Genomic DNA, 63,481 nt, shown 5'->3' on the forward strand with positions numbered 1-63,481 from the left:
GCAGCACACCAGACAGGCCCAGACAGAGCTGCTGCCACTGCTCCTGACAGCCCTGACAGTCCTGTCAGTCCTGCTCCTTGTGTTCCTTCACACCAGACACACCAGCCATTTCCCACTCCCTCGGTTTGAGTTGGTTAATTCTCGACTGAAGGCTTCGTTGTATTGTTTTAGGGGATCCACTCTTATCCCGGCCTTAGAACCAGTTATTCTCCCTCCATATGTTGTCGCCCTCCTCATCCTCCAATGGTGTGGGTATTCCTTTCATGTGAGTCAAAATTGAAAACGCTTTCCGTATGGGGATGGGGAAGGGAGAAATGTGTGTCCCAGCTCAACACCTGTTTTTAATTTCCCAAACTTGAAAGGCATTCCCATCAAAAGAAGCAAAAAAACAATCATTTTGGTTCTGACACTGGGAGTTTGGTCCTCTCTGTCTCTCTCTCTCTGTCTCCCTCTCTCTGTCTCTCTCTCTCCTATCCTCCCCAGTCACCCTGCGTTCTGTCTCCTCTCTGTCTTGCCCTCCTTCTTAACCTTTACGCACTGTGTTTCCTGTTGCCGTGGCTGTGGAGAGCTCAGAACAACCCCTCAGTGTTTCCTCTCTACGTGGCTGGCTGTCGCACACCATGTCTTAGTTTTTTTTATATTATTGACATTTCTCTCCTGTGGGCTTTTAGCTCTCACAGAAACACTCTCCTTGTTAAAGCTCCAGGCCCACTGGTGAGATACCCCTTCCCCCCGATGCATAGCAGTTTACTGTAAACAGAATACACAGGGTTAGGTAGCGGGCCAATCCACCATTTTGCTTCTTGTTAAAAAAGAACTTCAGATCACTTCAGGCGTTTTGTTGCCTCGGTAACCAACCTGCGTACGGTTCTGTTGTAGTTACCTGATATTTTATGGGGCCTTCATTTGTGTTTACAGAAACAACAAGGCTATTTTCTTTAGTCTTTACAGCTTTACTCTTGAGCGCTTGCCAAAAGTCCTTTGTTTTCACTTTCAGATTCTTTTTCCCTCCATTTCCAGAGCCTTAGCTAGCCAAGATTACACTAGAGGTCTTTAGACTCATACTTTCAACATTTCCAAATATTTGTTTCCTCTTAGAGGTGTTACATGTAACAGCTTGGCCAATGCCCTTTTTTTAAATCTGTATTTTTATGCATTATATATAACTTTTATAGATGTATTTAACATATATTTAGATACTCTCTGAGACCTGGGGCTCACCCAGACCAAATGATAACGGATAGAAAAACAAACTCCATCATACAATCTGGCAGAACTTAGAGGGCTATCCATCTCTGGATCTGTGTGGTGATTCACATCCACCTGCTCTGTTGTAGACAGGTGTGGAGGTGAGACAGGTGTGGAAGTGAGACAGGTCTGTAGTAGAGAGGAGGTGAGACGTGTGGAAGTTAAACAGGTGTGGGGGTTAGACAGGTCTGTTGTAGACAGGTGTGGAGGTGAGACAGGTCTGTAGTAGAGAGGAGGTGAGACAGGTGTGGAGGTGAGACAGGTCTGTAGTAGAGAGGAGGTGAGACAGGTCTGTAGTAGAGAAGAGGTGAGACAGGTGTGGAGGTGAGACAGGTCTGCAGTAGAGAGGAAGTGAGACAGGTCTGTAGTAGAGAGGATGTGAGACAGGTCTGTAGTAGAGAGGAGGTGAGACAGGTCTGTAGTAATAAGGAGGTGAGACAGGTGTGGAGGTGAGACAGGTCTGTAGTAGAGAGGAGGTGAGACAGGTCTGTAGTAGAGAGGTGAGACAGGTGTGGAGGTAAGAGGAGGTGAGACAGGTCTGTAGTAGAGAGGAAGTGAGACAGGTCTGTAGTAGAGAGGAGGTGAAACAGGTCTGTAGTAGAGAGGAGGTGAAACAGGTCTGTAGTAGAGAGGAGGTGAGACAGGTCTGTAGTAGAGAGGAGGTGAGACAGGTCTGTAGTAGAGAGGAGGTGAGACGGGTCTGTAGTAGAGAGGAGGTGAGACGGGTCTGTAGTAGAGAGGAGGTGAGACAGGTCTGTAGTAGAGAGGAGGTGAGACCTCTGGATGATCTGCGTTCTCTTTGATCTCTTTACGACTCTTGGCTCGTTGAAACAAATTGCTGTTGTTTTGGAGCAGAACTAGAGCGCTCGTCAGATGCAGTAGACCTGCCGAGCGTCAGAGTTGGAACAGAGGCCCTCACAGCAGCTGCTCACGGCCAGCTCTACTAACACATCTCACCGTCCTGACATCAGGCCTCTCTACGTGGGACTTGTGTACGTTGATGCCTGTGGATTTGTTTTCATTGAGGGGTTAGCATTCACACATATGCTGTGTGGTGAGGTGGGTGGCTTGTGTGCTCCAGACTGTGGGTGCGTCCTCTCACGTACGTGTGTATGTGCGTGTGTGTGTGTGCGTGTGTGTGTGTGCTCCTCCAGGTTGTGGGGAGCATCTGATCCGCACCATGCTGGCTCGGGAGTGTTCTTCTGCCATGCAGGCTGATGATGCCCACCAAGCACTGCTGGGGGCCATGCAGAACAAGTTCATCAGTGAGTGGAACTACCCTTCCTCCTCCCACTCCTCACCCTTCCTCCTCCCACTCCTCACCCTTCCTCCTCCCTCACCCTTCCTCCACCCTCACCCTTCCTCCTCCCTCACCCTTCCTTCTCCCTCACCCTTCCTCCTCCCACTCCTCACCCTTCCTCCTCCCTCACCCTTCCTCCTCCCTCACCCTTCCTTCTCCCTCACCCTTCCTCCTCCCTCTCTCACCCTTCCTCCTTCCTCCTCCCTCACCCTTCCTCCTCCCTCACCCTTCCTCCTCCCTCCCTCACCCTTCCTCCTCCCTCTCTCACACTTCCTCCTCCCTCTCTCACACTTCCTCCTCCCTCTCTCACCCTTCCTCCTCCATCTCTCACCCTCCTCACCCTTCCTCCTCCCTCCCTCATCCTCACCCTTCCTCCTCCCTCCCTCACCATCCTCACCCTTCCTCCTCCCTCCCTCACCCTTCCTCCTCCCTCGCTCACCATCCTCTCCCTTCCTCACCATCCTCACCCTTCCTCCTCCCTCCCTCATCATCCTCACCCTTCCTCCTCCCTCCCTCACCCTTCCTCCTCCCTCTCTCACCCTTCCTCCTCCCTCTCTCACCCTCCTCACCCTTCCTCCTCCCTCCCTCACCATCCTCACCCTTCCTCCTCCCTCGCTCACCATCCTCACCCTTCCTCCTCCCTTCCTCACCATCCTCACCCTTCCTCCTCCCTCCCTCATCATCCTCACCCTTCCTCCTCCCTCGCTCACCATCCTCACCCTTCCTCCTCCCTCCCTCATCATCCTCACCCTTCCTCCTCCCTCCCTCACCATCCTCAACCTTCCTCCTCCCTCCCTCATCATCCTCACCCTTCCTCCTCTCTCCCTCACCCTCCTCCCACTCCTCACCTACCCTCTTCACCCTGTGTTCCTTCTCCTCCCTCCCCCCCTCCCTCACCCACGTCCCTCACCATCAAATCAGATACTGTCAGCCAAGCATCTGTTTACTATGGAGGATATTCCACTGCAAAACTGAAGCAAAATACAACATTTGCAAACAACTGGCAACACGGGGATCAAACTGGGGATCAAAGCAGACAGCTTGTGATTTACGGGTCCATTACATGTGCTCCAACAAGGTCCGCAAATGTTCCACAGATCCATATTTGACAGCTGGTGTCATTTTCAGGCGACATGAATATATTGTTGACATTTTATTTGAAGATGTTTTTTAGTCAGATTTTTCAGAAGTGGTCAGTGTTTAGTAACACTTGGCTCCTTTTCTGGGACCATGAGCACGACCTGGGGCTGAGCGGAGGGAGGGAGGGAGGGAGGGAGGGAGGGAGGGAGAGGAGGAGGAGGGGAGAGAGAGGAGGGGAGAGAGAGGAGGGGAGGGAAGAGAGAGGAGGGAAGAGAGAGGAGGGGAGGGAAGAGAGAGGAGGGAAGAGAGAGGAGGGGAGGGAAGAGAGGAGCGGAGCAGAGAGAGAGAGGAGGGAGAACTGGATTGGATGTGGAAACATGGACAGTTTGTCCCACTTCAGAAGTCAAGTCACCATTGGCTGGCTCTGACACAGACATGCAGCACAGGTCGTTTAGAAGAGATTGAGCGAGTCTTTTACAAGACAATTATTGTTAATCTTCTAAATCATGCACCATTATATTACACAAAGCTCAATAAATCCTGCTTCATCGAGGAGGGATGATGGCTCTGTCTCTGATGTGGACGACTCCCACTTCAGTTACATGATACATTTAAATTGAGTTGTCTAAATATAACCGCCTATGTTTTTTGATTTAGCAATGCTATCATTTTGATTTCAATGGCTTTCTGTTAAATTGCCTTTTGTCAAACGATGAGGACATGAACAGGGTCTGAGAAAGTATCTATTTTTATAGAAAAGGTGACACAAACTCAAACCACACAAATAGAAACTTTTTATATATGTTTTTTTGTCAGTTTTAGATTTTATTGAAGATAAATATACAAATTCCAAACAAAGTGAACATCTTTGATCTTGCGGCATGTTTACAAAGTTCAAATTTAGTATGGAATAGTTAACTAAACGGAAATTTAAGAGCCTCTCAAAATGCGGCACAAATTCCAAGGTTTTCTGTGAAGGCAGGCCAAGCTATAGTCCAAACTTTTATGGAGTGTCAGACAAAGGGGGCATTTCTACAGAAAACTGACATACAACTCAGAAAACAAACTATTGCGTGCAAAAGCAACAATAACAGGTTTATGAAATGGTCAGATTCCTTGCAATATTTTATGTTTCTAACTGGAGTGTATAGCGCTAGAGTTAGTCCTTAGCCCATGTCAAAGACACAAACTTATACCCCAGTCCATTCCATTTAGATATGTCTGTTATTACGCCTGCTTTGTTCCCATTGAATGTGCAATATCTCCTCTTACCAGGAGCAGAAAGCCCTACACAAACTGGTCATTCACTGTGAAGATCCCTTAACCTGTAATGAAGCCGGATGTTTTGGTGTAAGCGAAGCCTCCTGCAGTGGGACTGTACACTGTGTGAAGAACAGTAATTACATCACCTATCATTAGCCTATTATGTGCTAAAATGAACCCATTGTAGACGTGGACCAGACGTTTTTCAAGTCTGCTCAATAAAACAATGGTCTTAGACAGAGTAATTGCTAGCAGTTGCTTGGTTTGGCCCAGCTAAGCAGAGCACTTGAAGCGTTCAGAAGCGATATGCAGGGCTGTAGACACTGACCCAGGACCGGATCAGTGGATGTGTGTTCATGGTTCCACTCGTGTCCCCAGGCTCTCCATTCCTGGCCAACGAGGACTGTGTCCTGGGCGGGGTCATCGTGCTCAGGGGCTGCAGATGCGTGGAAGCCCAGCCGTCTCAGGACATCCAGGCCATTCTGGGTAAGAACCCTCGCTCTCCTAACCCCCACATCCAGGCCATACTGGGTAAGAACCCTCGCTCTCCTAGCCCAGAACACACCCCCTCCTTCCAAACAGGCCCTGGAGAACAAGCGGTGGGGTATTTCTGTCATCAGATATGTGGGGGGAGGGGGGAGGGAGGGATGGGGCTGTGGCGAGCCAGGCGGGTGGTCTGTGTCTAAACCACCACAATCAGACTCCGGTTTCACACCCCTGGTCTCTGGTTCAAACAGAGACCTCCCACCAATGAATCGACCACTAATCCTCAGATAAGAAGAGCCCTGCCTCCACTCCCACCCCTAGCCTACCCAACAGGCAGGTAGCTCTCTAGGAACAGGGTTGGGGTCCCCTGCTGTAGATGGTCACTTTGAAGGGAAGCTTTGAAACGCTCTTCAGCTGCCCCAGACTCTCCCCTCCGAAAACGACTTGCCTGAACACTTCCTCTGCTCTCATGATACATTTACATTACATTTATGCCCCAAACCTTGCGGGTAGCCAAAACATGAAACATACATTGTGAAAACCAAATAAGTCCCAAAGGGAAGAACCATAAGAGCATGTAGTTAAACAAGTCACAATTAAACAACATGAACCTCAAAAGTGCAAGAGTGTACCTGTGGAGAAAAGCAAGCAACAAAAATATATTTCACAGCGAGTACAATAGTTTTAAGTCGGTTACAACTAACCAACAAGAGCAACAAGTCTCTCAATAAGAGTCATTGTGATCCTGGAGGAAACATCAGGTCCAGCAAATCATTCCTAAGTAGCGTTGTACTCCTGGAACAAGTGCGTCTTAAGCCTATTCGTCAAGGTGGAGAGACAGTCAGTGTCTCTGATGGAGGTGGTTCCACCATTGGGGGGCCAGACAGTAGAAGAGCTCATGTTGACAGATGATCTCCCGCCAACGTGTGTAGGTGTGTGTAGGTGTGTGTAGGTGTGCACTGACCAAACATCCCAGCTGCCTCATTGTCACTGGAAGTGAGTGGTGAACACACTAACGATAGTCCACAGCCGCTGTGAAAACAATGATGCTGTTGTGTAACTGGCAGGGGGTGATCGAGCGAGACTGGGCCCACTGTTTCTCTGTCCTAAGAAGACATCTTCATTTAGGATTTACAGCACATGGATGGTCCTCTGCCAACGATGCTCACTTCATCATCCTGTTTGATGACATTTCCTAAAATACCACACAAACATTCTGCACCTTTACAACACAGGGCTGGTCTGGAGCTGGTTGTGACACGGGGTGAGTCCCGTGTCCACCAGGGAGAACAGAGCCGGTGTTCAGCTGGACAGGGTGCGCAGCCTTGATTTCAGAGATGAACCCGTCCCTCCGTGTCTCGTAACCACATCTTTGTGTCGCTGTAATTGCATTTCACTTCCAGCCCTCAGCCCTCCTTCACAATAACACTGCAACTGTATGTCATATATTTTCATGATGTTTTGTGGGTGGGTTTAGTTTGGCACATTTGTGCGGGCAATGCCAGCTGTCAAATAACCACGTTATTCTCCTGGGTTGGATATAAACTTTATTGTGTGTGTAACTGTACAGCATGTGAGACAGTGGACTAAACCCCACCCAGATGATCTTCCCACGCCCTGCTCTCTCTCCTCACTCGGCTGTTTATCTTTCCTCTTTATTCATCTCTCCTTTACTGACCTCTCCCATCCCTCCCGCCCTCCCTCTCTCCCTCACTCTCCCCCTCCCTCCCTCTCTCTCTTGTCTCTCCCTCTCTCTCTTGTCTCTCCCCCTCCCTCTCTCTCTTGTCTCTCCCCCTCCCTCTCTCCCTCACTCCCCCCCTCTCTCCCCCTCCCTCTCTCTTTCCCTCCCTCTCTCTCTTGTCTCTCCCTCTCTCTCTTGTCTCTCCCCCTCCCTCACTCTCCCCCTCCCTCTCTCTCCCTCCCTCTCTCTCTTGTCTCTCCCTCTCTCTCTTGTCTCTCTCCCTCCCTTCCTCTCTCCTCTGTCTCCCCAGTGGAGTTCCTGTGGAGCCACACAACAGAGAGCATGTGTGTGGGGTACATGTCTGCCCAGGATGGGAAGGCCAAGGTAAGGCTCCCACAACACTGCTCTACTGGACCTAAACACTTGATTGATTTACTCACGTTCAGTGGAAAAGGGAGTCTTTCTGTGTTTTACTGTAGGTGTACAGTTTGGGAGGTAGCAGGCTGTGTAGTAGAACACAGAACGGTTTATAGAAAATGACAGACAGATGACTTAGTTCCCATTGTTACGAACTGTTAAAATTATTCCCTCAAATTACAAGTTTGACATGTAACTGAATGTAAAAGAAGTTAAATATAATAGAATTTTAAGTCCTTGTGGCAAAATTATTCAAAACATGTTTTCATAATTTATGAGTAGTATTTTTGTTTGTTTTCATGACTTATGGTTTTATTCCGAACTAGCTGCAGGCCTGCCTCAAGTTGTTATACATCCAGTATTTGTCTGTTTATTTGAAAAATATAAACTAAAGAACGAATGCGTATTCAGGAAGAATCTGTCTGGTTTTCTTCTAGAGGCAGGTTCTTGAAAACTGCAGAGCTGCAAAATGGAGTGGAAATGTGATTGCATGAAGCATCATTGAACCACAGCCAGACCCCTGCCTTCTGTTTGAATATACCTCCTGAGAAAATTGCTAAATTTTCATGGCAAAAGAAAAGCTGTGGTCTAATCAGCTGGTTGTCAGGACATGTAACTAACACTGGAGAGGGCGGTGCAGGGTGTCCTCAGTGGAGCAGCTCTGGAAGAGGGGGGTGCAGGGTGTCCTCAGTGGAGCAGCTCTGGAAGAGGGGGGTGCAGGGTGTCCTCAGTGGAGCAGCTCTGGAAGAGGGGGGTGCAGGGTGTCTGAAGTGACGGTGTGTTAATCTCTGCTCTGCTCGCAGCGTGCACACCGTGCCTTGCCCGCTGTTTTGCTGATGTAGCTGATGTGTCCTCATGTGAGAGGGCACTGTTGTAGGGCTCCGGGTCCGATTTCAAAGTGGCCCTCTCTTGCTCTCTCCCTCTCTCCCCCTCTCCCTCTCCCCCTCTCTCCTTCCCTCCCCCTCTCTCTCCTTCCCTCTCCCCCTCTCTCTCCTTCCCTCTCCCCCTCTCTCCCTCTCTTCCCCTCTCTCTCCCCCCCTCTCTCCCTCTCTCCCCCTCCCCCTCTCCCTCTCTCCCCCTCCCCCTCTCCCCCTCCCCCTCTCCCTCTCTCCCTCTCTCCCCCTCCCTCTCTCCCCCTATCTCCCTCTCTCCCCCCCTCCTTCTTTCTCCCTCTCTCTCCTCCCCTCCCTCTCTCTCCCCCTGTCCTCATGGTCTTACCTGTGTCTGTACAGGGTTCAATGCAGTCCCACAGCGTGTGGGATATCAGTATCTGTGGATATGCTAAATGCGGTCTGTGTGTTGGTGGTGGAATGTGAGCACGTAAGCTCTCTCTTGACACCTGTGCCAGCATAACGCCGTGTTCAGAACTCACTGCTGATCTAGGGATATATGATGTGCCAAATATGTGCTTTAACACAGTACCACTTTGTAGGTTCTTTTTTTCTTCTTGAGGAACAAACATCTTGAAAAACTAAATTAAATGTTGCCTCAGTTTCACTCAGTTTGACCCCAGGCCAGACTTTTAAATTAAAGTCAAACGTATTTGGTCTTGCCAGAGTCTTTTAGATGTAGATATTTACTGTTGCTTGAAACTCGCCAGTTAAGTATGGCTTGCCTGTGTTTAGTCTCCTGCATTCAGCTCCAGTACACAGTGATGCATCCCTGTAAACAGGGATGTGAGGTCATCACAGGGATGTGAGGTCATCACAGGGATGTGAGGTCATCAGTTATGTCTGACCAGTAGAGACGAGAACCGCCCATGTGTCCCAGTGAAAGACTGTCAGAGAGGTCACTGTAGTCCAGAGAGCCAGAGACCAGGACCAGAGACCAGGACCAGAGACCTCTTGGTCTGCAATGCTCTAACCATTGAGCTCTTCCCTCCCTGCGGGTCTCTGGTGTAGGGGATGGATGCGTAGGGGATGGATGCGTAGGGGATGGATGTGAAGCGTCTGTGTACCCGTGGAGCAGAGTGGTTCTGTGGGGGTCCTGTCTGGCTGGTTGTGTTCTGTGGGGGTCCTGTCTGGCTGGTTGTGTTCTGTGGGGGTCCTGTCTGGCTGGTTGTGTTCTGTGGGGGTCCTGTCTGGCTGGTTGTGTTCTGTGGGGGTCCTGTCTGGCTGGTTGTGTTCTGTGGGGGTCCTGTCTGGCTGGTTGTGTTCTGTGGGGGTCCTGTCTGGCTGGTTGTGTTCTGTGGGGGTCCTGTCTGGCTGGTTGTGTTCTGTGGGGGTCCTGTCTGGCTGGTTGTGTCCCCCCCCTACCTCTCTGACCAGATTCACCACTTTAAACTGAGTGTCTTGGACAGAGGAAAGAGCTGAGTTTGGGTAAACAGTCTGCTCTGTCTGAGGACAATGAGCGTCTTTCTTTGTGACGCGTTTTGTTTTTCCATCTCACGCCGAGAACAAATGACTGTATGATTGTTCTGAACGTCAAAACCACAACATAAAATTAGCATTGCCAGTGTGCTATATATACACACACTCGCCGCCTTTGTGGTGTTAATGTTGGGGTCTTTCAGCTCTTAAACACATCATATCACTAAAGCATGGTGTTTTTCACAGACAAACAAGAACCATTTCCAAGCTCTATTTGGAGTTTTATTGTGTGGTCACTTCCAGCGTGCTTGTCAACAGGCCGTCCTTTATGCGCAGTCTTCCTGTGGTCATGGAGTTGCAGTGGTTAGCAGGGTATTGACTCAGTGTACAATAGTCTCTGTTATAGCGCTCTCTTAGTAGTTTGGATGTCAGTTTCGGTTCATTTAGCTTTGGATAGACCGACGCACATTAACGGGTAACTGAGCGGTACATTTTTTTAAGCAAAGAATGATGAACTAACTAACTATCCTCCTCCCCCTTTCCCTAACCCTCTCTTCCCCTGGACCCCCCCCCCCCCCAGATCCCTCCTTATCTTTCATTCCTCCCCTGTTCTTATATTTTATACATATTCATTGGTCTCTTTCTCCCCCCAGACCCACATCTCCCGCCTCCCTCCTGGTGCTGTGGCAGGCCAGTCCCTGGCCATCGAGGGGGGGGTGTGTCGCCTGGTGAGCACAGCGGACTGAGCATCCTGGCCTGTGGGCCGCCTTCAGCAATACTTCAACCCCAAACCTCTACCACCCAGCCCAGTCCCAACCACCCAGGTAGTAATAAGCTTAGCTGTTTTAACAGGTGAGGGAGGGAGGGAGGGAGGGAGGGAGGGAGGGAGGGAGGGAGGGATAGGAGACACAGGGGAGGGGAAAAGAGTATTGGCTTCAGCTTACTGCACTACTACAGATCTTCCCTCTGCCCTAGTCTCCTTCAGCATGTACTGTACTGTATTCACCTGTTTCCTCCTGCCCCAGCTACACTCGCTCTCCAGTCTCACCTGGACTAGACTTGACATGACAGCTTCTTTTCTTTTCCGATTGTTTTTGCTGTCGTCGTGGCACCGTCCTGCCTGATGTAAATAACCTACGACCCAGGAACACAGGGTGGATATCAGTTTATATAGTTATGTTTCTTGTTTAACCCCTTGGTAGCAACTTCAAACTTAAGTACCTTAAATGCAAAAAACAAAAAAACACATATTTTGTGTCACTTTACAACATTTTCAAGGGTTTCTGAAATGCACATTAGAAAACGCAGAGTAGAGGAAAGAGGATGTATCAAATAAGTAGGAATACATTCTGCTAGTTGACTGTGAGAGTTGAAGGGTATGTATTGAAGACCTGTTTAAACAGGGGCTTGTGCACTTTCCAGCAGGCTGTGAACTGCCTCAGGTCATGCATCCTTGGTTCATCACCCAACCAGACTGTTAGTCACCCTTGGATAGAGTGCTATATATTTGTATTGTCACATTGACAGAGGCCTGTATTTTGTTGTTAGAGAGAAATGAGAATTGATACAAAATGATGTATGCATTTGTAATCCCCCATGAAATGGTGGTGCTTATTGAAGTACTGTATTTGGAACAAAGGGTCTAATGGATACTTTTCTTGGATTGTACTTTTTTTTTTTCATGTGCTGTCTTGCTGAACTACTTGTAACAAAAAAAAAAATATTACGATATGATTCAATGTTAACAATATATGCAGCTTATTGTATCTTTACTTGAAACTACTTCATGAAAAATGTCACAAGCTATTATTGTTATTCAAAGGATAGTGTGTACTAAGCTCTCTGCATCGCTTAAGAAGCGAATATAAACAGACTGTTGCTTCTGCTGTGGTGTGTGTTATTCCTGTTTACAAATATGCTCAGTTCCTGGTAAATAACCCAACTGCCTCCACTCTCCTGCATTGTCCTGCTCTCATTTAAAAAGCAAAATATGCTCTATTTAGAGAGCGTCGTTGGGTTTCTAGGCCCAGCAGGCGGCATAATGTAGGTCTCTCTTAGCTGCACATATCATATAATCTTTACTGTGGGCTGCCCAAGATTTATAGTCTAGAAATAAATTATACACTTGACAATAACCCCAAAGTTAAAAAAGAGAGCAATGCCAAAAGAGGTTGAAGTGAACAGACAAATGATTCAGTTGGATGTTGAATGACGGATAATTGTTGAGTTGGCAATAAGTTCGGCTCCCACGGTTTTGTTGTTTGGTTGTCACTGACAACCGGAAGGCTTGTTCTTGTGCAAGTTCTCTGATGCCTCACGTGCCCTTGGGGAAGAAGGCCTACTTTTCACAGAGGAGTATTTCCAGGATGTATTGAGCTCCTGTTAGCCCTTCCATCTGCATCTCTGCTCTCTGATCAGGTTGGTTCTCTCAGAATGTGTTTCATCATCTCCTCCAGTGACAGTACATGAAGGCTGTTTCCCTGACAGAGTAACACATCCTCCGTCTAAATCGCTGGCTGGCTGGACGCCAGGCCTAACAACTACCCCATGACGAGGTTTGCCATATTGCCTCGCATCAAGGTCCTCGTTACTTAGATCGGCAGTATTCGCCCGGCTGCTTTGAATCAAGGTCAATTGTTGGTGATCTTGTCAAGCCGCCATGGCATACCTGCAGCAGTGTCCTGCTCCATGGGATTGCTTTCAGGCTAACGGACCACGTCAAAACTGATACCCAGAGGAGTGCAGCCGGTTATTTTTAACAATTGCTTCAGTTTCCTCCAAGGCCTCCGCTCCCCAGCTGGAACAGGGCCACGCCCGTGTCATGGCGGGAGGAGGAACCGAGATGTTTCGGAGAATGAATATCTTGTGTCTTCCGGAGAGGAGTTGCGTCCCAGCCAGGGCATCGTGACCAGCAGCGTGTCTTTCGGGTGGCAGACATTTTTGTCACCATCTCTTGACGTTGTGTGTGTGTGCGCATGCGCGTGTGTGTTGGGGAGAGGGAGTAGGGTGAATTTAAACATGCTTTTGTCCCCCTGCTTCCTGGCAGCTCTCAGGTCCGTCTGAAGGTGACCTGGTTTTGCTCAGTCAGCAGCACCTTCATGTTGATTATGTGTGTTATTACAGAGTACCCCCAGCCCCTGTCATCAGAGGTAATCTGGTGATGGGAGAGCACAGTAGCCCCCCCCGCTCTGGCTCTCCTCAGCTTTGAAAGGGGATCCAGAGGCTGTGTCTCCAGCTACTCAAGGTGGATCCAATGCCCCTCGCTCAGCAAGACTCCCAAATACAAAACAGACGTTGCAGCGAGTCGAGATGAAAGGCAACAGCCGTTTCTGCTGTCCTCACGAGCCGGTCTGCTGTCCTCACGAGCCGGTCTGCTGTCGGGGAAATCACAGCCACGATGCTACGCCTAAAAAAAGTTTTGAAAGGTTTGGGGAAAATAATTCCCCTAAAAAGTTTTGAAAGGTTGACAAAATATTTCCCCCCAAAAAATTGGGGAAAAGGTTTGATAAAATATTTTCAAAAAAAGTTTAAGAAAGTTTTGAAAGGTTAAAAACCTTAAAAAAAAAAAAAGTAATATATATCAGCTTATCTCACACGTAGGCCTGCATCATTAATGAAGAAAAGCTTTGTTTGCATTTTTTACATGGTTGAAACCAATAACCTTTGAAATGGGAAAGTTATCTCGATTCTGATTTGAATTAAACTGATTTCCCATCAGTTATAAAGCATGGGAAACCAGAATATAAAACTGTGTGGTAGCATTACTCATAACTACAGTTCCACAAAGGCAGATTCTGAATATCATAACTGTTTTATTAGGGGGCAAAGCAGAACTTGCTGTTCTGTTGTCCTCATCTGTCCCGTTGCTGTGTGTGGGTGAGTTTATGAGTGGGCGCGTGTTCCAGCTCACTCAGAACAAGCTGAACGCTGCTAAACAGGACAGGTGGAGCTGTGGCTGTGCCACTGTGGAGCATTTATGTACTGCCTTTGTGCATGTGTGTAGGGACCTGCAGTTCACTGTGTGTGTGTGTGTGTGTGTAGGGACCTGCAGTTCACTGTGTGTGTGTGTAGGGACCTACTGTGTGTGTGTGTGTGTGTAGGGACCTGCAGTTCACTGTGTGTGTGTGTGTGTGTAGGGACCTGCTGTGTGTGTGTGTGTAGGGACCTGCTGTGTGTGTGTGTGTGTGTGTGTGTAGGGACCTGCTGTGTGTGTGTGTGTGTGTGTAGGGACCTGCTGTGTGTGTGTGTGTGTGTGTGTGAAGGGACCTGCTGTGTGTGTGTGTGTGTGTAGGGACCTGCTGTGTGTGTGTGTGTGTGTGTGTGTGTGTGTGTGTGTGTGTGTGTGTGTGTGTGTGTGTGTGTGTGTGTGTGTGTGTAGGGACCTGCTGTGTGTGTGTGTGTGTGTAGGGACCTGCAGTTCACTGTGTGTGTGTGTGTGTGTGTGTGTGTGTGTGTGTGTGTAGGGACTGGGGGGTTCTGGCAGCAGTGTTCAGGAAGGCCCCTGTGGTGGTGCTGGAGGTGGTGGCCCCCTGGCCTCCAGAGCTCCACAGCTACTTGACCTGTTTGTTCAGCTGTGCCCTCCTCCACCCTCTCCCCTCCTCCACCCTCTCCCCCCACTCCCTCTCCACCCTCTCCCCCCACTCCCTCTCCCCTCCTCCACCCTCTCCCCCCACTCCCTCTCCCCTCCTCCACCCTCTCCCCCCTCTCCCCTCCTCCACCCTCTCCTCCCTCTCCCCTCCTCCACCCTCTCCCCCCACTCCCTCTCCCCTCCTCCACCCTCTCCCCCCACTCCCTCTCCCCTCCTCCACCCTCTCCCCCCTCTCCCCTCCTCCACCCTCTCCTCCCTCTCCCCTCCTCCACCCTCTCCCCCCACTCCCTCTCCCCTTCTCACCCCTCTCCTCCGTCCCCCCACTCTCTCCCCCCTCTCCTTTCCCCCGGACCAACGTCCCCGTCCCTGGGGGGTAGAGGCTGGGGGAGCGGCCTCGAGGCCCGTCCGGGTCAGCTCTCCCAGATTACAGGACTCTGGGCTGCAGCCTTCTAATCAGGCCGCCCCGCAGTGTGGGTCCTGCGGTGCTGCGGCCCAGACACTTCCTGCTCTGAGCTGCACCACCCAGGAAGTGGCAGAACCAGGGAGGGAGCGACAGAGAGAGGGGCAGGGAGGTAGGGGGGGAGAGAGATAGAGGGGGAGAAGAGAGAGGGAGGGGGAGGCTAAATATGGCACTGCCACATCTGCACCACGTCAGAGGACGGAGATAAGGTGGTGACGGTCGCAGACTCAGCAGAGCTCTCACACCGCCTATTCTCTCTCTCTGTTTCTCTCTCCTCTCTCCCTGACTTTCTCTCTCTCTGTCTCTCTCCTCTCTCCCTGACTTTCTCTCCTCTCTCTCTCCTCTCTCTGTCTCTATCCTCTCTCTTCCTGACTTTCTATCTCTCTCTGTCTCTCCTGTCTCTCCCTGACTTTCTCTCCTCTCTCTTTCTCCTCTCTGTCTCTCTCTCTCTTCTCCCGCTCACACGTGTCCAGTGTCAGCTTCTTGTGAAGCAGGTCTGTGACCAGAGAGTTGCCAGAGGCAGGTTTCTCTCAGCCCTGCATGTGGAATGAGCTTCGCTAACCAAAAATAGAGACCAAACACCAACAATCATATCTTGGTAATTCTAATGACCCCTTTCAGATTGTTGACAATATACCACTAATATACTGGTTTGCATCCTTTGACACACACCAGAGGAAAACACTAGAAATAGCAACGTGTAAAGCCCAGACTGCAGACTGGCTGCTGACGCTGTGAGCTCCCGCTGAGACGAGGCCGGGGCGAGGCCGGGATGAGGCCGGGGAAAGGGCTCTGCTGTAGCTGGCGGCCTCTCACATCCATCAAATCCGGTTCAGTAACAGTCATGGAAACTATATTACATTTAGTCATTTAGCAGACGCTCTTATCCAGAGCGACTTACAGTAAGTACAGGGACATTCCCCCCCGAGGCAAGTAGGGTGAAGTGCCTTGCCCAAGGACACAACGTCATTTGTCACAGCCGGGAATCGAACTGGCAACCTTCAGATTACTAGCCCGATTCCTTAACCGCTCAGCCACCTGACTCCTTGTGAAATGCAAACGTTTAAACCTAAAAGCGTTCTGTCTTTGACCTACGCCACAGAGAGAGGGCTTCCTCCAGACAGGACCACCTGTGTGCTGGGTATGGGTGTCTGGACGCAGGATCTGGGCCAGGAGACGGCTTGGTGTGGGGAGGAGGAGGGGCTTCTGGCTGTGAACTGAGAAGGGACACTGCCTGAGACACGAGAAGCCTGTCTGGAGAGGAGACAGAGAAGGGACACTGCCTGAGACACGAGAAGCCTGTCTGGAGAGGAGACAGAGAAGGGACACTGCCTGAGACACGAGAAGCCTGTCTGGAGAGGAGACAGAGGTGTGTGTGTGCGTGTGCGTGTGGAGGATGGTGGGGTGGAAAGGGGGCTGTCGTCACTTTGAGCTTCGACCTAATGTTTCAAAATAAAAAATAGCTCCTTCCTTTGATGTGCATGTCCCGTGCCCCAGCCAGGCTGATCAGATAACGATCCCTGCTGTCTTTAGCCTGCTGCTGGCTGGGAGTCCAGCCCTGTCAGCTCTGACACCGCTGCAAGGTGGAGTGAGGCCACAGCACTTTCCTCGGGTCACAGCCTCCAGACCTCATAGAGAGAGAGAGATGACATTTTTTAATCGGGAATTCTCAATCATCCTGCGAATAAGAATATTTGTGTGTCTTGATTGAGAAAGCAACAAACCACACTGATTCTCAGTGGCCCTGCTGCTATTTTCGTAGGACGACACAGGCTTGGACTGTACGGCGTGTTGGAGGTCGGGAGGAATGCGGTCTTGGGGAATGTGAGGGCTGAGGGATTGTGAGGAGTGCTGGGGGGGGAGTGCTGAGGGGGTGTGGGGCGTGTTGGGGCCTGCGCTGCAGAGACAAGCCCAGCGCCAGGCCAGCTGAAACACAGCACAGCAGGAATGAAGGCACCATGAATAGGTTTCTCTGTGTCACAATGACTACAGCACTCACAGCTCACTGACTGGTCAGAGGTCTCTGCTAGGGAATAGGCTGCATTCAGTCCTGTGTGTGTGCGCATTGGAGCGTGTGTTTGTTGGTGCGTGTGTGTTGGTGCTTGTATGTGTGCGTTTTGATGTACTATGTGTGTGTGTGTGTACATGTTCTGAGAAATTACACAGGAATGTGAGGAAACATGCCCAGGATGAAGAATTCAAGCCACGTTCAGGTGAACCTTTTTCCCCACAAAATATCACAATCCCATCAAACAGGCTGACTGGAAGCCACGCTGCATGGAGCTAATGGGAGTCTTGTGCGTTGGCTTAAGCTGTTGGAGGAGTTTAAATGCCTGGATTGTTTTTTTTTCACCCAGATGAAATGTCTCCGACAGCAGAGAGGGAAATCTAATAGCAGGTGATAGGACCCCTTAAACTTGAACCTGGATCAGTCCACGAATCATGTTTCACTTCTGGTAGATCAGGATCCTCATGTCGACAGATAAACCTTCAGTTTTTTATTCATTTTAACATTTATATCTCAAGAATTTCCGTACAATTGTATTCACACATTCCTTATATGGCCATTAGGGTCTGATGCTAACCTGAAACAGAGGGACATTCATAGATTTCCGTAAATGATTCGCTCAGAAGTTGGACACACGCATCTCAAGTCAGCGTTTGGCTTTTTAGGAATTCAATCAGAAACCAGAATCATGAGCACAACACTGGGACATAACTACAACTTAATAAATACTTTACAAAAATGAATGCAGGCTTTTTACATGGGAGAGAAGGAACTGGCCTAGAGGATTTAAAAACCCTGTGTACATTATTTGTTGAAAAAGTGCATGCTAAATAAACACATAAGCATACGTGGTAAATTGATTATCACAGCTAACCAAGCCAGCTCTAGGTTGGGCTGAATATTACAGCTAGCCAGCACTACGCACGTCTGGGATGAATGTTTCCTCGTCTTTCTATGGTCTAGCTTTCTCTGTCCCTGTGTGTCCCTAACCCTCTTCTCCTCCTCGTTCGGCTGTTCAGGGCGACGGAGAGTTCATCCACCAAGAGGTGGCGGTTTTGTGTCGTAAAAAAACAAACAGACATTCACTGTTCTTCCGGTTATCCCCGGCCTCTCCTTTCCTACAAACATAAACGATCTAAACAGACAAATCTACAACATGAACAGTTATTTTCCCTTTTTTAAGAAACTATACAGAGCTCTCCCTTTAACCCTCGTGCTGCCTTCGGGTCACATGACCCAAAGGTTCATAACGAACCATTGTTGTGTTTACCCAATTTTACCCAATACAAAAACAAATAAAAATAATTTTCTTTTAACCATTCCAATGTGGGGGGTCTGAGACAGCCCGACAGTTAAAAGAAAATGCTTCACTTTGTTTTTGTATGAGGTAAATTTGTCGCAATACGACGGTGGGTCACAATGACTGATGGGTCAGAATGACCCGAAGATAACACAAGGGTTAAAGAGTGATACTGAAAAAATATTATTGGCAAAATAATTAATGGCAAAATCATCATACGTTTGTCTTATGATTTAGAGACATATTTCATAGCAATTATGACCAGACAATACTTGTTTCTGGTTACGTTGAAGACAAGAACAGTTCCTTGTGTCCATAAGAGATGCATCTTAGTTCTTTTTCACAGACAGTCCAGTTCCCCCCCCCCCCCCCACGATTGTAGGACTATTTTCTAGATTAAAAAGAAAACGTTCATTTTCCTCCCCCTCCCTCTGTCACACTTCACAGGAGCTAGAACTCCCGGGCTTCCTCCACCTGTTTGTAGTAGGCCTCATCCAGGGGGTTTTCTGGGCACTTCTGCCCGTTGTTAGGAGGTCTGGCCTGGTTGTAGCGGCTCCAGTCTCCCTTGCAGTTGATCCAGGGCAGGATGTCCACCTTGTAGTGGAGGTCGGCGGAGAACTCGGTGCTGATAAGGTTGGGAGTCCCCGCGCCTTTCCCCCGGGTGATGAGCTTCATGGCGTCGTCGTAACAGCAGTGCTGCGCGGCCAGCGTGGTGGAGTCCAGGGTGAGCATGGAGCGGATGCAGTAACGAGCCGTGGGCTTGTAGATCTCCAGTTTCTCCTTGGGGCCGCTGGCGTCCTTCCAGCGGAAGTGTCTCCGCGTGGGGGCGTCGGGGACGTCGGCAGTGCTGTAAGCCACGTCGGTGGGGTAGGAACAGGGGCAGCTGGGTAGGTCGTTACCTACCTTGGTCATGTACTTCTTCAGGAACTCGCTCTTGCAGTTCATCCAACGCTCGCAGCTGTCTGTGTCTGGAAGACATGAGGGGAAGAGAGAGATGTCTGTGAGGTTTATCTCTCGGCTGGACAGAGATATGAGGCGGGAGGAAGAGGGAGGAGATCGTACCGACACCAAAGAGCTCTGTGGCGTTGAAGTCCGTTCCAGCCAGCAGGCTGACTTCTGTGGCGGCCGTTTTGAACGCATCTTCAATTCCTGAGAACGGAAATGTAATCATGAATCTAGTAAACAATCATTATCATGTGCTTGTTTAGCTTTTACACTTTCATCCAAAGCAACAAATATTCGGTTTGAGGATTTGAACCTACAACCTCTTGTTCAGCTGTCAGGGAGCTATAGCTAACCCTTAAAAACATGAACAAAAACACTTTGGCTTAAATCAGAAATCTAGCCTAAATATATATAAGTATATTTTTACTGATACTTTTTAAGTTTACAAAATCTATTTCCGCTGGGGTAGTCCAGCCGTCCTCAGAAGGCTTGGCGGCCGAGCAAAGGCCTTGACGCGGGGGGTTTCCCACCTGGGCAGCTGGGCATGTCACAGGTACGTGACTCGGTTGCCGTGCACGCGTAACCACATGACCTCGTCCTCTTCTGGTTGCCATGGCCACAGGTGACGCTGCATGGCGACCAGTTACTCCAGTCTCCCTCGCTGTCTATGTAGTCTGGAGAGAGAGAGGGAGAGAGAGAGAGGGGGGGAGAGAGAGGGAGGGAGAGAGATAGAGAAAGAGGGGAGAGAGAGAGGGGGGGGGGGAGAGAGAGGGGGGGGAGTCAACCACTACAAGCTGTAAGTACCCAGGTCCATTACCACCTTGATAATAATTTGTGGCTCTTTCAGGGGGGGACTGTGTGTTGGCAGACTGCAAGTTCTCGTTTACTTTGACCCTCAAACCAGATGCCAGCCAAGCCTGTGTGATTACACACACGCGCGCTCGCAAATTGACTTACTTTCAACCGTTGAGTGAGACATCAACTAAAATAGATTTGACCCAGTGTGTCCAAGTCTAGCGATGCATAATCCATCGTTGTTGGAGTCGAAACAGCGAGAAGTCCTATTCTGCTCCAATTATCACAGAAGACATCCGTTTAACAGGACTAAACTCAAACGGTGAAGCTGGATTCAATTCTCATCTCAACATTCTCACATCTTGGGAGCAATTTGCTCTGCTGGGATGAGGGGGGTGAAGGTGGACAGGTTTGAGATGGAAGCTTTTCAGGCTTGCGTCCAAACCCTCCCCCTCACCTCCTCACCCACACATTTACATCTGCCACAAGTGATCATTGTTTCACATGAGTATGGGCAGATCCCTTTTCCTGCCCCTTCACCCCTCGGTCAGCCATTACCTGCAGCTGCTGCAGAGACAGGAAACTCAGGACCAGGGCATAACTCACTTTCTGGTTCTCAACTAACAGCCAATGGTGTCAACTGTGTCCCGTGACTGACGGTCAACATAGCCAATCCCCAGCTGGGATTGCAAACGATCACATTTGATCAGGAATCTTAGTTAGTAACGTGCAGTGTGGTGTGATGGGCGAGTAAGTGGACCACAGCGATGAGTCAAAATGTTTACACATGGACCCTGAGGTAAACAGGAACGCATCCGTTTATGGAAGCTCGTTCCCTGACAGCCATAAGCAGATGGATAAACTGACATTTCTCTGTGAACACATGCATTCCTGTTCCCGGCGTTCCGGCTCTGGGTTTGGACATGCCGCGACATGGGAAGGATGGATCCCGTTTATGAGCGGGGGAATGTGAATTCTCCAGGCTGATTTATCTGTGGGCTGGCTTGTGGAGGGTGTTGTGAGAGTACTGTGGCAGCCTAACCCCGCTCCTGGCTCACGTCCTGCCATGGCACTTTGAAGTCGAGAGGCGTTTAAACTGTGTCATGTAGCCAGGTCCACGCCACAGAGGAATCCAACTCTTAAAGACAGCTACAGGCTTCAATCAGGGGCTGCTTCGGCCTGGCCTGGAATGACTGTGCTTATTATGGTGACAGCTTAAATCAGCAAATCTGCAAATGACAGATTCCTCATCATTTACATTTAGTCATTTAGCAGACGCTCTTATCCAGAGCGACTTACAGTAAGTACAGGGACATTCCCCCCGAGGCAAGTAGGGTGAAGTGCCTTGCCCAAGGACACAACGTCATTTTGCACGGCCGGGAATCGAACTGGCAACCTTCAGATTACTAGTCCGCTTCCCTAACCTCTCAGCCACCTGACTCCGTCAGACCGGAGACATCTGTGAAGATGAGACCTGGGTTCTAAACACAGGCTGTTTTCACTTCGCTGTGTCCTCTGTGACTAGCCCTGCTTAGGAGCTCTCTGCGACACACACTCATGCTCACACACACGCTCACACACACGCTCACACACACGCTCACACACACTCACCGTATTCCGTCTGGGCCTTGCCGCCCGTCCCCGCGGCGCCCCTCCGGTCCCAGTCTCCCAACGGTTTCAGGAAGTTGCTGTCCTCCGTGTTGCTGCCCTGTGATTGGTCCTGCTCCTCCGCACGGCGAGGGGTGGAAACCGAGGAAGAGGAGGAGGAGGAAGAGTGTTGCCACCAGTTCCTCCAGTTAGGAGCCGCCCAGCTGGGCTTGCTCTCCTTCCTGAGGCCCTTCTCCTGCTCCACCCCCTCCCTCCCATCCACCACCTCGATGGTCACCTGGTGGTCATGGTAACACGGGATGGCAGATGTCAGTACAGCTCCACCACACCAGTGTTTATTAGTGAACTTCCTGTACACGTGCATTTTAACATGTCAAACGGCTCTACTGGGTACGTTTTGGAATTTGTGAGAGAGGAAGAGTAAATCGCGAATCAAAAACAGAGTTGGAATCCCGTCTGAGTCGGCCCTGACAGGGCAGAGCTGGGAGGGGGGTCACCTGGTGGTGCCCCTGACAGGGCAGAGCTGGGGGGGTCACCTGGTGGTGACCCCCCCAGCGGAGAGGTGACAACCTGGACCCCCTCCCACCCTCTGCCCCCCCGCCCCTTCTCCTGTCTTGTCCCGAGACATGTGCCTCCCAGATGAGGGGACACCCTCGCCCCCTCCACTCCTCGCCCCCTCCACCTAAACACTGAGTTCAAAGGGCTGCTCAGCCTCCTTCAGACCATGAAAGCCAGATGAATCCTGGGGATCAAAGCAGCTCCCCCCTCCTCTCTCCCCTCTCCTCCCTCTCTCCCCTCTCCTCCCTCTCTCCCCTCTCCTCCCTCTCTCTCCTCTCCTCCCTCTCTCCCCTCTCCTCCCTCTCTCTCCTCTCCCCCCCTATCTTCTCCTCCCTCTCTCTCGCCCGCTCTCTCCCCACATCTTGAGATGTTAACACACTCTGTCCGTGCTGGGATGTAGCCCTTCACAATCCATCTGACGCTCTCAGAAGCGGAGCGAGCCTGGCAGGATGAGACAGCAGAACAATTTAAACATGGCAGCCAGGGTTGTTTGGCCGTCGGCAGGATGCTAAGGGGGCTTGCGGGAGAAAGAGCCGGACACACTCCTGCCGTCAGGCTGCCTGTTCTGACTGCGTTGCCGTGCGCAACTTCTGGTCAGTGGCTGCTTATCGCCTGTCGTTATAATGGACAAGAGATCTGACCTTTGGTGGCTATCTAGAGAGAGTGAGAGGAAGAAAGAGAGAGAGACACAGAGAGAGAGCGAGAGAGATAGTGTGAAGGGGGACGAGTGTGAAGGGGAGGGGGGGAGGGGAGGAGGGAGTGAAAGGGGTTAACGATGTGCACCAGGGTCTTCAGCTCCTTCCTGTTTGTTCATCCTGCTTCATGTGCTTAGGCAGCCATGTCTCCCAGACAGGCACAGACACATGAAGCCATGTCTCCCAGACAGGCACAGACACATGATCATGACCGTGTGGACACGCGCACACGCACAGACACGCACACACACACACCAATCACTGGTGAGAAACAGCAGCGTTGGAGAGCTGTTTACCTGGATGTTGGGGTTCTGCCCGTTGATATCAGCCTTTGAGAGGTCAGGGAAGTTGTGGAGGTCCAGAAGGAAGGCCCCAGGCCCATCTCTCTGCAGGCCAGCCCCGGTGCCGTGGGTCTGGGTCCAGGGAAGCGCCGCTGGGCGGTGGGGCAAGCGTGGCTCCGGACCAGACTTCCTGTCCCCCGGACCCCGCTGGGCTGACAAGCTGCTCTCTGCTTTGGCATTATTCTACACCAGATTAAGAGAGAGAGGCACAGATGTCATCGTGAGGATTATCCGTCTTTATGTCAGTGAGGGTACAGTAACATGCGGTAGAAGCGCCCGAACACGGTGAAGCAGAGGAGGAACACAGAGGGAAAGGTCCAGTTTGTGTTTGATGCAAACACAATGCTAGTGAACCATGAACGTTATTTCCCACAGAGATTTATGTGTATGGATTGGCAGAACAAACCCAAACGTGTGGTCCCTCTTGAACAAACAGGGTTTGCTGGGAGGATTGTGCTGCCCATACGCCGCCCATGGCCCCTGCCAGACCGCTGGAAGAGCACTTAGCAACGTTAGATTGATATTTTAGGCAGAGGGAGCCCAGGACCTCCTCTCTCAGCAGACAGTCACATCCCCTGGTACTATGGAACATTACCATTCTATTTAAAACAAAGAGACATGATGCTGTATTTTAGTGTTACGTCCTATATAGAGGGGGGTGTGGCCTGGGCTGAGACAGCTAGTCATGGTTTGATTTAAACATCCAGTGTTGTCGCCAAGCACTTAAACCTGAGCAAACTGCTTTGCTGCTAGACGGAGCACGGTGCTGTCGTCTGACAGCGGTAGTAAACACACCCCACAAGGCTGGTCACGTCCAAACACCAGGAGCAATTACCCCCTCGGCCGTCCGTCCGACAGACAGACCAACAGGCACAGCAATCATCCGCTATGTGCTGGCAAAAAATAAAGATCAAAGAAGACCATCAATCTTGTTCCCTGTTTGCTTTTTTCATTTCCCACATTCCCAGCCGTGTGTGTATGTGGATAGGGAGGGCCAGCTCTGGGAGGAGGTCGGCGGGGCTGTGGTGACCCGTCACAGACAAACTGTCAGCCCGGCCACACTGCGGTGGCTGTTTAACACCCCCAGAGGAACCATTTGGGTCCGGCCAAGGTGCACTCTGGGACTATGAGGCCTGGTAAAGGAGCGAGGGCCCAGCGTGGATGTATTATAAATGACCGTGTTCACCATCTAGATAAAGCCTGACAGAATAAGAATATTCCAGCCACTGTTCGTTCTGTTCCAGCACATGTGGCTTGTGTGTAGCTGTAACTCATGAGCTTGGTGATAGTGATGGATTAACCTTGTCCACTGTAAAATGTTTTAGAAGTGAAAAGTGAAATGAATTCCATATGACACCACATCGCCCTAAAGAATCTTTTGGTCAATTCTGGTCACAACACAGGGACAGTGAAACCTTGATAAACAAGAATAGATGACCATGACCACCAATTAAAACATTTAAAGAATGAAGACGATGGAATCCCTCTTTACTTCCCGCAACCGACCAACTGGATTGGCAGATAAACAGGAAGTGAGGCTTCAGGAGAGAACAGGGGGGGGGGCTGGTCCAGCCCCACCCAGCGCTCACAAGGACATCACAGGCACCTCTCTGCTCGTATCTGCAGGCTCCCTGGCTCAGATGCCCGTGTGATAACCCTGCCTTTCAAGTCCCCAGCCTTTAGTCCCTGCTGGTAACTGAACTCCAGTTGGCAGGCTGCACCACATAGCCCACCTCTGATTGTCAACCATCTAATACAAACACTGCTCCAATCAGGGAGGACCTGAGTACAAGAGTGGAACCAAATGAAAACAGAGAGTGTCCCTTTTTTACGTTTACAGTTCGACTGCTTTACTCGTTTGACCAGTGTGAAAACGCACTGACACACAGAGCTTCTTCTGTCAGTGGGCTGGCGGTTAGAGTGGGTTTCCACATGTGGAGCTGATGAATGCAGGCTTGTTGGACCGCAATCCTGACTGGTTGTGGTCCTGCTAGCTGGTACCACAGAGGGAGAGACATTCTCCACCGCAGGCTGAGGGGGACTCGTTGAGGGACAGAAAACAGTCCAGAAGCAGACCCGATAACCAGAAGGTATTTCTCAGTATAATCGCTACAATCGTAAATATTTATTCCTCTCAGATTCAGAGCTGTTGTCAGGGCAGGTTCAACATCGTCACCCTCTTCGCATTCCGGCGTGTTTTGCTCAGCGGTTACGTCTCTCTCTCGGATCCCAGGCCTCATTTCTGAGGATGAGAAACTTCTTTTATTTGGAGATCAAAAGTGACACACCATTCCTTAGGTCATCTAGGGTCTCCAGGACGCTGTTACCCCCCCTCCCCCCCACCAACACCCCTGCCCTGAAGACACCATGAATGAGACTCACACCCCTGCCCTCCCTCCCCACTTCCCCTTTCTTCACTCTGCGATGCCTGCCTAAAGAAGCATGACTCCAGTTTCAATTGGTGTCCTCTCAGGGGGGCTGTCCCCCAGGGGGGGCCAGGCAGGGGGGGCCAGGCAGGGGGGGCCAGGCAGGGGGGGCCAGGCAGGGGGGGCCAGGCAGGGGGGGCCAGGCAGGGGGGCCAGGCAGGGGGGGCCAGGCAGGGGGGCCAGGCAGGGGGGGCCAGGCAGGGGGGGCCAGGCAGGGGGGGTAGGCAGGAAATGAAGGCAGGTCACATTGTGCCAGATGCTTTTCAACCTGACACTTCCGTGGAGAGAGAACTCTCTCTGCTGTCACATCTCTCAAACGGGTGCTCTCGTTCTTCTCTTTCAATCTGCACCGCTCTTCATTTCGCTATTTAAGTTTTTGTCATATTGCACATATTGTATTTTGTTAATATTTTTTTTTACTGTAAATATTTATTTTATATATATATAGCCTTACCGCAGTACTTTATCTTTCTTTGTATTTTTTATTTTACTACTATGTTTATTTTCTGAACCAACATCACCAGAGCAAATTCCTTATATGTGAAAACGAACTTGGCAATAAACCGGAATTTCTCACTCTGATTCTGATCAATAGATGCACAAAGGACCTTTTGTTGGCTGTGCAACCGGGTGCATAGTAACTGTGTATGGCTAACTGTAAATAAACGTGGTCAGACGACTAGTGTGCTCTCTCCTGTATCAACACTGATCTATACAACAGCCATGCATGTTCTGCTGCTGAATAGCTGTTTATGTTCCATGGAGACACTGTTTCCAAGCAGATTCATCCAGACTGTAAAATCACCCGGCCTTTGTGAGTCACTGATGATATTGTTCCGCATGCTTCCGCTGGCCGTGTGCGAAGCCTCTGGGTCTGCTCTCTACAGGTGCACCAGCCACATCCTGTCGTTTGTGTTCTCGTGAAAGGCACTTTAAATATGACACCTTGGCACCACAATAACCCCCTGGGCCGTGACAAGGCCCGGCAAGGGATGACATCATCGTCTTCAGTGGCAGATCAGTGAACCATATCTGCACATGCTCAGAGAGGCCCATTCAGGAACACTGAACTATTCAAACGACAGTCCAGCAGTCTTGTTCTGCAGGCTGGTGGTGTGTGTTTGTCTCTGGGCTGCTTGTTCCTGGAAATCAGCTCCACGTTCTGAATACTTGCGCACCTTTTGTGAATGGTGAAAATGGTGTTTGTCTGCAGTGTGATGGCCAGGTTTGAGGAAAGGGTTTAGAACCTGATCTGGTGTCTCTCTAGTTGTAGCAGATCTAACATGTCACCGTTATGGGGTCATCCATAATATCCATGAGGCGCAATCAAATATTTGGCTGCTAAACAAAAACTGTCGATTTCTGAGAAGTCCTCACAGCCTTCCAAAGCATGCACCTAGAAACAGATTCGGAACAATATCTCAATCCCTCTATTTATGATCCTACTTAAAATACACAACTTAGTTCCACAGTGGTGATGACAGGATCGCATCCAACACGCCTTGACCCGTTTTAGGGACGATTCTTTCCATTTAAATCTCACACCTTCCAAACACACCGTTTACAATGGACACCATTCATAATTTCCCAGTGGGTATTCAGAACCATTCATCATTGGGTTTGTGAGGTTGATGACAGGGACATGGCTATTAATACATCAAACAATAGCCGAGGGATGCTTAACAGCCTCTGTAAAAAAAACCCTGTTGATCCCAGAAACCCTCTTGACCTCTGGGTCAGGACTCTGACTCGTGAGAGAAACTATAAACTCTATTCTGACGCACAAACAACAGGTTCAAGGGTTACTGGAGGCGGCTGTGGCTCCAGGTACCTCCCTGTCTTCTCCCAGGCCGGCTGGCTCCAGATCCAGCCGGCCTGGAGTCTGGCGAGGTATTTACCGTACGAGGATGCCACGTTGTTTGGGTTAGGAATTCCATCAATAAACTGTGTTTAAGAGTCCCTGCGTGACGACGTGTGACGTGAAGAGGTTAGCCTGATGCTAGCGCTAACCTAGCGCTTGTCCCCAGAGAGAACCTGTCTCCCAGCCTCCTCTGCTTGGTGTTTCAGGATGACAGTGATGAGCACTAGATGACAGACTGGGGCCTGACGGTAACGTTTAAGCTCCCAGCCATGAAGGAGCTGTGCCGGCGGGCTCGACCTCTGACCCCACCTCATCTTCTCTGGCTCCTCTTACTGGCCAGCCGTCCCAGGGGAGTCCTGGAACACTACATCCTCGCATTGTGTCAACAAACCCCAAAGACTCAGGAAGTCCCTCGGGCAATGTGGCTTTGAATTACTAACCGCCATCATCACGATGAACGTCTGTTATCGCCTGAATACGTGCAAAGATATTTAACTTAATGACGCCTTTTTAAATCGTAAATCCCGGGACTGCGTTGCATTGAATGCAACCCCAAACTATTCCTACTAATCGAGTCTCTGTAGGCCTGAAAGAATGTCAAGTAACTGGTCTTTAATGGTGAAATGCACTCACCTCAGCACGGAGACTGTCCTCATCCTGGCTCAAAGTTACATTTCCTTGATGAAGCGGACTGCTCCGTAGAACCGTTATGTGCAAAGTAAGAATTAGAAGTCCTAAAAGCAACAAGAGTTCTGCCGCGAGTCGAATCATCCTTTTCACTCGACCGGCTTTCGGACCCTGCGGTGTGACCGGAGTTCCAACACCGCCTCCTCCCGTTGCAGCGACTCCGATCTCCGGATCCGCTGCGGACGAGGAGCCGCAACACCACTTCGGAGCCACTTCGGGATTCAGAATTACAAAATTAAAGGGAAAGGGAATCTGAATGGAGACAAAAAATCTGTGCAATAAGAGTTTGGGACCAGGTGTTTAAAATAAGTATGCAATTCTGTTGAATTGTTCGTTTCTTTTGCACATCAGCCTAGGAGGGCCAAATTCAATTCTATGTACAGCTACAGGTAAAGTCAATGTTCAAAATATGTTGGCATCCTTGTGGAAGTTGGCGATTTCAAACTTAATCTTTGAAGTTGATATTAATTCTGGGAGAGTGAAAGTGTAGCGACAATTAAGCTGTCCATTAGGTAAGAAAAAATGCTCAAAAAACAACCGGACCATTCAAACACGCAACATATTTTCTTATCTCTTGTTGCGCCCTTGTGAATTTCTCCAAAATCAGGAGACGTACTGCCCATTTGCCCCGTTATGTCCCCGCCACATTCTCTACTCCAGGTCGCCAAAAATACTTCTCAGTTTAGCTTTCTTGTTTCCTTCGCTCTCAGTCGTTAAGCATCCATTGATGTGGCCACATTCTCCAGTGTGCACAACCTGGGCTAACCTCTCCTGAAGGCTGAAACGTAGTGGACTAAATCTGTTTTAAAGGTTTCCTGGACTATTTTCGCCAAGCAATTTTGGCAAAGTGTAGATGACAAAGATTCCCACCTACTCCCAGAAGTTTCTCTCAAACGCAATCTTCATCCACCTTTTTGTAAATAATAACCGCTACAACTACTGACCATTCTGAACGACTAAAAACTCGTGCGTGCCAAATGCGTAAAAGAGCTCGCGTTCCTCTCTCACTCGTAGCCTACACACGTTGTTTTCTTCCAGCAGTGCGCTCCAGAGTGTTTTATACGCCCCTCTCCTGGTTTGCTGTCAAGTCCCCCTCCCCCTATTTTAACCCGTTCAACCCTTTCAACGCCCGTGATGCGGGACGGGTGCAGGTCCCTTGGCGCGAATAAGTTGCAAGCGACACATTGTAAACAACTAGAAAGGCCTACCCAATTGTCGCAATTTTCCTCAACGACCGAATGTGTTAACGAAACTGATCCTTAAACTAACGGAAATAAATAGAGTTGCTAATAATTCTCCACCTACAACTCTCCAACTGCGCTCTTATTAATAGTGTGCGCGCCTGCGCGAGCATATTAGCGGTTACCGAGGTTGAGTTACAGTAGCCTATACTAAGGATTTTGCATTTGCATTAATCCGGAGTCTCATGTCATCAACACAATGGAATTGAGTGTCACGGGAGGTGGTGTTTCTCCACACCTTAGCAAGACAAATGGTCCGGAAAAGTTTGATCGCTCCGTTTAGGACTTGTTTATAGCATGCTTCAAAGGACCATGCCGCTATATCAGGTTGTGCACTTGGTACGACTTCTTTTGAACAAACCGTGTAAAGGAATAGACCCGCTTTTACACAAATGTCGACTGATAATATGGATATAGCCCGCTAGTCAAGTATAGTGTAGCTTAGTCTACTAGAGTGGACCCAAATCCTATTAAACAGATATTTTCATTTATTCTGGATGTGTGTCCACCTTCTCATTTGTGCAATCGTCACGTTCTTTGTCCCAGATGGTCAAAGAGGTTCTCACGTCATACAAGAAGTCTTTCCACATAAGTCTACTTAACTCTGCCCCCTGTTGATAACTTGCCACAATATGTATCTATGCCCCAGCAAACTGCTCTAATCTCTTCTCAGGCAAAGCACAGCTGCCTAAAATATGCAAAGCTGTGTTTAATCGTCTTCACCTCCAGATTCTCCTCAGAAGAGACGGGGAGAGCGTGGTGGTGAGAAGCACAGCCTCAGACCCGATGGACGACTTCAAACAGCTAGCAGAGGACCCCCCACCAGAATAGAAACAGCATACCATTCCAGTAAGTTTTGTGTGTGTGTTGTGTGTGAGGAGTGTATATGAGGTGTGTGTGTAGATCCACAGTTCAAAGGAGGGGTGTGAGTGGGTTGGAGGGGCTCCTAACCAGGTCTGGACTGGGACTGAAAAACAGCCCGGGACTTTGAAACACAGACCGGCCCACGACCGTGTATTATTATTATTATTATATATATATATATCTTTGCATTATGCTGCAACCGTTTGACCGGCCGTTCGGGAAATCTCCCGACTCTCCCGACGGCCAGTCCGACCCTGCTCCTAACCCTCAGGGTGTCTGGACAGATGTTCCTCAGACCCATGCAGACCACTTCCCACTTCAGCTCTAACAGAGCCCCTGGAAGAGAGAGAGGGAGTCGGAGAGAGAAGTGCTGCAGCACATCTGTTTTCCAGACCTGTCCAGCCCCTCTGACACTGTGACACAGAGGAAGGGAGCTGCTGGAGGTGTGTCAGGAGAAGCTGCCTTTCAGACGAGGAGCTGGTCTGAGTGTGTGTGTGGTGTTTCACTATGAGTCTGAGTGTGTGTGTGTGTGTGTGTGGTGTTTCACTATGAGTCTGAGTGTGTGTGTGTGGTGTTTCACTATGAGTCTGAGTGTGTGGTGTTTCACTTTTCCCCCAGCCACACATTTGGATTCTCACTTTGCAATCAACTAAAAATGAGCAGGCTTACTTCGTATAAACACAATGTCCTGGATACATTTAGCACACAAGCAGTTATGAACAGGCTCTGGTTACCCAACCCCCTGCACTCTAAACCCCTCTCAAACACACTTGTCACTGGTTAAGCCGTGAATGAAAGTTGTGATGAGAATGTGTGAATAAGCTTACAAGAAGTGATCTGTACATCATCTCTGTGGCTCTTTGTGTGTGAATGACTCAAAGCAACACCGAGAATAGGGGTCTGGCTGGAATCTACCAGGCTTCTCACAAGCTGGATTGAGTTTCTGTTAACCTAACCTTCACTGTCTCTCCTCGTCTTTTACTGAGGAATGAGTCCATCCTTTCGGCACCTCGGTTCTTTGAAGTGGTTCTGTTTATATTTAACATGAACGAAAGGGAGATCAACCTGGGGGAAGGTGAAGCTGCGATGACGGGATCGCCGTGACCCACTGACTCCTGTCAGAGCGGCTCTCATTAGCACAGGAGGATGTGTCAGGGAGGTCATTACACACTCTCTTTTCAGTGTGCTGTGGACACATTTTATGCTGGAAGAGACCGTTCGCACAACAACCAGGGGTGCGTTTCCCGAAAGCGTCGTAAACCTAAATTGATCGTAGAATACATCGTAGGACGAATCTTAGTTTTACGGGCCGTTTCTAAAGACATCGTAGCTAAAGTGTCTCTTGAAAATTCGTAACTCTTGAAAGTGCATAGATTAGCCTACTCCTTACGAGCATGTTTGGGAAACGCACGTAAGAAATATCGATGGTTTCGTTTTTTGCTCGATCGTTGATACAATCCATCGTTATCGGGAAACGCAGCCCAGGATATTACCAGGATGTTACTATTATTATATTGTATGAGACACTATTGGGGGTGGTTCAGGGCATGTTGTACACTACAAACTTCTCTTAATACAGTCGCCAGTTGAGCCTCTTCATTGTGTTTGTATTCTTCTCCGGTCTTGTAAAAGACAACCTCTGCAGTATGTTGTTCACGTGATGGAAAATACAGTTTTATCATCCTCTGGGCAAAACAAGTGTGGACTAGACTTAAGCTGACACCTTGTGAAACACTCAACATCTCCCTTGGATTCCTCCACAAGTTAATCAAATGATTACCCCATGCCAGGAGAATTCAGATTCAAGAGCTAATTACTAGGGTTGGTTTCTGTTGGCTCAGGTGAGACATGCTCAGAATGTTCAGCTTGAAAGAACTCAGACACTGTGAGGGAGAGAAAACAGTCCCTCTTTAAGTTGCAACAATTAAGCTGTTAAGACTGAATACACAATGTCTTGCCACAAAACATGCCAAAGCACCTATTCTGTTGTGCCCAAGAGCTTTTTTTATGGAAGCAAATCAGTACCTGAATTTGTTGGTTTGGAATTCAACTCTTTAAAATGGAAAGTGTGTTTAAATTTCAATATTAAGTATTCAATGCCTTTAAAAATTCTAGACATCAAGTCACTGATTTGCTTCCATACTTTTTAGATTTGAGATTTAATTGCATGTCGATGAGGTAATTCCAACTGTCTATCTTTATGGAAACTATGTACTATTATGTATAATGAAACTATTATGTGTTTCTATAGATACCACACTGGTTGTGTAGCAATTTACTAGAACTGTTTTCAAACACTGTCTGGATGTGATAGTCATTTATGTTCAGACAATCGATAACAATCAGAGTTTTTCGCTCAACACTGGTATCATGGCAAGAAACGAACAAGTTTAACTGTAAATAAATCAAACAGAATGCAAATCCTACATTCATGTATTACAGATCTGTTTGGTCTCATGAAGATGTTTGTTCCAGTGATCACGACACTCCTGCCACAGACAAACTAACACCGGAACAACCACAGCCACTCCATCCACGTTTGTACATAATCTCTACAAACAGAACTAGTAAACTCTTAAAGGGACGGGATGTGGGGCTTAAGTTAATACATAATAATACAGTTCTCTCTGTCTCTCTGTTCCTAAATCGTAATAAGAAATATACGGATCTCTTCATTCACACGCTTTATAAAGGTGTGTTGTTCAAAGCCGCTGCCAGACATGGTCCTGAGTTTGTCCTTCTTGTGCAGTGGGACCGAGGGGGGTGAGTGGTCCGCTGTCACAGTGACACAGGAACACCCCCTCCACATGTGGAGCGGTACAGTCTCTCGGTGCAGAGGTCAGGGGTCAGAGGTCAGGCCATCAGCTGTCCAGCTCATAGTCTGTCTGGTCAAAGAGCTGCGGTCGTGGGCAGTACTTCCTCCGGGAGAACTTCAGGCACAGATCATCTCCCACTTCATTCATATCCTGCAGCACCTGAGGACAGTGTAGGAAGGTAAGTATGCAAAAGTGTGTGAGTGAGAGGTGTGTGTGTGTGTGTGAGAGAGAGGTGCGTGAGAGAGAGAGGTGTGTGTGAGAGAGGTGTCTGTGTGTGTGAGAGAGGTGTGTGTGTGTGTGTGTGTGTGTGAGAGAGGTGTGTGTGTGTGTGTGTGTGTGTGAGAGAGGTGTGTGTGTGAGAGAGGTGTGTGTGTGTGAGAGAGAGGTGTGAGTGAGAGAGAGGTGTGAGTGAGAGAGAGGTGTGTGTGTGTGTGTGTGTGTGTGTGAGAGAGAGAGGTGTGTGTGTGAGAGAGAGGTGTGAGTGAGAGAGAGGTGTGTGTGGGAGTCTCACCTTGTCCAGCATGTCTCTGGTGTGCGCGGCAGACAGACAGAAGCGAGCGCGGGCCTCACCGATGGGCGTGGCTGGGAATCCCACCACCACCACACCCACCCTCCTCTGCTGCATGGCCCGAGAGAAGGCCCTGAGGAACACAGAGCAGCCATCACAGGCAGGACCACAGAGCAGCCATCACAGGCAGGACCACAGAGCAGCCATCACAGGCAGGACCACAGAGCAGCCATCACAGGCAGGACCACAGAGAAGCCATCACAGGCAGGACCACAGAAAAGCCATCACAGGCAGGACCACAGAGAAGCCATCCCAGGCAGGACCACAGAGCAGCCATCCCAGGCAGGACCACAGAGAAGCCATCACAGGCAGGAACACAGAGCAGCCATCACAGGCAGGACCACAGAGAAGCCATCCCAGGCAGGACCACAGAGAAGCCATCCCAGGCAGGACCACAGAGAAGCCATCACAGGCAGGACCACAGAGCAGCCATCACAGGCAGGACCACAGAGAAGCCATCACAGGCAGGACCACAGAGAAGCCATCCCAGGCAGGAACACAGACCAGCCATCCCAGGCAGCCCTGCACCCTTTGGTTTAAGCTAAAACACCTGCAGCAGAGCTCCATGTACGGCCCCTGAATATAATCAATCCTGTTTACCTTTCACTGACAGGGTTACAGGTTATGTAAACACTTAGTCAGCTCACATAGGAGGAACTCTCTGATCTCAGCAGCGGTGGCTGGAGTGAATTCTTTTTGGAGGGGGATGAGAGAGCGAGGAAGGGGTGGGGTGGGGGTGTGTGTGTAAAAGTGAGAGACAGAAAGAGAGAGAGAAAGAGAGGGGGTGAAAGTATGTGTGTGAAAGAGAGACCGACAGAAAGATAGAGGGTGAAAGTGTGTGTGTGTGTGTAAGAGAGACAGAGTGGTGGATCCTGCAGTGTGGGAGACAGACTGAGATGCCTGCCTGCCTGTGGCACTAGCAGGCAGGGCATAGTGAGCAGTTAAAAGGCCTGGCAGCTGCCAGCAGCTTGTATGCGTGCCAGAGGCCTGTTATCTTTGGAAGGACCCTGAAACGCCTGTGAGAGGGCCACACTCGCACGGCACATTCTCACACCACTGATTCCCCGAGCATCTGGCCCATCCAGCAAGGCCCCCATGCAGAGACACTGGGAGAATCAACACTGACCTCTCTGGACTGACAAGGGGAAATTACTGTCTCTGTAAAGGTTTTGAAAAGACCAGAATTACACCTATGGTCTGCTAATCATTAACCCTGTCACTGAACTGGTTCTCAAGCATTTAGACTTCAAATCCTAAGGCCTCCACTTTGTCTGAATCCTTAGTACAGCGGGGTGACATGCAGGAATGGCCCAGGTGACATGATGCAACTGTATACTGATGGCAGTTCCCAGTGTGGGTTCCTCCAGGTGTGCTGTCAGGGTCAGGAGAGAAGGTACTTACACCACTTTGCCAGGCATGTAGAGCAGCACGGGCACCACAGGAGAGTCCTCGTTACCATAGATGATGAATCCCATCTCCTGCAGTCTGGATCTGAAGTACCTGGTGTTGTCTGCCAGCTGGTGAACCCTACTGATGCCTACAGAACAACAGCAAAGGAGACACAGTTACACATGCTCTAGCACCTAGCCCTTGTAGCTGGTGACTGTTGATCCAGACAGTACAGATAGTAGCAGGGATACAGAAGCTTACACATGCTCTAGCATCTAGCTTGTGGCTCTACCAGCCTCCACTATGACCCCTCCAGCCTCTAGTAAACAGCCTCCACTATGACCCCTCCAGCCTCTACAGTGGACCAGCCACCTCCTCCATGATCCAGCAGCAGATGGTTTTGTTTTGTCAGTGTCTCAATGCGGCGTGCGCTGCCAAGGCAGGGCTTTACAGCGCAGGATACGATAGCTTTCACCCCCCCACACCCTGCCCCTGGACCACAGCCCAGGATGAAACCCAACACAAGTAGCGCTTAAGTGTTATGTCCAGATAAATATCACCACAGACAAATCAATAGCATGAGAAGGGGCCTGCTGCAGCACCCCCCAGGGCTCTCTAACCATGTGGAGCGAGGGACAGCCAGAGGCCCAGGCAGAGGCCCAGGCAGAGGCCCAGGCAGAGGCCCAGGCAGAGGCCCAGGCAGAGGCCCAGGCAGAGGCCCAGGCAGAGGCCCAGGCAGAGGCCCAGGCAGAGGCCCAGGCAGAGGCCCAGGCAGAGGCCCAGGCAGAGGCCCAGGCAGATCCTCTGTTGCAGCCACAGAGGAGGTCTTCGGCTCGGGCCAGGACAGGAACACAGAGCCCCTATCCCTCTGCTTACCTGGGAACAGGTTGGGGACCTTAGATTTTGTTACTAACCACACACACACACGTGCTGTGTATGCACATATATTAAGTATACACACTGTACTATATACTATATACATGTTTCTTGCTGCTGCTTGTTGTGATGATCTCTGTCTCTCTGTCTCTCTCTCTCTCTGTGTAGGAGTGTGTGTGTAGGAGTGTGTGTAGGAGTGTGTGTGTGTGTAGGAGTGTGTGTGTGTGTGTAGGAGTGTGTATGTGTGTCTAGGAGTGTGTGTGTGTGTAGGAGTGTGTGTGTGTAGGAGTGTGTGTGTGTGTGTGTAGGAGTGTGTGTGTGTCCAGTTCCTCTGACCCGTCAACCCACGACACGCTCTCACAACCTCCCTGAGAACCCTCCCTGAGGACCCTGCCTGAGAACCCTCCCTGAGAACCCTCCCTGAGGACCCTCCCTGAGAACCCTCCCTGAGGACCCTGCCTGAGAACCCTCCCTGAGGACCCTCCCTGAGAACCCTCCCTGAGGACCCTGCCTGAGGACCCTCCCTGAGGAGCAAGTCCCCCTCCAGCCTCCCCAAACACAGACCTGCTGCTTGGCCCGAGTGCAGCGCCCCTGGTGCAGAGAGCCCAGCGCCCCTGGTGCTGGATCTCCTCCCAGAGAGGCAGGTCAGGAGGGATCTCCTCACAACAAGCAGCTGTTTTCCGAGGGTGCGTCAGGCCCCAGGCATCTGTAGGAGAGGGTTACGCAGCGCTCAGCACCACAGATCCTGAGACCTTCAGCTCCCGCTCTGCTGCCACACACACACACACACACACCATCTGGACTCTGGCTGACTGATGTGAAAACCAGCCGCAGGTAGAAACTATGCAGGCTCAAGTAATCTCACATGCTCTCTCATTTCAATAGAGAACTCACTCTTTCTAGTAGTCGATATCCAACACACTTATGTACCTTTCATTGTACTGTGTGACTATAACACTGTGAGACCGTACATACAGAACTGTATGATGGACTGTAGGGTCCTAGATAGGCCTCTCCCTCCTAGACACCACTAGGGAACTGTCTAACTTACCTGTCCTGTCTTTGTTACAAATGTTAAATGAATTTGAAGGTTTGCAGGGAGCCAGGCTCAGAGAGGCCAGGCCCAGAGAGGCCAGGCCCAGAGAGGCCAGGCCCAGAGAGGCCAGGCCCAGAGGGGCCAGGCCCAGAGGGGCCAGGCCCAGAGGGGCCAGGCCCAGAGAGGCCAGGCCCAGAGGGGCCAGGCCCAGAGGGGCCAGGCCCAGAGGGGCCAGGCCCAGAGAGGCCAGGCCCAGAGGGGCCAGGTCCAGAGAGGCCAGGCCCAGAGAGGCCAGGCCCAGAGGGGCCAGGTCCAGAGAGGCCAGGTCCAGAGAGGCCAGGTCCAGAGAGGCCAGGCCCAGAGAGGCCAGGTCCAGAGAGGCCAGGCCCAGAGAGGCCAGGCCCAGAGAGGCCAGGTCCAGAGAGGCCAGGTCCAGAGAGGCCAGGTCCAGAGAGGCCAGGCCCAGAGAGGCCAGGTCCAGAGAGGCCAGGCCCAGAGAGGCAGTGCCCAGAGGGGCCAGGCCCAGAGAGGCCAGGCCCAGAGAGGCCAGGCCCAGAGAGGCAGTGCCCAGAGAAGAGTCCTCCCTTCCCAAAGGGATCTGACCGGCCAGGCTACAAAGGCTCTGGGTGTCTGGAGCCATTACTGCCGAGGCTGTTCATCTTTCCTCTCAGCACACGTGAAACTGATTTTCCCCCAGGCAGGGTCACGTGCAGGGGCCCTGTTTGTCTTCCCACCCCCTGACCGGACCCCTGTAATCGCTAGCACGTTTCCAGACCGCTGCGGCTGTTTATCTTCCCCTGTAGAGCTGGGCTTACCTACAAGGCTAACACTGGTCCTGCTCTGAAGGAGGGTCCGGGCTGAGTCTACCCAGCGCCAGACTCTCTGCTCCTGGGGTGTGATTAAAGACGGAGGGAGAAGGATGTTCGCTCACCCACTGTGGTCCCGTCCAGTCCCATGATGCACTTGATGGCCCGGATGATCTGCTCCGTGATTGGTGGAGACATGGCGGAGGCGTAGACCGCACTGTGGGAGTGGCAGCGAAGGTAGTCCACCAGCCTCTGCAACAAATCAGAGGTTCTAATCAACCAGTTAATCAGAAGTTAGCAATCAATCAATCAGAGAGGTAAAGACAGTGTTGACTGGTGTTGTGTAGGAAATACAGTCCCTGTGAGGAGAAAAACACCTAATCTATTACCGTTTCTTAGAGGCACATGCATGTTACTATTGTTTATATGAAACAAACTAGGTAATTTTACGGTGTGAAGATTTTCTCTGACGGACACTCTGACACAGCAACCTAGCTGTCCCTTTGAGGTATTTCAAAACCTGCAGTTGATCTTTTGTTGTGTTCTATGAGAATACAGCATCCAGTAGTACATTTACTTCACAGGAGGTACAGCAGTGAGGTACAGGAGGATTAAAATGTTTATATTCAACAGAATGATATCATTTTGAGGTGCGTATTGGGTCTAGGCATGTAGTTATCCCTAGGGACCACTAGGGCGTGCCCAATCTCTGAGTGGTCATCAAACCCAATCCCACCAACCAACACCTTCCTTACACGTTCTTTACCAGTCTGGGGCTGTGACTGTGCCCAGGGGCCCTGGTCTGGCCCTGGTTCAGGGGAGAGAGCCCTGGTTCAGGGGAAAGAGCGACCCTGAGGTGACGTGAGCCAGGATGAGGGAGCCTGCCACGCTCGATACGATCTGCCTCAACTATCATCTGAGAGGTAGAGAGCAGGAAGCAGAGAGCAGGAAGCAGAGAGCAGGAAGCAGAGAGCAGGAAGCAGAGAGCAGGAAGCAGAGAGCAGGGCTCAGGAAGCTGATCTGGTCTCTGAGACACGTGTGTTTGTGGTTTTGGTCTGGAGGAGGAGGCAGAAGGCCTGCCAGCGGAGGTGTGGAGGGTGGGGTGCTGGTGGTCAGGGGTGGAGGAGAGTCAGGACACCACTCCCCCGCGCTGCCATCTGTGTCCACCGGGGGGCGGTGGGCCTCTCCGCACGTGAGGGCCAGGGTTCGGGGGGGAAACGCTCGACCTGAGGAGGAGAACGAGGCTGAACCGCCATCTGCTTCCGTTTACGGAGCGGGGATTTTCACTGCTTTAGGGCCTTGCAGGATCTCGGAGCGACAGAGATAAAGCGGCCAAGAGGAAACGTCCGAAATCCCCCCTGACCCACATCTGTGGAGAGGAGAAGCCAGTGGGCAGGAGGCCTGGACACCCTCTGAGCCTGCGAGCAGCTCGGTGACTGTCCGGTCACACTGCAACAGCCCTGCACATGCCAGCCCTGCGTTCACAGGTAGAGAGCCTCAAACAGCCTCACCCACACATGGATGAAGTGAGTTATGAGCAGTTTGCAGTCTACTCATTAGGGTACTTATTTCTGGCAAGCTTATAAAATATGCTCGACATATCCCTGCCTTCCAGAACACATCTGCTGGAACTGTTTTTAGTGGGCCGACCCTGAATCCATTTAACGCTGGATTTCGAGATCTCACCACAACAACAAATCAGTCCGATATCAAGGCTTCCTCCCAGTGTTCCCTTCAGTGGAGTCTAGACGTGTACCGCAGACAGCTGTCAGGGGAGGCGGCGCTCCAACTTCAAACACCATCACGCTTGTTAAAGGCCATCCTGTGTAATCTAGAGCGCAGTTCCGACATTCGCCACAAGAAGGGGCTGGCAGGCGGCCAGCTGCACCTTGGTGTCCCAGCAGCGTGGAGCCGGGCTGGCCCTGCGCGCAGGCAGGAAACAGGTCCTCTCTGCTCAGCTAATTCAAACAACATGGGTTCCCTCACCCCGATTCCTTTCTAATCAACTGGCACGCTGCTGCTGATGTGGTTGTGGACTGAAGTCCACGTTTTAATGGAGTCGTGAGAAATGACAAAGACTCCGAGACACACGGAGATCTGAACATTTGTTGGGCACATGAGGCGAGAGAGAGAGACGGGCGGGGGAGAGGGAGAGAGACAGAGACGGAGAGGGAGAGAGAGAGACAGACGGGGGGAGAGAGAGAGAGAGAGAGAGGGAGAGCGAGAGGTAGAGAGAGAGAGAGGGAGAGAGGGAGAGGGAGAGAGGTAGAGAGAGAGAGAGAGAGAGAGAGAGGGAGAGCCAGAGGTAGAGAGAGAGAGAGAGAGGGAGAGAGAGGTAGAGAGAGAGAGAGCGAGAGGTAGAGAGAGAGAGAGAGAGAGAGGTAGAGAGAGAGAGAGAGGTAGAGAGAGAGAGAGCGAGAGGTAGAGAGAGAAAGAGAGAGAGAGAGAGAGAGAGGGAGAGAGAGGGAGAGCGAGAGGTAGAGAGAGAGAGAGAGAGAGAGAGAGGGAGAGAGGGAGAGAGAGAGAGGGAGAGGGACATAAGGGCTGGTGTAGATGAGGTCAGGGATAGTTCTGAAGTCGTCCAGAGAAGGAATCTCCATCCATCTGTCCTCAGAGGAGAGGGTGTGACAATGGGTGAGACAGGGCCAAACAGCTCACACGCTATTCGTCATCCTGAAGACTCACCACGCTACTGTACGGAACCTCCTATCAGCACAGCCATCTACAGACCCCAGGATTATCCTGTTTTGCTAGCCACAGATGTGACAAATGAGTTCCAAGCACGGGAGGAGATGCTAAACAACTCAAGCTAGTCAAAGTGAAGACATCTGGTGTAGGTTTCTGCTGAGCAAACAGGAACACAGAGGTGTGGTGGAGCGTTGTGAGCAGGTGTTAATACTAGCCTACCCTGCTCCCAGCAGACAGGAACACAGAGGTGTGGTGGAGCGTTGTGAGCAGGTGTTAATACTAGCCTACCCTGCTCCCAGCAGACAGGAACACAGAGGTGTGGTGGAGCGTTGTGAGCAGGTGTTAATACTAGCCTACCCTGCTCCCAGCAGACAGGAACACAGAGGTGTGGTGGAGCGTTGTGAGCAGGTGTTAATACTAGCCTACCCTGCTCCCAGCAGACAGGAACACAGAGGTGTGGTGGAGCGTTGTGAGCAGGTGTTAATACTAGCCTACCCTGCTCCCAGCAGACAGGAACACAGAGGTGTGGTGGAGCGTTGTGAGCAGGTGTTAATACTAGCCTACCCTGCTCCCAGCGATGTAGCCTCCACACGCTCCAAAGCTCTTGGTGAAGGTCCCCATCATCACATCCACATCAGCAGGGTCGACCCCGAACAGCTGGGTCACGCCCCGCCCTGAGCCGCCCACCGCCCCGATGCTGTGAGCCTCGTCCAGGTACAGGTAGGCCTTGTACTTCTTCTTCAGGGCGATGATCTCAGGCAGGCGCACCAAGGAGCCCTCCATGCTGGGGTGGAGGAACACACACACATATATTATTAAAGAAGAAGAGAGCACAGCAACATTTCCTTCTCAGTGTGACCACAGTGTGACCACAGTGTGACCCACAGGGCTGACAGCTGACTGGGCCTCCTGTAGCTTCACCTACACATTATACAACCATCCATGCCCCATCTCCAAAGGATCTTATCCCTCCCCCTCTCCTGTTTTCCTCCCACCTCTCTCCCTCCATTCCTGCCGTGCACGGCAGCCCTTGTAAGGGCAGATGGAGGCTGGGAGTGTGTGCTGTGCCTGGGCAGGAAACTGAGTTCCCAGACCTGCTAGTCTCCCGTGATGGAGCACCCCTGTACCTCCTGTAAACCAAACGACAACAGACAGGGTTCCTGCAAGACTTATGAGGACTTCAAAGGAAGCATGATCCCAGCTAAAGCATGCTCCAATCTTTATCCAACTCTTTTGATGTCCTGGGAGGGAGGGAGGGAGGGAGAGGAGGGGGGGCTTTAAAAACTGTACCTGCCCTGTCTGTGATCTGCAGGGAATCTTCTGATAAGTGTGGCTTTGCAGATAAGGCATTTAAGTCATTCCAATTAAGAGCTGGATTGAGGTGGAACTAAAAGGTTGGATTTATATCCGTTGACGACCACAAAAAAAACGTTGGCAGATCACTGGAGGATAAGAGGACTCCCCCTGGTCCACCTTCCCCATCACACACTCATTTAGACGGGTATGTTTAGGGGAATGTCTCCCTTAGAGCTGTACCTCGATGGGGAGATGAAAGATACCGTGGGAGAACTGCAAGATAAAGAACAGAACAAGATAGAGAGAAGAGGACCAGGCGAGCAAGCGATGGTGAAAGATAAGACAGAGAGGGAGAGAGAGGGAGAGAGAGGATTGTGGAGGAGTGAGCAAGAGAGGAATGGAGAGAGTGAGTAATACAAGAAGGAGGGAGGGAGGGGAGAGAGGGAGGGGATAGGGAGGGAGGGGAGAGAGGGAGGGGAGAGAGGGAGGGAGGGGAGAGAGGGAGAAACCCAGTTGTGGTTGGAGGTGTAGTGGAGTGGTTGGAGGTGTAGTGGAGTGGTTGGAGGTGTAGTGGATGGAGGTGTAGTGGAGTGGTTGGAGGTGTAGTGGAGTGGATGGAGGTGTAGTGGAGTGGATGGAGGTGTAGTGGATGGAGGTGTAGTGGAGTGGATGGAGGTGTAGTGGATGGAGGTGTAGTGGATGGAGGTGTAGTGGAGTGGATGGAGGTGTAGTGGATGGAGGTGTAGTGGAGTGGTTGGAGGTGTAGTGGAGTGGATGGAGGTGTAGTGGATGGAGGTGTAGTGGAGTGGATGGAGGTGTAGTGGAGTGGTTGGAGGTGTAGTGGAGTGGATGGAGGTGTAGTGGAGTGGATGGAGGTGTAGTGGAGTGGTTGGAGGTGTAGTGGAGTGGATGGAGGTGTAGTGGAGTGGTTGGAGGTGTAGTGGAGTGGATGGAGGTGTAGTGGAGTGGATGGAGGTGTAGTGGAGTGGATGGAGGTGTAGTGGAGTGGATGGAGGTGTAGTGGAGTGGATGGAGGTGTAGTGGAGTGGATGGAGGTGTAGTGGAGTGGATGGAGGTGTAGTGGATGGAGGTGTAGTGGAGTGGATCTCAGTGGCTCCATGTGGTCTTGATTTGGAGCTAATGAACAGATGGAGGGTCACACAGGCGCCTGACTGTTCTCTGCCAGGACAGACACACAATCTCCCTCCTCCAGTAATCAAACAGCACCAGACCCCTAAAGCACAGCAGTCCCTCTCTCCCTCCCTCCTTCTCTCCCTCTCTCTCAAACAACTACCTAACCACCTCCTGACCCACACAGACGCACTCTCCGAACACACAGACACACCTTCATGATTATTCCACAATACAGAGTAAGAACATGGAAAAGAGGACATCACAAGACCTGAGCCACACACATGCCTGAGAGAGAGAGACATAGAGAGAGACAGAGAGAGAGAGACATAGAGAGACATAGAGACATAGAGAGAGACAGAGAGAGAGAGACATAGAGAGAGACAGAGAGAGAGAGACATAGAGAGAGACAGAGAGAGAGAGACATAGAGAGACAGAGAGAGAGACAGAGAGAGAGACAGAGAGAGAGACAGAGAGAGAGACAGAGAGGGCTCCTCAGGTCACTAATAAAGATTGCCGTCTGAGTGGGCTGAACCCTGGCTCCCTTTAAACTACAGAGCACCTGTAAGCCTGCAGTCAGAGCAGAGCTGGGGGAGGGAGGGAGGCAGAGAGGGGAGGGAGGGATGCTGACCTGTAGATGCCCTCCACCATGATCAGCAGCTTCTTCCAGGGTCTGTGGGTACGAGGCTGACCTGAACACACAGCCTCCTTCAGCAGTCTCTCCAGGCTCTGCATGTCTGGGAGGCACACACACACGCACACACACACACACAGACCGACACACAAACACTCATCAGAATCATCATCATAAAAGGATGTAGTTTAAAATCATTGCAGAGTATGGCTGAAAAAAATAAAATAATAAAAAGATTGATTGTGTGTCATAAACCTGTGATATTACCACTATGAAAGATAACAGCCTGTGGGGAGATAAGGATGGCCAGAGCAGATCACTGATTCACCTGCCAGCAGCACCTTTCATAAAGCTCAAACAGCAAGTACCAAAGCAGAACGTAACTCCTTAATACCTGCAAGATGTAGCTAGAGAGAAGCAGCCCACACACTGTGGAAAGGCTGAAGGCCTATGGGAACAGAGGGTCTCACAGGGAGGAATAATGGCCAAACAGCAATGGTGCATTTATTAAATAGTGTTGAAACACTCCCTGTCCTGTGATCATGTCGTGAGAGCTCGATGTTATGAGCTGCTGATGTACAGAACACAGCGGCCAGGAGATGGCAGTATTGACCAACTCGCAACGAAACCCAACCACCTCCAAACAGAAACAGTCGAACAAGAGCTGCCTCGTTTATTAAATCAGCCCACAATCAATCGACTGAGACTAGAACACGTTTATCAACATGACTGTCGTGTCTGTCCCTGCACGGGGCCTTGAAAACCTTGCTCAGGAATCCCCAGGTATGCACATCACTCATGATCCCTGGCTGCCACGCGGCTACAAACAGCCCCGCAGGCCACATGCCGAGCGCACGGCAGGGGGGTGAGATGGGCTGGGCTGTGAGGGATTGGAGGGAGAGAGGGAGTCAGGGGGGGAAATGGGGAAGGAAGAAGGGATGGAGGAGGGAGGAAAGGGGGAGATAGGCAGGGAGGGGTCAGCTGGTGAGGTTCCTGAGGCCCTGCTCTCCCAGGAGCCAGGCCCCCGGGCCCTGGAAGGACCCTTAACTGACTCTGCTTGTACCTGTCAGCACACATTTGCTGCTGCAGGTCTGCATGTCAGATCTGCTCATTTGTCCTGTCTGCCGAGAGAAGGAGGGGGAACGTTTCCAACGCACGCACACTAGTCCTCCACTCAATCTTATTTACCTCTCTTATCTTCTCTAGGAAAAAGAATTAGACAACACAAAGCCTAATTGGCATAGTCCACAGTGTATTCATCTACATTCATTATTATTGTTTGATATTTGGACACAGCATGTGATTTGGTTCATCTTAAAGTTAGACAACAATCCCCTGGGAGGGAGGAAGCAGGAAGCAGGAGGGAGGGAACAGGAGGGAGGGAGCAGGAAGCAGGAAGCAGGAGGGAGGAAGCAGGAAGCAGGAGGGAGGGAGCACGTATGGTACGTCTCCAGACTGGGTCTACTCACTGTTGTGCTTGAACACCCGGATGGTTGCTCCTGACAACCGCGCTCCCAGGATGAGAGATGTGTGGTTCAGTTCGTCACTCAGGATCAAGGAGCCCTGGAAACAGGCCGAAACAGGGCGGGGTCACAAACAACATCCCTTCAAACGAGCCAGGCCCAAAACTAACAAGCCTCCTCTAACACATACAAGCGTTCCTCAAACACAGACGCAGCGCAGCAGCCATCGCCAAGCAACCATCGCCAAGCAACCTCCTATTTGCATCGCCCCTCACAGCTCAAACACACTCCAGAGTCAGTGGTCTGGGGGGGGGGGGCTCCCTGGTGTACCAGTCAGCAGGGCTGTCTGGTCGGGCCTGCTACAGCCTGGGTCTCAGGAGATTACCTGCGCTGGACGGAAACATCCAGAAACTCTGGATGCTTTCTACTCTCCCTGGAGGATCTGCACCATCGCTGCGTTTACTACCCACCACACAGTCACTTACACCCCAGCCCCCGGCCACCCCCTCCCTCTCCCCCCTCCTGTCTAGTCCAATCAGTGACAGCCAAGCTCTGCGTTGCCGACGGCGAAGCCTTGTGGCTAGCTTGGTGCGCCAACAGAGCCGGGCGTGGAGCAGTCATGCCCGTGAGGGGCGCCCGCTCCGACGGCTGCCCTTCGCTGCCTAGCGTGCGGGCCTGACTGACTGTGGAGGCCCTGGGCCTGCCTCCTCCTGGCTGCTGTTATGTCTAATTAGGATTTTAATTAATGGGGGTGGGAGGGGAGCTGAGTGTAATTCAGCAGCGTTCTCATTCATTTAGGCCATCTGGGGGGAAGGGACAAAAGCTGAGCTAATTAGATCCCTTTAAACCGCCGCGAAAAGTCGGTTCTACAGAGCAGAAGTGGCGCAGTGCTTTGTTTTGTGGCGTGTGCGGTGTGTGTGTGTGGTGTGTGTGCGTGTGTGTGTGTGTGTGTGTGTGTGTTTGAGACGGACCTTTCCAACCAGTGCTGGTATGTTCATAGAGTTAGTAGCGAAGCCCATCCCAAAGGCCATGCAGGCCTCTACTCCCAGGAAAGACGCCACCAGCTGCTCCAGTTCCTGGTGTATTCTGAGGTTACCTGCCAGACACAACGACAACAACAATCACTATGACAGGACAGAACACAGCTCTACACCCACCACGGCTCTTAAGAAGCAGCCATGACAGCCTAACCATGTTGTGGCTTTGTTGCTCTGTGTCATCTCAGGCAGGTGTCAGGACCTAATAGGAGCTCGGTGAGAGACTGGTCAGCCAGGGGGAGTATCTACACAATCATAGGGCAGGAGGACGGTTGCACTCTGGGTGAAGAATCCCCTCCAAGTCTGTACAAGATCAACAAATTATGACAAAATCACAAAACCAGGCTTATTAATCAATCTGCTGGGTGTTCCACAGCGCCCATGATCAGATAGTAATATGAATACTGAAACATTTTTTTCCGATGTTGTGCAAGAAAGACACATGCTAATGGCCTTGTCCAGGACAGCTGGTGGAAAAGTTTTTTTCTTTTCACTGCAAGATCTGCAACTGGTCTGTTGTCATACATTAGAGTAACTTCATGCAATAGTCATTTGCATTATATCAAGCCAATATAATTGCGAAATATACTGAGTCTCCATCAATTTACTTTTTTAAACAAATGAACATCATTATCATACATCTATGGTCTAAATCTATCTAAATCTAATCACTGATAAAGACAGAGCTGGAGAGAGAGAGAGAGAGAGCCAGACAGAGAGAGATAGAGACAGAGAGAGACAGAGACAGGCAGAGAGCCAGAGAGAGAGACAGACAGAGAGACAAGAGACAGAATACATTAAAATGCGCAGTATGACACATTCAAGATGTTTCAGGAAGAGGGAGTGGGGGACTGAGGAGCGAGGTCTACAGAGCAACAACATCTCTCTCTCTCTTTCCAGCCTGTCCTATTCTGCTTTCTCCATCCAGCTCCGCCCCAGTCAGATCGATTCAGATGTTTCCTAAAGCCGTCAGACTCTCAGACCCTGCTGGCACGTGCAGGTCGTTTAATCAGGCTGCACTGGCATCTGGTGTCTTCGTAGAGTTTCCATGCCGGCTCTGTCCTCCTGCTCCCTGATCACCATGCCGGCTCTGTCCTCCTGCTCCCTGATCACCATGCCGGCTCTGTCCTCCTGCTCCCTGATCACCATGCCGGCTCTGTCCTCCTGCTCCCTGATCACCATGCCGGCTCTGTCCTCCTGCTCCCTGATCACCATGCCGGCTCTGTCCTCCTGCTCCCTGATCACCATGCCGGCTCTGTCCTCCTGCTCCCTGATCACCATGCCGGCTCTGTCCTCCTGCTCCCTGATCACCATGCCGGCTCTGTCCTCCTGCTCCCTGATCACCATGCCGGCTCTGTCCTCCTGCTCCCTGATCACCATGCCGGCTCTGTCCTCCTGCTCCCTGATCACCATGCCGGCTCTGTCCTCCTGCTCCCTGATCACCATGCCGGCTCTGTCCTCCTGCTCCCTGATCACCATGCCGGCTCTGTCCTCCTGCTCCCTGATCACCATGCCGGCTCTGTCCTCCTGCTCCCTGATCACCATGCCGGCTCTGTCCTCCTGCTCCCTGATCACCATGCCGGCTCTGTCCTCCTGCTCCCTGATCACCATGCCGGCTCTGTCCTCCTGCTCCCTGATCACCATGCCGGCTCTGTCCTCCTGCTCCCTGATCACCATGCCGGCTCTGTCCTCCTGCTCCCTGATCACCATGCCGGCTCTGTCCTCCTGCTCCCTGATCACCATGCCACCCCGCAGTGTTGCTTTAGTTCTGCATGGGATCCGCCAGGAGAGTGGAGTTCTCCCAGAGTCACCTGGGTTACCTCAAGTCAAGTGTGAATTATGTCCATTAAACTTCTGATTAAACGGTGTAGGCTGTGTGAATGTCACAGGTTCGCCTGAATGCCAAGTAACGTTTTCACCGTGGTAACAGCAGCCCCTGATCAAGGTTGGAGACGCCTGCGGATCAGAACCGCGCGTGGGCGGATCTTCAGGATTACACTTACTTTAGTTTTTCAGCACACGTGACACGAGAACGTCTGCCAAGATTTCAACACCAGGAGTTAATCATTTCCATCTCTGACCTCGCATATGTAATCTTATAAAACAACCAATAAAACTGTTCAGTTGTTTTACTCTAGGAATGACATCACCATGTCACCGGCCTCACAGCTTCTAATGTTTGAGACGTTTGTACCTCAGGTCCATCATCCCCAGAGGCAAGTTAACCACTCTGAGGAATTCAGTCTCTGTTAATCACTGTTAGAACAGTGAGAAATGGAGGACGACACACTGAAATGCCTACCTGTAAATGGTTGACGCAACCTTTTTTATACGTTTCAAACACACACACAGTAAACACAGCAACTTCCCCTTCCTAGTTGACTCCAGCACAACATGGCCACACTCAGGATCCCTCTAAGCAGACAGCAGCAACTCACAGTGAGCAGTCTGCTTTGGGGCCAGTTCACCAGATGTGACTGCGCTCTGTAGATAAATCACTCCATGGGAGCTAAACATTGGATATGAGGGTGTTGTTCTTCAAACATGGATGCTGAGATCATTAATAATTGATGCTTAATATAACCCCATGGAAAGGGCTCTCCCCCAAAAAAGAAACACATTACAAACATGTGCAGAAACCACCTAATTTGGGTAAAAAAAAGAAACAAATAAATAAATAAAATTCTTCCATGAATAATAAATGGCGTGGGTGGTGTTGGTGGGGAGGTACTTTGTACAAACATCCACATGACTAATGATCGCATGCTCTTTCATCCCCTGGCCTTCGGTTCCTGTCTCTAAGGTCATCAGGGTCGTGTCAGGGAGCTGGAGGGACACACTCTCTCAGGGCTCCTAGTGTCACATCATCGCCCCTGTCGCCCTGCCCCCGGCCCAGGTACAGCAGATTGTGCAGCCCCAATTGTGCCCACGCCCACACCAAAACTAAACAACTATTTGGCCAGAACAAAGACATTTAGTCAAGTAGGGGCTTATGAAAGGTTTCAAGTGGAGACTGTCGACAACGTTTGAACCGCTCATCAGGTTATACCACAACAATAGGAAACAGAAACCTGATTGACTAGTTCTGGCATTTAAGGAAGTTGCGAAAGTTGGCCAACAGTCGTACAGCAGTAGTAAGGCCAGATATAGGTTAGATTACCAGATGTCTCTTCAGATCTCCTCACTTCTAACTCTGATACTTCCGTGGACTATTTTAAAGTGTTTCGTAATGTTACAATACACCAGGATATCTCCATTGCTCCATGTGGACCACTATGTAATGATCCCAGCTTATGCTCAAACTGTACATAATTTAACAATGGCTGAATTATTCATACATCATAGCCGCCGCTGGAAAATAATTAAAGATTCTGGCAGTATAATTCATGAGAAAGATAATAAATGATGGTGCCTGAGATAAAAGAGTTGGAATTTCTTGCCAGTTTGATGGTTAACCGTATCAGTATCATACTGTACCCTAGTTACCTTACGGCCTAATATATGACTAATACAAACAAAAAGGGAATTATAAAACTGTGTACTGTAGAAATATTGCAGTAAAACCCTGGAACAAGCGCAATCACTCTGGACAACATGTTCCCGTGGTTTCTAACCTTCAACACCGAAAGTCGAAAGTGCGTATTCCGTGGAATCGAAAGTCAACCAGACTTACCCATTTCCTGTCTTGTGCTGCAGACCCCAACGCCATACTGACGTGTTTTGTCAGCCACGGTTTTCAGGAAGTCGGCGTTGTTCTCCGCGAAACCCAGGTAGTTGTAGGAGCCCATGTTGATGACATTCTTTATCGTCTTCCCAGTTAACCTGCAGTAGCGGAAACATCGCTTATCATTTTCTATCCTGATTGCGTCCGGTTTGATTACAAAACTAAAACAAGCACATCGTGTTCGAAACAGATCATTCTACGCGCATTAGCGGGATCAGGTCCCCGTTGGAGAATAACGTTCTATTATTTAGTAATTGAAATGAAGGACATTACCTGAAGGTCCAGTTATAGTCATCGGAAACTCTCTCCATCAAATCAAACACAGGACCAGGCAGACTGCAAATGGGTCTGTTCCAATTGTCACGCACCCTCATGTACAGGTTACGATTGTAAAAGTTCTCAAAATCTTGATAAAGTGGAACGAAATCCTGCCAACGAACAGAAATATTAAATCAGAGGATGCAAGTAAACATTTAAAACACAATTAATGGCATGAAATAACATAGACGGAGGGATAAAGATGTGTCATATTTAACAGACGGGCCATGAAAGGCTTGGAGGGCCCTATGAAATAAAGTCCAGTGGAGATTGTATTACAGCCCGTTTGAATCGCTACTGATCACAAGGTTGGTAACTGCTGTGTTCAAAGGGCTCCCTTAGGACAGGAACACAGCACACCAGCATGACTGATATGGAGAAATGTCATTAACCGTGTTTATAAGAGCCTTTGATGATCCCAGTTTCAAGCCTCCATAAACAACATGAAGCATCTGAGCCAATGAAGGGAGTTCTCCCAGAGAGCACAGCACACATAAGGCCCCAGACACACACTCGTAAAGTGACCCCTGCCAAACACAGGGCGCACACTTGCTTCTTTACCCTCCAAGACATCTGCCCCTTTGTCACTGAACAAAGCACTTTTTACTGTCTTTCTGACATTCAGACTGATTGGAATGGCTTAATATGGCAAAATAAATTACTCTTGTAAATCTACTAACAGCAAGTGTGTTTCCGTGGTGGTTGAATCAGTCATCTGTAGAACACATCAACAGATTCAGTATTTATACCCTTCCCATTTTCCAAAAGCGGAACTTTTTGGTTGGAACGATCTCAGAGGATAACAGCGAAGCAGTAAAAAATACATTTGAATCCTCTGAGAATTAATTAAGTCTTCAACAGATACTCTCCACGGTGTCCTCACTTTCACCCACAGCATCACAGGATCAAGGATAAACAAGGAGGAGGAAGACTGAGAAAAAAGGACTGCTTTGAACATCCACTCATCCAAAGCAGCATTTTTCTGCATTGAAATAGGGCATGAGCAAAGTGAGTTTTGGACTATCTACCACCACTATATTTGATGTTAACTATATGTCCAGAGAGCGAAAGAGAGACATAGAAAGTGAGAGAGAGTGAGAGAGATACAGACAGAGAGAGAGAGAGAGAGAGAGAGAGAGAGAGAGAGAGAGAGAGAGAGAGAGAGAGAGAGAGAGAGAGAGAGAGAGAGAAAGTGACAGAGTGAGAGAGATACAGACAGAGAAAGAGAGAGAGATACAGACAGAGAAAGAGAGAGAGATACAGACAGAGAAAGAGAGAGAGAGACAGAGAGAGATACAGACAGAGAAAGAGAGAGAGAGAGAGCTAGACTGAGACAGAAAAAGAAAAAGTGGGGCGAGGTGTTGCTCACCTTCTGTTCATGCCGTTCCTGGGCAAGGTTGCATCTCTCCAGGCCCACCGCCCTGAGAAAGTCCCTGAAGTAGCCGAAAAGGGTGACGATGCCAAATCCCAGGTATGTCATAACAGCCACATACATGGGCGCCTGTTCAAACGCCTCTGACATGCGTCGCCTGGGGCATGGCCCCTTCCACAGGCCATTTCTCTGCAGCACAAAACAGAAAGGACACATAAGCATGTGTATTCTGCATTGTGAACAAACATTGATCCTTGGAATGATCTCATATAGTGAGGGAGATTTTCGTTTCGATAATCAGCAGACATGCTGTTAAACAGGTATTACTTTTTAATCTCTTCATTTCAGATTCAGAGTAACAGACTAAAGCCATAAACAGAGAATAGTAATGAAGACAATATTCAAACGTACATCGCAACTAAGCCTTTTAGCTAATGATGTTAGCGTTGGTAATTAAAAATATGACCAAGAAAAGATTTACCATTTATAAAAGTTTTTAGTTTACCAGCCAGTGAATACAGGAAAACCCCAATTTAAGTTTAAGAACATGAGATTAAAGATAACATTTCTTCAAGGGACTTTTAAAACTGCCTCTAGTAAGCTTGCGTTGTCCCCTACCTTATTCAACATCAAATTCAATGAATTTCAAGGATGCAACATTGTTATGCAGCATGAATTACAGATCGTTGTCACCACTCACTAGGACATTCTTGTGGCAGTGACTTTCCCGCCTGTACATCTGCTGACACTGAAGGGGACACTTCTCTTGTCTATATTACATGAGACTCATGACTGAAACCAAGAGGAACTTTTGTGTATCTTGTATTGTAGGGGGTGGGAATCTTTTGGTACCTTACGATTCGAATCGATTCTTGGTGTCACGAATCACTAAAAAATTGATTCACGATATTTTGCGACTTGTAATCCCCCCCCCCCAAAAAAAATATACATAATACATTACAAGGGTGTTTTTTACATGTGTGAATCAATGTGAATCGCTAGAAGACTGAATCGCAATTCAAACGTGAATTGATTTTTTCCCCCACCCCTATTGACAGTCAGTGGATCTGACAGAGATCAGAAAATGCAGCTATAAAGACGATGAACGACATGTCCTTCTGTTTGATCATATCATGTTAAAACCATCCAAGATACACAGAAGTTCTACTGCTTCCACTTTACATCATATATGTTTAGGAATGAGGTGAGGCCTTAATATTGTAAGCACTGCCAAACCCAGGGATTGTAGTTTTATTTGATTATGTGTTAGCCCTACACTGGGCAATGTGCACGCATCTGACACCATTACAAATACACAATTTGAAGCAATAGCCTAATCTTCCAACCACAAATCCTTAAAATGTGCACTTCATGAACATTACAGGTAAACTAGCTACATTTAAATGATCCAATGACAACTAAATGTAAAGTGTAACTCTAGATATATTGCATTATGCAAGTTGGAGAGTCAGTCGCAGAAATTAAACTAGTTTATGTAACTAAGTCCACTATGAAGCAATCACTTCTATATGATATGTTGTAGAAGAATATAGCCTGACTATATCTAAACTGTGGATTCCAACCCTTTCAAGGTTCATGTCCCATTTACAAAAACTTTCAAGGCCTGATTTTAACTTTCTATACTTGACAAACTTTCAAGTATTTTCAAGGCCGGTGGTAACCCTCTGGCACTCAAGTTGTGGAACACAACTTGAGTGTGTTAAAAAATAAATGGGGTCAAAAATTACAACTTTTTACTTGCAGCAGGACTAGGTCCAACTACACCTTTGAAAAGGTTGCTGGAGTATGAATGACAATGTGGGCGTTGTGCAACCTTGATTTTTCGTCCAACACGGTGGACACTTCAAAGCAGTAGCTAGCTAAGAAGATTGACGTTAGCTCAAAAACTGACATACCAGTACAAACAGGAGCCCTATTTTGTTTTGCATAGGCTAGCCTATGTGGTTTCGTTCGTACTGGATCATTTCCTCATCCACATAAATACAATTTTTACAATTGAGGCACATTTAGAAATAGAAGTGACTCCCTTGTATACTAAAAGTAAAGAAAAAGTAAAATACTGCTTTGCAAGTCATTTTAGTGTGAGAAATCCCAGACCGCTTTTTGTAGACCAACAACGTTGACTACGTTAAATCACAACTGTCAGTGTCAACTGAACTGGGCGCGCCAAACTAAAAGATTGAATCTGATCTCGACTCCTTCTCATTAAAGAGCATGTGAGTACCCCCTGGTTAAACGTTGGCCAGCCTAGTCGATTCCCCGACTGAGTATATTATTTTGACAATATCTTCTGAACAACCTGTTTTAAATGATGACAATTGTAGGAATGCAATTACCTACGTTGCGGTCGATACTTATTTCCTTTACGGCTATACATACCTCAGCCTTGTGATATCCATTTGTCCTTTTCTTAATACCGTTTTTCAAGTCACACTGGTTTACATATTGTTTAATATTTCCGTTTTGCACAGGACCTTCAGTTCTAGACATTCTTTTTCACAAAGTAGAGTCAACTCGACTTGAATGAAGGAAGTGTATCTCCAGAGTTTGGACTCGCGGTTTGTGTGCGTAGCTACCTGGTGACTTCCTCATTGCCCTGTCACTCTAGGAACCATGCGCACCTATGTTATGGTTTGTAATTGTAGATCCACCGGAATTTAAAATCTGTTGCCCAGTTTCAACAACCCAACCTATTTTCATAATTTTTTTCTTTAAGGTCCAAACTTTCACTTCTCTAATGTACAAAGCTATATGCTACTGAATCCAGGAAGAAATTGCCACTGACATACAAGGAAGTTCTGCATTTTAAAGAGTACTTTTAGACATGTACACTTAGCAGACGCTCTTATCCAGAGCGACTTACAGTAAGTACAGGGACATTCCCCCGAAGCAAGTCTGGTGAAGTGCCTTGCCCAAGGACACAACGTAATTTTGCACAGCCGGGAATCAAACTAGCAACCTTCTGATTACTAGCCCGATTCCCTAACCACTCAGCCACCTGACTCCCTTAGACTGTTTAATGTACTTACATTGAACCAGTCTAAATCAAGACTTAGATGTACTAAAGCTTGTGTTGTTTTATTGCTGTTTATTTGTTTGTTAACAAATAAAATATACTGGGATGGTTCTGTTGTCATGTTTATTTACACAGAGCATTCTAACTTCAAAGAAAAGTCCTATATATTATGCATGTGTGCTTAATGTTCAGAGCCATCAGTGGCCTTGTGGGGCAACTGCCTGACTGCATCTTTGATATTACTGTCATCAAGGCACAAGGGAGGCGGAAGGAGAATTTGTTGGTCAAAGTTCAAATGCCTCTTTGAGAAACCACAATATACTTAATAGCTTTGAAGATACATTGGAAGGGTGCCACAGCAAGACTGGTGTAGTATCACTTAACCAATATAATGGTTGTGAAATAACCTGTTGCCTTTTCAAGGAATGAAAGCCCTGTGTTCTTGTGTACTTAGATTACAGGCAGAGCAGGTAATGAATAGCAGAGAGGGCTGTAGAGTTTATAATGCCACTCTATCCACAGCAAAAACACATTATTACTGGGAAGGTCACATTCCAACAAGCCTATCTCCTCTGCCTCCCTATTTAAGAAAATATATATATATTTAGAGCAGTTTTCATGCTTTGTTGGACAGTTTTTAAGTGAAGTGTGACAGGAAAGGCAGGGAGAGAGAGAGCGAGAGAGGTAGACAGACAGCAAAGGGCCAAGGCCAGATTCTTACGCAGGCGTCTGCGGTAAGGCCTCAGCCTACATGGTACGCACGCTTATCCGGTGAGCTAGCGGGCGCCCCATCCCCACCTTTTGACTGTTTCAGTTTGTGTGGGCTCCTCTGCCTCTATCTCTCCAGATCCCTTCTCTCACCCCTCCAACAAGAAGCTGTGCTGTCTCTCTCACACATGTCTGGAGCTTTTAAATCTTAATTTAAATTGCAAAACTGATAGGATCAGGCCTTGTTGGATGATGGCCTGTGATATTATGGGTGAAAACACCAGGGCCCTGTGGGATGGCGCTTGTCATCACTACAGAGCTGCCTTCACTTCACATCAATCCAGGACGGGTAGGGGTGTCTCATAAACAGATGCTATGAGAAACAGAATCAATGATCACATGAGCGAAAGGGGCAAAGAGGTGTTTAAACTGAGTGAAACAGGAAAAAGGACTGGAGACAGAGTGAAAGAGGAAAGAGGACTGGAGACAGAGTGAAAGAGGAAAGAGGACTGGAGACAGAGTGAAAGAGTAAAGAGGACTGGAGACAGAGTGAAAGAGGAAAGAAGACTGAAAAAAATGTAGATCTGAGGAAAGTGACGTTGCCACAGTCATAATTATTCTGATATAACGCCAGCTCCCGCCCTCCATGAATCCCAGATGTAAACCTGAGTGTAGTTGGAGTAGCTGGTGGAGTCTACCTCCTCTATAGGCCTCTATCCTGGGACCAGCTGTAACCTAGATCTGTCAGGCCTCATTAGCCAAATCAATCATCTGACGTGGTTCTCATTGGCTTGGTAGATGTAATCATCATTTCACAATAATTTTCATTAAAAATTTCAAGTGGACCTACTTTTCTGATATTAGCAGTATGTACTGCTTCGCATTTTCCAGAAGGTGTCACATTAACAGTACAGTAGGGTGTTGGTTTGGCACTGACGGCACCACACACACATGTTCTCTTAACCAAAGCTGTTTGACGCTGATTATGCCAATGAGCCCTGATCCAGAGGGAATGTCCTTATTTTACACTTCAACAAATACACTTTTTTTCCCCCAATACTTTTGAAGATTAGCTATTTCCATTTGTGCATGCGCCCTCATGTGATAGCGCTAGATGTCTTAATTTTCTGAAAGGCTTATTCTTTTAACATTTCTGCCCCCTGCTGCTCTACGATCTGTTATCAAGGTAGAGAGGGAGCCTTTAATTTGACTAAATACAGTACTTCCTTTATAAAGATGTGATGGGAAATTATTTCCAAACCCTCTATAAAAGGGCTTCTACCTGGAATAAAGATGAATGTAAAAGCGATCTTTGAGGTAGGTCCTCAACGATCACAGCAGGAGGCATGTGTCAATGCTGATTTTATATGACGCAATGTAAAAGGGTTTATATTCAAAGCACTGGTGCATATTCACCCACACCGAAATGATTAGTAGCCTGATAGGTATGTATATGTGGTTGCCAGGTTTGCTACTTATACATACAACAAGCGTGTTGCTCTCCACGTACAGGACACGTGTGTGTCAAACGTCAAGATCATGAGAAGACGTCTGTACATCTGTGCCTCACCGTAGCGGCCTGTTCGAATCTGGCTTTCGAGAGCTTCAGCCTCTCTCTCTCGCTCTACCCTTTTCCTGTCAAAATTCACCTACAAACCGTCGAATAAAACAGAAAAATGCCACAAATATATCTTAGTAAAAATATTATATAAAAATATACACCTATGGAAGTAGCCGTTTGTCACGGGTATGTAACAGACATAGCCACGCTCCGTCACAACAAGGTATCGTTCGCCACTCGCGGGATTCTAACAGTGCGTTCACACTGCAGCGGAGCGGGCGGCGCGTGGCGTCGACTTCCAATTCATTTTCAATGAAACCAGGCGTTGACGCTCGCGTAGGGCATTGTGGGAAGGCGAGCGGAGCGGAGCGTTGCAAGTTGGATTTTCTCAACTTTATGTAAATGAGGAGCGTGAAAACGCTAGCGTTGGCCAATCGGATTGTTTTCTTGTTTCTTGTAACGTAGCAACCTTTGGTCATGATAAACATTTCTAGGTTTCACAATTTCAAGATGGAGGAGAAACTTTTCCTATGTGTCTGCACACCCAGTTCTGTTCAGAACAAAGTTACTAATGTGACGAGCCTGAATTTAAAGATTACATTAAACTAATAATGCATGGTGCATGGTTGCCGATGTCGTCATTGTTCCTAGTGTGTTTTTATAGCCTACTTTTAAATTCAGTCTCGTCACATTACGTGACTGTTCTGTGCCACTGCTAGCCCAGCCTACAAACGACTGGTTGAGTGACCGGTGGCGTAACATGTATTCTACTGTAATCTTGCACTAGTAAAATCTTGCACTTACATAAATGTTGTGTAAAAGTGGTATTTTGATCGATATTGTGAGTACATGAACCCAAATCTGCACGCTTGGCCATGACTACAACAGTGACCTTAGAGAACTACAACTCTGTATTAACTTGTCTAACACGCCCCCGAGCGTGGTGTACTGTGGGAAGGCAAGCGATGCAGAGCGTTAAAAAACGCTGCAGTGTGAACGCACTGTAACGCTGCGTTCACACTGCAGCGTTTTTTAAATACATGTTACGCCACCGGTCACTCAACCAGTCGTTTGTAGGCTGGGCTAGCGAGCTAGCAGTGGCACAGAACAGTCACGTAATGTGACGAGACTAAATTTAAAAGTAGGCTGTAAAAACACACTAGGAACAATGACGACATCGGCAACCACGCACCATGCATTATTAGTTTAATGTATTCTTTAAATTCAGGCTCGTCACATTAGTAACTTTGTTCTGAACAGAACTGGGTGTGCAGACACGAAAAGTTTCTCCTCGATCTTGAAATTGTCAAACCTAGAAATGTTTACCATGACGAACAGTTGCTACGTTACAAGAAACCAATCCGATTGGCCAACGCTAGCGTTTTCACGCTCCTCGTTTACATAAAGTTGAGAAAATCCAACTTGCAACGCTCCGCTCCGCTCGCCTTCCCACAATGCCCTACGCGAGCGTCAACGCCTGGTTTCATTGAAAATGAATTGGAAGCCGACGCCCCGCGCCGCCCGCTCCGCTGCAGTGTGAACGCAGCGTAACGCTCGACCTCCGACTTGCCAAGCGCGACCACTACCAACTACGCCAAAGAAAAGCTAGCTCTTCGTTGACGAGGGTGGCCAGTTACATACCTGAGGAGTGAGTTTCACGGTTTTCACACCGGTACACATTGACTATAAACATTATGAACTACAGAATTTGCTCTCCCATTGCTAAAACGACATAAAGCACACCTCACATACAGTGCGTTGTCACACTGTCACACATGAATACTCACACCTACAGCAATCACAGTAGGCTACATTATGTGATACTAAATGAAATGCACACAGCATGTGAGAGAAATCATAACATATGTTTGTTAACGTAATGAGCAGAAACGTGGCATAAGTTACACGTTCTAACAGACGTAGCATGCGCTTCCCAGAGTGCTCGTATAGTCCTACCAAGATCCACATGGACGAGTGTTTATGGATGAACTCTCTGTCACGCTGTGCTGTGAAGGGCCAGTGCAAATGCAGAGCTATATTTAAATTCTCCCTGGGGGGGCATTAAATCACATAATTTCTTCATCAGGCCTGACTGACCTCATTTTAAGACCCCCCACACGCAATCAGAAAGCATTAAGGAAAAAACATTAAAAGAAGAGGTATTGAATTTCTAGCGAATTTGCAAAAGCGTTAGTGGTCATATTGTTGGATGTCAGAGTGGTGGGAGTGTGATGGGGTCTGTATCTTTTCGTGCTGTTATGTAGCTGTGTTTCCTTTTGTGTTTGGTGTCGGGAGAGCTGGAAACAGAACTCACTTTACAGCTACAAAGCAGGATCTCCATTAGGACTAGGCTAGCAAAGGAAGCAAGAGAAATCATAGCTTGATGCACGAATCATTGATGTGTTGTTGCTACCATGCCAAAAATAGAATCAGTGTACATGTTTCCCACCCAAGTAAACAAAGTATAACATTTGTATTGTATTGCAGCGCATTGTTTTCGGGGTAGTGGCGGGGAGGATGAATCGCAAACTTTTAGTTAACTCTACGTGACCGCAACCACTTTATTCACTGCATGTGCCTTTTTAGAAAAGAAGTTTTGACACAGAATCTCATGCTAACAGTTACTAAATTTTTAATTTGTTTTGTTATTGTTTTATTCAGCGGATTGAACACCCAGCATTACATAACCCTGAGTGATCGCAGGCTTGGTGGTATAGACTGATCTGTATTTCTTCGGTAAGTTGTTTGACGGTAGATACCCAGCGTGCCAGCTCCAACAGATGCACTGTGTCTAACCTTGAGTGGGTGTGCATGTCCGCAGGGGGTGGACCAATCCACACAGCTCCATGCACTTCACACAGAGCGAGAGAGAGAAAACAGATTTACTATCGGGTGTCAGAGAGAGAGAGAGAGAGAGAGAGAGAGAGAGAGAGAGAGAGAGAGAGAGAGAGAGAGAGAGAGAGAGAGAGAGAGAGAGAGAGAGAGAGAGAGAGAGAGAGAGAGAGAGAGAGAGAGAGAGAGAGAGAGAGAGAGAGAGAGAGAGAGAGAGAGAGAGAAGATGGATAGTCAGTGAGTGAGGCAGAGATGGAGAGAGGCAGGATGAGAGTCGCTGGCTGAACCTGGGACACGGTGCGGTACAGAAGCAGAGAGAGGATGGAGAGAGAAGGTACAGATGAATCCAAGGCTCCCCTAAGGCTGCGTCAGTCTGGGGGCCCAGGGCCTCTTCCTGGGGTCACTAGTTCAGCTCTTGAACGCTTCTGTGACCCTAATTAAGTTGTACAGATACAGTCAGTCCTTTAGGACTACGGCGTTCACCTTCCAAGAACAAAGACCCCGGGAGGAGGGGAAGCTGGAGGGAATATCCTCTGATGTCTTGGGTTTCTGCCCACTCCTCTCCCCTCTTTCATCCCCTTCCTCTCTCTCCATCCCTGCTCCATCAGCTGCTCCTTCCTCGCTGCTGTCACCACCACCGCAAACACTTCACCATACATTTAACATCGTGACGTGTATCAGCACAGTCCGTCCCTGTGGTATCTCGGAAGCCCTCGAAATGTCTAAAAAGAGGCTGACGAATCTGTTATGCTTTGAAAATAAATATTCAGCCTGCTGCCCCGTTGCACTGCAACGATCAGGCTGTGAAGGCTACATTAATGATGAATTGCACAACACCAGAGATTACGTTGGAAAATGAGCCGTCATTTCAGCATCCCAGCTGGGGTAAGGGGCATTTACCAAGCAGGCACCCACAGTAATAAAAGTCCAACTTCGAGTTCAAACGAGCCTGGCACTGCCTCTCCCGCCCTGACTGCAGAAGCAGCCATTTGTTCCAGGCACCCAGGAATCCATCTGCCTTATGACATTCAATCTCCACCAGTCTCCCAGGGGTCCTCCTCCCTTGCTGTAATTACTATTCTCTATCTGCAGGGCCCCCCTGACCAGGCCTGCAGAGAGAGGACCAGGGAGCGCGGCACTGCCACTGTAAATCTCCTCTCTTCCCTGTCGTCAGCCCCCGAAGGTGAGCTGTTCTCTGGGTGAAAGACAGGGTGTAGGGGGGGTTGGGGTGAGGGGTGATGTATGGTCCTTTAGGATGTTTTCAGGGATGGTCTGATCTGTGCTCTCTGCAGCTTCGTGTTGGTCTGATGTCATTGTCGGCTGGAGTGATTGTGGTGCGGAGGATGGATGGGAGTCGGTGTCTGGGAGATGGAGGATAAAGCAGCGCTGGTGAGAGGGTGACTGGTGCACACCCCCTTTCTCTCCAGTTAGAAGAGAAGTTAGATGGTGTGGCTGTCAGAGGATGAATGGCTGTCGGGGGCATGATTCGATGAGTGGACACGTGAGATGAACAGTGTTCTGTGCATGCAAGTGACGGATGTGTGTGTGTGTGTGTGTGGATGTGTGTGTGTGTGTGCGTGAATCTACTTCAATCAGGAGAGACCTGGGATGAGTGAAAGATGTTTATTACAGAATAATAAATGTACTATGGTGTTTGGAGCTTGAACCCCACGGGGAATTATATAGATCAACAGACGCCTGCCCAACGCCCGAAGAAGAATCCCCCACGGAGTCCAGACACTGGTGGCGGTGGCGGCAGCCGACGACCAATCGAGCCGAAGACTGAGACAGGAACCGGGTGGCGACGGGGTGGTGGAGGGTCGCGCACTTGATAGCATGAACAAACTACACAGGGAGAGAATCATATTTAAAGGCACAGATCATGTGACGCCATTAATTGATAGCGGGAGCGTTAATCGACCTGAACCCCAATGACCGCCCGACCAGGGAACGGGGGAAAATAGGACGTTCTTAGCGGGGGGAGTGAGTAGTGTACACTACGATTAAGCACAAGCGCAGGGATCGGTCTTGCCTGACTGAACTTGCGCAAGCTTCATTTCTGAGTCGAGCATGTGTTTGAGTGTGTACACATGTGATAACCAAGTCTCCATTCTTAGTTAGTGGTACAGTCTCGGACAGAACTAGGTTTTGTGCAGCTGGCTTTGGCCCAAGTGTTGAACTTCAGTAGAATAGCTGCTGACTGATTAATGCCTCGTCTCTGAGGGCTTCAGCCTTCTTGTCTTTGAGATAATGGTCTCAGTAAACACAACTGGATTTAACCCTTTTTGTGAGACAGAAACACAAAGACAAGCTGATGAAACTTGTATGTGTGGGGAGGGGCACATCTCAACGCCTCTTCTGTTACAGTCAAAGGAGAACGCCAACCTACAAACTGGGCTCTTTGTTTAAGATGACTCAACTTAGACGCTGTCCCAACAGACACAAACTTTTGGTTTTATCAGAATTGTTTAGCCTTTTTTTCATCTCATGTCTTTACAGAACAATATTCTGTAGCAGACTTCCCCGGAAGATAGAGTTGCTGGTTTCTATAATACAGTACACCGACTAATGACTATAAAGTCTGCACTACAGTACAGTAGCAAATGTAGTTCACCTGCATGCATTATATATATATATATATATATATATATATATTATGATGTTCAGTTGATAAGAGTGTCAGTTCAAAGGAGACCATGACTGGTTGTGCTTTGGGCTGGTCTGAAATACAATCAAATGTACGTTTGCTTGAAGACGAGAGAGAAGGAGAGAGAGAGACAGACAGCTGAAGGGGATTCTTTATTTCAACCCTGTTTAGCTGAGTCTTGTTATTCTAGGATCACCAATCAACATTACGACGCACTGCCACTCTGCTCATTACGAGAAGTCCCGGGCCGGGGGGGGTGAATCACAGTCCTGTCTTAAAACAAAAAGTCTCATTCAATAATTCTTATTTATTCATTGCTGCTAAGAAACTGGCCCCGTGGCCTGTTACGGATCAGAAGAGAACGATCACGATTCAGATTTACAGATGCGCTTTCTTCAGACCCTCCTTCTCAACGGCGATCACAGCAAATTCACCAACAGCGTACTGTAGCTTTAACGTTTCCACAACTGCACCAGCTCCTCCAGTGTGCTGCAGCCGTTATCCAGACCTGTGAGGGAGGTGACTTTGACTCCCCCGGTTAATCACTGACCTCTGGGTGTTCTGTTAGGTGGCGTGCCAGAAGCATCCTGCCAGCCCCATCACAGAGCTGTTTTCTGCGGCACTGTAGTAGCCAGCTTGCGTTAGCTGGGCCCTGCAGGAATCTGAGTGCAGTCACCCTGCCCTCTCACTTTAGAAGTCACCGAGAGGAACGGGTCGATGCAGGAAACTCCCAGAGCGAAGAAGGAAGTTAATGGCTTACTCTCACCCTATGAAAAGGCAATCGATAAAACAAATGGGTACAGTTAAGCCGATATTTCACAAACGTCTGTCACCAAGGTTAAGATATTTTTCAGTGCTTTTACAGTAAATGAGGTCTGTGTTCTTTTGTTTTAACTGAGGGAGTTGTGTTCACATCCAAAGTCAGATAAACAGAACACTGACTTTTCCTTCAAAGGACAGTTAGCAGTGTTGTGTTTGCGGTGAAGTCTAAGCACACCATTCATACTGTCCGGGTGACACTATTTCAGATTTCCGTTGGTGACACAACAACACCACCGGGGGAAAAACATCCACCCTAAGTAATGCTGAGAGGCTCTTGGAAGAGACGGACACCGTGACATTGAGAGATCCTGAGAAGTGAGAGGTGTCTAGATCACCACCGATGCTTTGGTGCTAAAAGCCGCGGTGCTAAAACTCCACCGTCTTTGCACGCCCATCCTGTCGGTGTTGTCTTGCAGCCCCTGCTAGTCCCACTGCGCCCTCTCCTCTGACACCACATGCAAGCGCCTCCGCAGGGAATTCTAATTTCTCTCCACAGCGCCTGGAGAAGGCCTCATTAGCAGGTCCTGCTCTGACGTGGGAGAGGGCGCTGGGGGGGACT

At 49.2% G+C, this 63,481-nt stretch overlaps 3 protein-coding genes across 5 annotated transcripts in view; 1 reads left to right on the forward strand and 2 right to left on the reverse strand.

Annotated features, from left to right (window-relative positions):
• tasp1 (taspase, threonine aspartase, 1) overlaps positions 1-10,649 on the forward strand; it is a 22,805-nt gene extending 12,156 nt beyond the window's left edge. For 2 of the 3 annotated variants that reach the window (XM_062464351.1, XM_062464350.1), the window contains exons 11-13: positions 2,403-2,513; positions 5,270-5,377; positions 10,438-10,649. In XM_062464351.1, coding sequence (XP_062320335.1) covers positions 2,403-2,513; positions 5,270-5,377; positions 10,438-10,640 — 422 coding nt within the window. In that variant the 3' untranslated portion in view covers positions 10,641-10,649. Of the gene's footprint in view, positions 1-2,402; positions 2,514-5,269; positions 5,378-7,368; positions 7,443-10,437 lie in introns of all 3 variants that reach the window. The other variant, XM_062464352.1, reaches the window with a different exon arrangement.
• Positions 10,650-18,303: 7,654 nt separating this feature from the next.
• Positions 18,304-29,093, reverse strand: ism1 (isthmin 1). The gene is made up of 6 exons (XM_062464347.1): positions 28,003-29,093; positions 23,038-23,265; positions 21,492-21,765; positions 19,616-19,759; positions 19,203-19,289; positions 18,304-19,108 (listed from the first exon to the last, which is right to left on the reverse strand). The coding sequence occupies exons 1-6, from the start codon at positions 28,138-28,140 to the stop codon at positions 18,591-18,593; spliced, it is 1,389 nt and encodes a 462-aa protein (XP_062320331.1). The 5' UTR covers positions 28,141-29,093; the 3' UTR covers positions 18,304-18,590.
• Positions 29,094-32,463: 3,370 nt separating this feature from the next.
• Positions 32,464-53,960, reverse strand: sptlc3 (serine palmitoyltransferase, long chain base subunit 3). The gene is made up of 12 exons (XM_062464349.1): positions 53,716-53,960; positions 51,313-51,504; positions 49,899-50,053; positions 49,575-49,723; positions 45,836-45,960; positions 44,871-44,964; positions 43,399-43,504; positions 40,905-41,124; positions 37,778-37,904; positions 34,947-35,082; positions 33,489-33,618; positions 32,464-33,136 (listed from the first exon to the last, which is right to left on the reverse strand). The coding sequence occupies exons 1-12, from the start codon at positions 53,824-53,826 to the stop codon at positions 33,023-33,025; spliced, it is 1,659 nt and encodes a 552-aa protein (XP_062320333.1). The 5' UTR covers positions 53,827-53,960; the 3' UTR covers positions 32,464-33,022.
• Positions 53,961-63,481: the final 9,521 nt, after the last annotated feature.

Source organism: Osmerus eperlanus, chromosome 6 (genome assembly GCF_963692335.1).
Source record: "Osmerus eperlanus chromosome 6, fOsmEpe2.1, whole genome shotgun sequence".
Lineage (NCBI taxonomy): Eukaryota > Metazoa > Chordata > Actinopteri > Osmeriformes > Osmeridae > Osmerus > Osmerus eperlanus.

Excerpts from the sequence above, each read along its gene's own strand:
- ism1 (XM_062464347.1), bottom strand. The coding sequence starts at position 28,140 with ATGATTCGACTCGCGGCAGAACTCTTGTTGCTTTTAGGACTTCTAATT. Across the intron at positions 19,290-19,615 it reads TGACATGCCCAGCTGCCCAG|GAATTGAAGATGCGTTCAAA; the intron begins GTGGGAAACCCC and ends TTCCGTTCTCAG. Across the intron at positions 19,109-19,202 it reads CACAGAGCTCTTTGGTGTCG|ACACAGACAGCTGCGAGCGT; the intron begins GTACGATCTCCT and ends CATGTCTTCCAG.
- sptlc3 (XM_062464349.1), bottom strand. The coding sequence starts at position 53,826 with ATGTCTAGAACTGAAGGTCCTGTGCAAAACGGAAATATTAAACAATAT. Across the intron at positions 49,724-49,898 it reads GACTATAACTGGACCTTCAG|GTTAACTGGGAAGACGATAA; the intron begins GTAATGTCCTTC and ends CCGCTACTGCAG. Across the intron at positions 41,125-43,398 it reads ATGGTGGAGGGCATCTACAG|CATGGAGGGCTCCTTGGTGC; the intron begins GTCAGCATCCCT and ends CCTCCACCCCAG.